Raw genomic sequence first — 72089 nt, 5'->3', positions numbered from 1 at the left:
ATTTCAATGCTTTTTCTGCAAAATTCACATGCAAGGGCATTTTAGTCATTTCCTATGTCAAATTTCTCTCAGTCTTTCAAAATTTTGTTTGAGTCCTTTCAAGTAGTGTGAATAAGTCTCTGTTTCATTCTATGTCAAAATCCATTTTAAAAATTGCATTTGAAGTCATTTTTTGAGTCAGTTTTGCCCCTAGGGGCATTTTAGTCATTTCAAGTGTTAAAACTCTGTTTAAACCCTCAAAATTGCCTCTGAGTCTGTTAATTTTGCTTATATGAGTCTTTGATTCAATTTCTGTTAAAAGTCCATTTTTCAATTGCATTTGAGTCATTTTCAGCCCCAGGGGCATTTTAGTCATTTCACACGAAATTTCGGCAGAGAGGTACTTTAAAGTACCTCATTTAGGCCATTGGTTCGTTTTAGTCCGTTTTGTCAAATTTTAGACGTTTCACTTTACGTTCAGTCAAATTATCATTTTTTATTTTCAATTTTATTTTTTTAGTTTTTTTTAAGTCCAAAGTGTCCAAAATTGCGTTTCAGTCCCTTAAGTCACCTTATTTTCTTTTAGGTCCTTTTTCTTTATTCGTTTTTTAAAAGTCAAACTTTTTAAATCTTTTGGTCAAATTACATTTTAGTCCAGATTTCTTAACAATTTTGCAGGTTAGTCCCTCAAAGTCCAGAAATTGCACAAAGGTCCTTAAGCAAATTTTCAGTCCAGTTCGAATTAGTTACAAGTCCAGAACAGGTGGCAAGCTTTCATTGGCCACAAAGGCCACATGGCTCCCTATAAAAGGAGCATTCACTGCAATGTGTCAGAATCACCATTCACAATTTGCCAACACATCAAACACGCAGAAACAGAATTTCTCTTTCTCTCTCTATTCTGTTACGATCAAAACCTCCAAAAACTCAAGAACACCGAAGAACACAAACCCTAATTTCTATCAATGGCGATGAATTTGAAGCAGTTCTCAGAGATTCATTGAAGAATCTTCATCATCGAACTCTTTCTTCTGCAATTCGAAGCTCAAGTTCATCACCTAGGTGACAAACCTGAACGATCACAGAAAGCGAGGCATCAAGAGTGAGAAGAAGAGAAGATTGAAGCGAATTCTGAACCAGTGAAGCAGAGAGAGAAAGAATAACTGATTTATTTTCAGTTCGAGACTTACCAGAAGCTTCGCAGGATCTAATCGTTCGAATCTCCAAATAAAATCAGGTAAACACACAAATCCTTCTCATTCTTGCTTCAAATCATCATCGAAGGATTAAAAGTGAAGCTAAACGGTGAATCGAAGTGAAAACTTCGAAAAGGTTCGAAAAAGTGAAAATGAAACCCTAATTTCAAAAATCATGAAGGTTCACCGTTTGTTCTTCAATTTAAAGCATGAATTCATCATCAGCGTGTAAATTAAGCCAGGATAGGGTTTAGTTTCAAAGAAATCAGAAGAAATTTTCGAAACCCTAAGTCGTAGATGCAAGTGTAGATCTGTGTGAATCCATGCTTAGTTTGGAAAAATCAGTGTCAGAATCGTAAAGAGGAGGTCAAGACGAGCACAACGGTGTGTTTTGTTTTAGAAAAAGTCTCAGGTACGGCGGCGCCACCGGCGAGCCACCGTACCTGCACAATTGTGCTCGTCGGAGAAGACGACGGAACTCTAGAGAGAGGTGAGAGCTTCTCACTCTAGTTTTGAGAGAAGAGAGAGAAGGAGAAGTGAGAAGTGGCCTTGGACCGGCCTTTTGGCCTTTTAAAGGAGTGTGAACCAGACCGGTTCACCTGAACCAGTCTGGTTCATTCCTGAACCATGTACTAGCCACCGTCTGATCTAGATTAGGACGATCTGGATCAATCCAACGCCCCAGGTGCGTTTGGATGATCCAAGATCCATCCATCATTGGGCTTGGACCTATTGTTCTGCGCAGACCATATCTCCTTGCATTCTTTCTTGCTATTTCTTGTGTTGTATTTCGTATTTGCACCCCCAAGCATGCTTAAAAGGTTTTAAAAAAAAATCTTAGAAAAATTTATAGAATTTTCTTAGTATTTTTGTGATGTTCTTGTGTTGTTTTTTACACTGAGAAAGCTGGATAAAAAAATATAGATATCTTTTAGGGTTATTTCTTGAATTTTATGTTAAAAAGTGGTGAAAATTGTTTCAATTTTTGTTTCTAATTCTTGATATACACTTGTGATGCATGATATGTGTTCCTCTGACTTCTTAACCACTGTTTGAACATGATTTTGGTACTTGTGTGTGAATTTTAGTTAGTTGCTTAGCTTACAAGTTAGTTGTGTAGTTAAATAATGCAAGTATGTCTAAAGTTTGTCTTAAAATGCAAAATAAATCATGTTGCCTTAATTCCCATTCCAAGATTTGATTCTAAACCTTTAAAAATGCATTGGAATGTGAGAATTATAGGTCATAGGGTTCTTGCATTCTATGAACAAACTTTAGCCATATTTGCACTCATCTTGCCTTTATTTTCTATCCTTTACATTCTAGTGTTTCTCTTGCTTTATTTTCTTTAATATTGTCATGTGCTACTAACTCCTTTCACTTCATATTTCATATTCATCATAAGCATCTTCATTTCATTCCATCCTCATTTCTATTCTTCTTGCAATTTAATTTGTACCAAAATTAGAATGTAATAATTAGGAATTCTTGTAATATTTTACCTTCATGCTTTTAATTTTCTTGGCAAAGAGGCCATAGAATGTATCTAGGATATGATGTAAAGGACAATGGACTCTAATGGTGTACACCGACACAAGCACCGACACATGCACACACATCACTATATAGCTAGAATATGCATGTTTAGATGTATGTTTAGGATTGTATGTTTAGATGAATGCCTAGGACTTATACTTAGAAAAAACCCAATTTTCCAAACAAATGTGAACAACTTCACTCAAACCTTTTCCAAATAAACCTTGGGATCCAATATCCCATTGTATTTTCTTTTCCATTTTCTTAATCAAATTTCAATGAAAATAATCAAACTTTGACTTCTTTTGCAATTCACTAATTCAACCTCACTATTTTCCAATCTTATGCCCTTGAGGCCTCCTTCTATTCTTCAAACTCCATTTTCAAACTTAAAATCAACCAACAAAAACAAAAAACATTTTTTGAGAGAGAACTACGGTGGATTTGATCCCTTAATCGGGTACGTAGGCAAGGAACAAAATTCCTTCAATTCAACTAAAATAAAAATCCAAAAACATTCTTCCCCCTCCAATTCTTCATTTAGTAACTTTTAGGTGTAAATAATATTTTCAAATAGCATTTAAAAATAAAGCGCGCGCGTAGAAATTAAAGACGGTTCCTATAGGTTACTATAGTCGTTATGGGTGCCTAACACCTTCCCGTAGCGAAAACAACTCCCGGACCTCGATTCTCAAGGGTTTTGCTTACTTTTTCCCTTCCCAAGAAAAAATAAGATATCACCGGTTTAAAAGGTTCAAACGTAATCAATGTTTGACACCCGAAAACCAAGATAAAACAACCACCTCCATCGCATCCTTCAAAAGAAAATCATTCAACCGAAACTCACTTTCCAACTCCATATTTTTCACTAAAGCTGTTTTTCCCTTCACTAAATCTAAGAATACATATTTGAAACAGCCGGTAAGGGCCAAGTCAAAAAACAGATAGAAACCACCACCAAAGCGACTCTTCAAGTAATCAATCAAGTGGTCTAAAAAATCGGACTTCGACATCCACAGGAGCTGTTTGTTCTCCTTCGAAGAAATATAAAATAAGAAGCCGAAAATATAATTAGTTTAGTCCACTTGTGTATGTGATAGCGTAACACCAGCATGACCATTTAGGTGTAGGTTTGAGGGCAGTTAAGATGCGCCGAAAGTGCAAGTACATTTCTCTGCATCTTGAAGTCGAGGTCGTAGAAGCAGTGTTTGTATGTGGCACACGTGTAGTTGGTAAAATAAGGATAGACCAACATGAGTATAATTTGCATACTCATCCTTGTATCTGAGTTGTATTTTGTAACAAATATATAATATGGTACACATTACTTTAATGTTTTATTGTATTTGAATTATAAGTGATATTCATTATAGCTAGCTCTATTTTCTTTTTGACTATTTTGAGTCTGTTTTGTCATTATAAATTTTATAGACTCTAAATTGTGAAATATGCTTGACGGGAGAGCTACTGTGATGACATTTTATTATAAGATTACCTTTTGCTACACTTCAGAAATGTGGTTTATAAGCTATGGGTACGTTTATTCGTGTACTCATACTTTCAGTTTTAGGCCACAATTAAAAAACGTCGCCTTTAGTACACCAGAAAAACGTCCCCTTTTCCAAGACTTTAAGGGACGATTATTGAAAGTGTCGCCAAAAGCGCGAGAAAAGCGTCCCCTTAGACTATAGGCAACGCTCGTATAGAAGACGCCTGAAAAACGTCCCCTATTGTCTTTGGCAACGATTTTCATAGTTCTGGCAACGTTTTTCAAGTGTTGTTAGAGGCAATAAATGGTGTAGTGGTGGGGTCGTTGTACTCGGTGACTCTCCAATGTTTATCTTCATCAGGATCACGCAAATCAAGTTGGTGAATGTGTAATATAGTATAGAGGGGACCAAACTTAGCGGCCTCATCGTACTGGTCTAGCGAGATTAAAAACCATTCTTTGGATGGATTTGATGATGTCTTGGCCTCATAATAAAGATTTGTATGATTATTAATGTCATACACCACGAAGTCATAGTGTAAATAGGCTTCTGTACCGCGATTTAGCCACCTGACTTCATGATGTTTCTTCAAATACTTATCCTTCAAGTAACGAAATGAATGTGTCTCGCCATCTCGGCCTATTTTATCAGTCTCTTGTTTTGTGTAAACCATTTTTTTGTGATGTTTCTACAACAACAAAAAAAAATTAAAATTTTAACAAAAAAAAATGTAAATAATAAGGAAACTACTTACGCTATGTTTTGAACTCCAAGGTTGACAGATATAACCATCTGAAGTTTTCCTATCATCCTCCCTGAATGAGTAAGATGCTTCCACCTGCGCCACATGATGAAATTCAGAGAACTTGGTATTCAGATCACTTTTATACTCATCGCAAGGTTGATTTCCACTATTCTTCTTTGCAGCTGTTCTATAATATGTTCCAACTTCTTCTACAACGGCCATATATATCAAGTGTAAACATTGAAATTCCATAATGCGAGCAAGATATTGTTCAAAAGCTGGATCAGATTCTGGCTCATCATGCTCAGGCTGGTTGGATCCTGTCGGAACGGATTCTGGTGTATCAGCTTGCTCTGTCTCAATCCCCTCAGTCGGACTCTGTTTTATTGTAACAGCTTTGGTTTATTCTTCAGACAAAAAATCCACATATTCATTGTAACTTCGCTTCAAAATAGAAAATACGAAGTAGGATTGAAAGATGCTCGAACCATTGACAAACAGTGTTTTCTCAATAGGCATGACATAATCAGTATTGAGTGCTTTACGTAAAGGTTCGCATCTCATGCTCTTCACCACCTCCATCGCATCCTTCAAAAGAAAATCATTCAACCGAAACTCACTTTCCAACTCCATATTTTTCACTAAAGCTGTTTTTCCCTTCACTAAATCTAAGAATATATATTTGAAACAGCCGGTAAGGGCCAAGTCAAAAAACAGATAGAAACCACCACCAAAGCGACTCTTCAAGTAATCAATCAAGTGGTCTAAAAAATCGGACTTCGACATCCACAGGAGCTGTTTGTTCTCCTTCGAAGAAATATAAAATAAGAAGCCGAAAATATAATTAGTTTAGTCCACTTGTGTATGTGATAGCGTAACACCAGCATGACCATTTAGGTGCAGGTTTGAGGGCAGTTAAGATGCGCCGAAAGTGCAAGTACATTTCTCTCCATCTTGAAGTCGAGGTCGTAGAAGCAGTGTTTGTATGTGGCACACGTGTAGTTGGTAAAATAAGGATAGACCAACATGAGTATAATTTGCATACTCATCCTTGTATCTGAGTTGTATTTTGTAACAAATATATAATATGGTACACATTACTTTAATGTTTTATTGTATTTGAATTATAAGTGATATTCATTATAGCTAGCTCTATTTTCTTTTTGACTATTTTGAGTCTGTTTTGTCATTATAAATTTTATAGACTCTAAATTGTGAAATATGCTTGACGGGAGAGCTACTGTGATGACATTTTATTATAAGATTACCTTTTGCTACACTTCAGAAATGTGGTTTATAAGCTATGGGTACGTTTATTCGTGTACTCATACTTTCAGTTTTAGGCCACAATTAAAAAACGTCGCCTTTAGTAAACCAGAAAAACGTCCCCTTTTCCAAGACTTTAAGGGACGATTATTGAAAGTGTCGCCAAAAGCGCGAGAAAAGCGTCCCCTTAGACTATAGGCAACGCTCGTATAGAAGACGCCTGAAAAACGTCCCCTATTGTCTTTGGCAACGATTTTCATAGTTCTGGCAACGTTTTTCAAGTGTTGTTAGAGGCAATAAATGGTGTAGTGGTGGGGTCGTTGTACTCGGTTACTCTCCAATGTTTATCTTCATCAGGATCACGCAAATCAAGTTGGTGAATGTGTAATATAGTATAGAGGGGACCAAACTTAGCGGCCTCATCGTACTGGTCTAGCGAGATTAAAAACCATTCTTTGGATGGATTTGATGATGTCTTGGCCTCATAATAAAGATTTGTATGATTATTAATGTCATACACCACGAAGTCATAGTGTAAATAGGCTTCTGTACCGCGATTTAGCCACCTGACTTCATGATGTTTCTTCAAATACTTATCCTTCAAGTAACGAAATGAATGTGTCTCGCCATCTCGGCCTATTTTATCAGTCTCTTGTTTTGTGTAAACCATTTTTTTGTGATGTTTCTACAACAACAAAAAAAAATTAAAATTTTAACAAAAAAAAATGTAAATAATAAGGAAACTACTTACGCTATGTTTTGAACTCCAAGGTTGACAGATATAACCATCTGAAGTTTTCCTATCATCCTCCCTGAATGAGTAAGATGCTTCCACCTGCGCCACATGATGAAATTCAGAGAACTTGGTATTCAGATCACTTTTATACTCATCGCAAGGTTGATTTCCACTATTCTTCTTTGCAGCTGTTCTATAATATGTTCCAACTTCTTCTACAACGGCCATATATATCAAGTGTAAACATTGAAATTCCATAATGCGAGCAAGATATTGTTCAAAAGCTGGATCAGATTCTGGCTCATCATGCTCAGGCTGGTTGGATCCTGTCGGAACGGAGTCTGGTGTATCAGCTTGCTCTGTCTCAATCCCCTCAGTCGGACTCTGTTTTATTGTAACAGCTTTGATTTATTCTTCAGACAAAAAAACCACATATTCATTGTAACTTCGCTTCAAAATAGAAAATACGAAGTAGGATTGAAAGATGCTCGAACCATTGAAAAACAGTGTTTTCTCAATAGGCATGACACAATCAGTATTGAGTGCTTTACGTAAAGGTTCGCATCTCATGCTCTTCACCACCTCCATCGCATCCTTCAAAAGAAAATCATTCAACCGAAACTCACTTTCCAACTCCATATTTTTCACTAAAGCTGTTTTTCCCTTCACTAAATCTAAGAATACATATTTGAAACAGCCGGTAAGGGCCAAGTCAAAAAACAGATAGAAACCACCACCAAAGCGACTCTTCAAGTAATCAATCAAGTGGTCTAAAAAATCGGACTTCGACATCCACAGGAGCTGTTTGTTCTCCTTCGAAGAAATATAAAATAAGAAGCCGAAAATATAATTAGTTTAGTCCACTTGTGTATGTGATAGCGTAACACCAGCATGACCATTTAGGTGCAGGTTTGAGGGCAGTTAAGATGCGCCGAAAGTGCAAGTACATTTCTCTGCATCTTGAAGTCGAGGTCGTAGAAGCAGTGTTTGTATGTGGCACACGTGTAGTTGGTAAAATAAGGATAGACCAACATGAGTATAATTTGCATACTCATCCTTGTATCTGAGTTGTATTTTGTAACAAATATATAATATGGTACACATTACTTTAATGTTTTATTGTATTTGAATTATAAGTGATATTCATTATAGCTAGCTCTATTTTCTTTTTGACTATTTTGAGTCTGTTTTGTCATTATAAATTTTATAGACTCTAAATTGTGAAATATGCTTGACGGGAGAGCTACTGTGATGACATTTTATTATAAGATTACCTTTTGCTACACTTCAGAAATGTGGTTTATAAGCTATGGGTACGTTTATTCGTGTACTCATACTTTCAGTTTTAGGCCACAATTAAAAAACGTCGCCTTTAGTACACCAGAAAAACGTCCCCTTTTCCAAGACTTTAAGGGACGATTATTGAAAGTGTCGCCAAAAGCGCGAGAAAAGCGTCCCCTTAGACTATAGGCAACGCTCGTATAGAAGACGCCTGAAAAACGTCCCCTATTGTCTTTGGCAACGATTTTCATAGTTCTGGCATCGTTTTTCAAGTGTTGTTAGAGGCAATAAATGGTGTAGTGGTGGGGTCGTTGTACTCGGTTACTCTCCAATGTTTATCTTCATCAGGATCACGCAAATCAAGTTGGTGAATGTGTAATATAGTATAGAGGGGACCAAACTTAGCGGCCTCATCGTACTGGTCTAGCGAGATTAAAAACCATTCTTTGGATGGATTTGATGATGTCTTGGCCTCATAATAAAGATTTGTATGATTATTAATGTCATACACCACGAAGTCATAGTGTAAATAGGCTTCTGTACCGCGATTTAGCCACCTGACTTCATGATGTTTCTTCAAATACTTATCCTTCAAGTAACGAAATGAATGTGTCTCGCCATCTCGGCCTATTTTATCAGTCTCTTGTTTTGTGTAAACCATTTTTTTGTGATGTTTCTACAACAACAAAAAAAAATTAAAATTTTAACAAAAAAAAATGTAAATAATAAGGAAACTACTTACGCTATGTTTTGAACTCCAAGGTTGACAGATATAACCATCTGAAGTTTTCCTATCATCCTCCCTGAATGAGTAAGATGCTTCCACCTGCGCCACATGATGAAATTCAGAGAACTTGGTATTCAGATCACTTTTATACTCATCGCAAGGTTGATTTCCACTATTCTTCTTTGCAGCTGTTCTATAATATGTTCCAACTTCTTCTACAACGGCCATATATATCAAGTGTAAACATTGAAATTCCATAATGCGAGCAAGATATTGTTCAAAAGCTGGATCAGATTCTGGCTCATCATGCTCAGGCTGGTTGGATCCTGTCGGAACGGATTCTGGTGTATCAGCTTGCTCTGTCTCAATCCCCTCAGTCGGACTCTGTTTTATTGTAACAGCTTTGGTTTATTCTTCAGACAAAAAATCCACATATTCATTGTAACTTCGCTTCAAAATAGAAAATACGAAGTAGGATTGAAAGATGCTCGAACCATTGACAAACAGTGTTTTCTCAATAGGCATGACACAATCAGTATTGAGTGCTTTACGTAAAGGTTCGCATCTCATGCTCTTCACCACCTCCATCGCATCCTTCAAAAGAAAATCATTCAACCGAAACTCACTTTCCAACTCCATATTTTTCACTAAAGCTGTTTTTCCCTTCACTAAATCTAAGAATACATATTTGAAACAGCCGGTAAGGGCCAAGTCAAAAAACAGATAGAAACCACCACCAAAGCGACTCTTCAAGTAATCAATCAAGTGGTCTAAAATATCGGACTTCGACATCCACAGGAGCTGTTTGTTCTCCTTCGAAGAAATATAAAATAAGAAGCCGAAAATATAATTAGTTTAGTCCACTTGTGTATGTGATAGCGTAACACCAGCATGACCATTTAGGTGCAGGTTTGAGGGCAGTTAAGATGCGCCGAAAGTGCAAGTACATTTCTCTGCATCTTGAAGTCGAGGTCGTAGAAGCAGTGTTTGTATGTGGCACACGTGTAGTTGGTAAAATAAGGATAGACCAACATGAGTATAATTTGCATACTCATCCTTGTATCTGAGTTGTATTTTGTAACAAATATATAATATGGTACACATTACTTTAATGTTTTATTGTATTTGAATTATAAGTGATATTCATTATAGCTAGCTCTATTTTCTTTTTGACTATTTTGAGTCTGTTTTGTCATTATAAATTTTATAGACTCTAAATTGTGAAATATGCTTGACGGGAGAGCTACTGTGATGACATTTTATTATAAGATTACCTTTTGCTACACTTCAGAAATGTGGTTTATAAGCTATGGGTACGTTTATTCGTGTACTCATACTTTCAGTTTTAGGCCACAATTAAAAAACGTCGCCTTTAGTACACCAGAAAAACGTCCCCTTTTCCAAGACTTTAAGGGACGATTATTGAAAGTGTCGCCAAAAGCGCGAGAAAAGCGTCCCCTTAGACTATAGGCAACGCTCGTATAGAAGACGCCTGAAAAACGTCCCCTATTGTCTTTGGCAACGATTTTCATAGTTCTGGCAACGTTTTTCAAGTGTTGTTAGAGGCAATAAATGGTGTAGTGGTGGGGTCGTTGTACTCGGTTACTCTCCAATGTTTATCTTCATCAGGATCACGCAAATCAAGTTGGTGAATGTGTAATATAGTATAGAGGGGACCAAACTTAGCGGCCTCATCGTACTGGTCTAGCGAGATTAAAAACCATTCTTTGGATGGATTTGATGATGTCTTGACCTCATAATAAAGATTTGTATGATTATTAATGTCATACACCACGAAGTCATAGTGTAAATAGGCTTCTGTACCGCGATTTAGCCACCTGACTTCATGATGTTTCTTCAAATACTTATCCTTCAAGTAACGAAATGAATGTGTCTCGCCATCTCGGCCTATTTTATCAGTCTCTTGTTTTGTGTAAACCATTTTTTTGTGATGTTTCTACAACAACAAAAAAAAATTAAAATTTTAACAAAAAAAAATGTAAATAATAAGGAAACTACTTACGCTATGTTTTGAACTCCAAGGTTGACAGATATAACCATCTGAAGTTTTCCTATCATCCTCCCTGAATGAGTAAGATGCTTCCACCTGCGCCACATGATGAAATTCAGAGAACTTGGTATTCAGATCACTTTTATACTCATCGCAAGGTTGATTTCCACTATTCTTCTTTGCAGCTGTTCTATAATATGTTCCAACTTCTTCTACAACGGCCATATATATCAAGTGTAAACATTGAAATTCCATAATGCGAGCAAGATATTGTTCAAAAGCTGGATCAGATTCTGGCTCATCATGCTCAGGCTGGTTGGATCCTGTCGGAACGGATTCTGGTGTATCAGCTTGCTCTGTCTCAATCCCCTCAGTCGGACTCTGTTTTATTGTAACAGCTTTGGTTTATTCTTCAGACAAAAAATCCACATATTCATTGTAACTTCGCTTCAAAATAGAAAATACGAAGTAGGATTGAAAGATGCTCGAACCATTGACAAACAGTGTTTTCTCAATAGGCATGACACAATCAGTATTGAGTGCTTTACGTAAAGGTTCGCATCTCATGCTCTTCACCACCTCCATCGCATCCTTCAAAAGAAAATCATTCAACCGAAACTCACTTTCCAACTCCATATTTTTCACTAAAGCTGTTTTTCCCTTCACTAAATCTAAGAATACATATTTGAAACAGCCGGTAAGGGCCAAGTCAAAAAACAGATAGAAACCACCACCAAAGCGACTCTTCAAGTAATCAATCAAGTGGTCTAAAAAATCGGACTTCGACATCCACAGGAGCTGTTTGTTCTCCTTCGAAGAAATATAAAATAAGAAGCCGAAAATATAATTAGTTTAGTCCACTTGTGTATGTGATAGCGTAACACCAGCATGACCATTTAGGTGCAGGTTTGAGGGCAGTTAAGATGCGCCGAAAGTGCAAGTACATTTCTCTGCATCTTGAAGTCGAGGTCGTAGAAGCAGTGTTTGTATGTGGCACACGTGTAGTTGGTAAAATAAGGATAGACCAACATGAGTATAATTTGCATACTCATCCTTGTATCTGAGTTGTATTTTGTAACAAATATATAATATGGTACACATTACTTTAATGTTTTATTGTATTTGAATTATAAGTGATATTCATTATAGCTAGCTCTATTTTCTTTTTGACTATTTTGAGTCTGTTTTGTCATTATAAATTTTATAGACTCTAAATTGTGAAATATGCTTGACGGGAGAGCTACTGTGATGACATTTTATTATAAGATTACCTTTTGCTACACTTCAGAAATGTGGTTTATAAGCTATGGGTACGTTTATTCGTGTACTCATACTTTCAGTTTTAGGCCACAATTAAAAAACGTCGCCTTTAGTACACCAGAAAAACGTCCCCTTTTCCAAGACTTTAAGGGACGATTATTGAAAGTGTCGCCAAAAGCGCGAGAAAAGCGTCCCCTTAGACTATAGGCAACGCTCGTATAGAAGACGCCTGAAAAACGTCCCCTATTGTCTTTGGCAACGATTTTCATAGTTCTGGCAACGTTTTTCAAGTGTTGTTAGAGGCAATAAATGGTGTAGTGGTGGGGTCGTTGTACTCGGTTACTCTCCAATGTTTATCTTCATCAGGATCACGCAAATCAAGTTGGTGAATGTGTAATATAGTATAGAGGGGACCAAACTTAGCGGCCTCATCGTACTGGTCTAGCGAGATTAAAAACCATTCTTTGGATGGATTTGATGATGTCTTGGCCTCATAATAAAGATTTGTATGATTATTAATGTCATACACCACGAAGTCATAGTGTAAATAGGCTTCTGTACCGCGATTTAGCCACCTGACTTCATGATGTTTCTTCAAATACTTATCCTTCAAGTAACGAAATGAATGTGTCTCGCCATCTCGGCCTATTTTATCAGTCTCTTGTTTTGTGTAAACCATTTTTTTGTGATGTTTCTACAACAACAAAAAAAAATTAAAATTTTAACAAAAAAAAATGTAAATAATAAGGAAACTACTTACGCTATGTTTTGAACTCCAAGGTTGACAGATATAACCATCTGAAGTTTTCCTATCATCCTCCCTGAATGAGTAAGATGCTTCCACCTGCGCCACATGATGAAATTCAGAGAACTTGGTATTCAGATCACTTTTATACTCATCGCAAGGTTGATTTCCACTATTCTTCTTTGCAGCTGTTCTATAATATGTTCCAACTTCTTCTACAACGGCCATATATATCAAGTGTAAACATTGAAATTCCATAATGCGAGCAAGATATTGTTCAAAAGCTGGATCAGATTCTGGCTCATCATGCTCAGGCTGGTTGGATCCTGTCGGAACGGATTCTGGTGTATCAGCTTGCTCTGTCTCAATCCCCTCAGTCGGACTCTGTTTTATTGTAACAGCTTTAGTTTATTCTTCAGACAAAAAATCCACATATTCATTGTAACTTCGCTTCAAAATAGAAAATACGAAGTAGGATTGAAAGATGCTCGAACCATTGACAAACAGTGTTTTCTCAATAGGCATGACACAATCAGTATTGAGTGCTTTACGTAAAGGTTCGCATCTCATGCTCTTCACCACCTCCATCGCATCCTTCAAAAGAAAATCATTCAACCGAAACTCACTTTCCAACTCCATATTTTTCACTAAAGCTGTTTTTCCCTTCACTAAATCTAAGAATACATATTTGAAACAGCCGGTAAGGGCCAAGTCAAAAAACAGATAGAAACCACCACCAAAGCGACTCTTCAAGTAATCAATCAAGTGGTCTAAAAAATCGGACTTCGACATCCACAGGAGCTGTTTGTTCTCCTTCGAAGAAATATAAAATAAGAAGCCGAAAATATAATTAGTTTAGTCCACTTGTGTATGTGATAGCGTAACACCAGCATGACCATTTAGGTGCAGGTTTGAGGGCAGTTAAGATGCGCCGAAAGTGCAAGTACATTTCTCTGCATCTTGAAGTCGAGGTCGTAGAAGCAGTGTTTGTATGTGGCACACGTGTAGTTGGTAAAATAAGGATAGACCAACATGAGTATAATTTGCATACTCATCCTTGTATCTGAGTTGTATTTTGTAACAAATATATAATATGGTACACATTACTTTAATGTTTTATTGTATTTGAATTATAAGTGATATTCATTATAGCTAGCTCTATTTTCTTTTTGACTATTTTGAGTCTGTTTTGTCATTATAAATTTTATAGACTCTAAATTGTGAAATATGCTTGACGGGAGAGCTACTGTGATGACATTTTATTATAAGATTACCTTTTGCTACACTTCAGAAATGTGGTTTATAAGCTATGGGTACGTTTATTCGTGTACTCATACTTTCAGTTTTAGGCCACAATTAAAAAACGTCGCCTTTAGTACACCAGAAAAACGTCCCCTTTTCCAAGACTTTAAGGGACGATTATTGAAAGTGTCGCCAAAAGCGCGAGAAAAGCGTCCCCTTAGACTATAGGCAACGCTCGTATAGAAGACGCCTGAAAAACGTCCCCTATTGTCTTTGGCAACGATTTTCATAGTTCTGGCAACGTTTTTCAAGTGTTGTTAGAGGCAATAAATGGTGTAGTGGTGGGGTCGTTGTACTCGGTTACTCTCCAATGTTTATCTTCATCAGGATCACGCAAATCAAGTTGGTGAATGTGTAATATAGTATAGAGGGGACCAAACTTAGCGGCCTCATCGTACTGGTCTAGCGAGATTAAAAACCATTCTTTGGATGGATTTGATGATGTCTTGGCCTCATAATAAAGATTTGTATGATTATTAATGTCATACACCACGAAGTCATAGTGTAAATAGGCTTCTGTACCGCGATTTAGCCACCTGACTTCATGATGTTTCTTCAAATACTTATCCTTCAAGTAACGAAATGCATTTGTCTCGCCATCTCGGCCTATTTTATCAGTTTCTTGTTTTGTGTAAACCATTTTTTTGTGATGTTTCTACAACAACAAAAAAAAATTAAAATTTTAACAAAAAAAAAAAGTAAATAATAAGGAAACTACTTACGCTATGTTTTGAACTCCAAGGTTGACAGATATAACCATATGAAGTTTTCCTATCATCCTCCCTGAATGAGTAAGATGCTTCCACCTGCGCCACATGATGAAATTCAGAGAACTTGGTATTCAGATCACTTTTATACTCATCGCAAGGTTGATTTCCACTAATCTTCTTTGCAGCTGTTCTATAATATGTTCCAACTTCTTCTACAACGGCCATATATATCAAGTGTAAACATTGAAATTCCATAATGCGAGCAAGATATTGTTCAAAAGCTGGATCAGATTCTGGCTCATCATGCTCAGGCTGGTTGGATCCTGTCGGAACGGATTCTGGTGTATCAGCTTGCTCTGTCTCAATCCCCTCAGTCGGACTCTGTTTTATTGTAACAGCTTTGGTTTATTCTTCAGACAAAAAATCCACATATTCATTGTAACTTCGCTTCAAAATAGAAAATACGAAGTAGGATTGAAAGATGCTCGAACCATTGACAAACAGTGTTTTCTCAATAGGCATGACACAATCAGTATTGAGTGCTTTACGTAAAGGTTCGCATCTCATGCTCTTCACCACCTCCATCGCATCCTTCAAAAGAAAATCATTCAACCGAAACTCACTTTCCAACTCCATATTTTTCACTAAAGTTGTTTTTCCCTTCACTAAATCTAAGAATACATATTTGAAACAGCCGGTAAGGGCCAAGTCAAAAAACAGATAGAAACCACCACCAAAGCGACTCTTCAAGTAATCAATCAAGTGGTCTAAAAAATCGGACTTCGACATCCACAGGAGCTGTTTGTTCTCCTTCGAAGAAATATAAACTAAGAAGCCGAAAATATTATTAGTTTAGTCCACTTGTGTATGTGATAGCGTAACAGCAGCATGACCATTTAGGTGCAGGTTTGAGGGCAATTAAGATGCGCCGAAAGTGCAAGTACATTTCTCTGCATCTTGAAGTCGAGGTCGTAGAAGCAGTGTTTGTATGTGGCATACGTGTAGTTGGTAAAATAAGGATAGACCAACATGAGTATAATTTGCATACTCATCCTTGTATCTGAGTTGTATTTTGTAACAAATATATAATATGGTACACATTACTTTAATGTTTTATTGTATTTGAATTATAAGTGATATTCATTATAGCTAGCTCTATTTTCTTTTTGACTATTTTGAGTCTGCTTTGTCATTATAAATTTTATAGACTCTAAATTGTGAAATATGCTTGACGGGAGAGCTACTGTGATGATATTTTATTATAAGATTACCTTTTGCTACACTTCAGAAATGTGGTTTATAAACTATGGGTACGTTTATTCGTGTACTCATAATTTCAGTTTTAGGCCACAATTAAAAAACGTCGCCTTTAGTACACCAGAAAAACGTCCCCTTTTCCAAGACTTTAAGGGACGATTATTGAAAGTGTCGCCAAAAGCACGAGAAAAGCGTCCCCTTAGACTATAGGCAACGCTCGTATTAAAGACGCCTGAAAAACGTCCCCTATTGTCTTTGGCAACGATTTTCCTAGTTCTGGCAACGTTTTTCAAGTGTTGTTAGAGGCAATAAATGGTGTAGTGGTGGGGTCGTTGTACTCGGTTACTCTCCAATGTTTATCTTCATCAGGATCACGCAAATCAAGTTGGTGAATGTGTAATATAGTATAGAGGGGACCAAACTTAGCGGCCTCATCGTACTGGTCTGGCAAGATTAAAAACCATTCTTTGGATGGATTTAATGATGTCTTGGCCTCATAATAAAGATTTGTATGATTATTAATGTCATACACCACGAAGTCATAATGTAAATAGGCTTCTGTACCGCGATTTAGCCACCTGACTTCATGATGTTTCTTCAAATACTTATCCTTCAAGTAACGAAATGCATGTGTCTCGCCCTCTCGGCCTATTTTATCAGTTTCTTGTTTTGTGTAAACCATTTTTTTGTGATGTTTCTACAACAACAAAAAAATTTTAAAATTTTAACAAAAAAAAATGTAAATAATAAGGAAACTACTTACGCTATGTTTTGAACTCCAAGGTTGACAGATATAACCATCTGAAGTTTTCCTATCATCCTCCCTGAATGAGTAAGATGCTTCCACCTGCGCCACACGAGGATATTCAGAGAACTTGGTATTCAGATCACTTTTATACTCATCGCAAGGTGGATTTCCACTAATCTTCTTTGCAGCTGTTCTATAATATGTTCCAACTTCTTCTACAACGGCCATATATATCAAGTGTAAACATTGAAATTTCATAATGCGAGCAAGATATTGTTCAAAAGCTGGATCATATTCTGGCTCATCATGCTCAGGCTGGTTGGATCCTGTCGGAACGAATTCTGGTGTATCGGCTTGCTCTGTCTCAATCCCCTCAGTCGGACTCTGTTTTATTGTAACAGCTTTGATTTATTCTTCAGACAAAAAATCCACATATTCATTGTAACTTCGCTTCAAAATAGAAAATACGAAGTAGGATTGAAAGATGCTCGAACCATTGACAAACAGTGTTTTCTCAATAGGCATGACACAATCAGTATTGAGTGCTTTACGTAAAGGTTCGCATCTCATGCTCTTCACCACCTCCATCGCATCCTTCAAAAGAAAATCATTCAACCGAAACTCACTTTCCAACTCCATATTTTTCACTAAAGCTGTTTTTCCCTTCACTAAATCTAAGAATACATATTTGAAACAGCCGGTAAGGGCCAAGTCAAAAAACAGATAGAAACCACCACCAAAGCGACTCTTCAAGTAATCAATCAAGTGGTCTAAAAAATCGGACTTCGACATCCACAGGAGCTGTTTGTTCTTCTTCGAAGAAATATAAACTAAGAAGCCGAAAATATTATTAGTTTAGTCCACTTGTGTATGTGATAGCGTAACACCAGCATGACCATTTAGGTGCAGGTTTGAGGGCAGTTAAGATGCGCCGAAAGTGCAAGTACATTTCTCTGCATCTTGAAGTCGAGGTCGTAGAAGCAGTGTTTGTATGTGGCATACGTGTAGTTGGTAAAATAAGGATAGACCAACATGAGTATAATTTGCATACTCATCCTTGTATCTGAGTTGTATTTTGTAACAAATATATAATATGGTACACATTACTTTAATGTTTTATTGTATTTGAATTATAAGTGATATTCATTATAGCTAGCTCTATTTTCTTTTTGACTATTTTGAGTCTGCTTTGTCATTATAAATTTTATAGACTCTAAATTGTGAAATATGCTTGACGGGAGAGCTACTGTGATGATATTTTATTATAAGATTACCTTTTGCTACACTTCAGAAATGTGGTTTATAAACTATGGGTACGTTTATTCGTGTACTCATAATTTCAGTTTTAGGCCACAATTAAAAAACGTCGCCTTTAGTACACCAGAAAAACGTCCCCTTTTCCAAGACTTTAAGGGACGATTATTGAAAGTGTCGCCAAAAGCACGAGAAAAGCGTCCCCTTAGACTATAGGCAACGCTCGTATTAAAGACGCCTGAAAAACGTCCCCTATTGTCTTTGGCAACGATTTTCCTAGTTCTGGCAACGTTTTTCAAGTGTTGTTAGAGGCAATAAATGGTGTAGTGGTGGGGTCGTTGTACTCGGTTACTCTCCAATGTTTATCTTCATCAGGATCACGCAAATCAAGTTGGTGAATGTGTAATATAGTATAGAGGGGACCAAACTTAGCGGCCTCATCGTACTGGTCTGGCAAGATTAAAAACCATTCTTTGGATGGATTTAATGATGTCTTGGCCTCATAATAAAGATTTGTATGATTATTAATGTCATACACCACGAAGTCATAGTGTAAATAGGCTTCTGTACCGCGATTTAGCCACCTGACTTCATGATGTTTCTTCAAATACTTATCCTTCAAGTAACGAAATGCATGTGTCTCGCCCTCTCGGCCTATTTTATCAGTTTCTTGTTTTGTGTAAACCATTTTTTTGTGATGTTTCTACAACAACAAAAAAAAATTAAAATTTTAACAAAAAAAAATGTAAATAATAAGGAAACTACTTACGCTATGTTTTGAACTCCAAGGTTGACAGATATAACCATCTGAAGTTTTCCTATCATCCTCCCTGAATGAGTAAGATGCTTCCACCTGCGCCACATGAGGATATTCAGAGAACTTGGTATTCAGATCACTTTTATACTCATCGCAAGGTGGATTTCCACTAATCTTCTTTGCAGCTGTTCTATAATATGTTCCAACTTCTTCTACAACGGCCATATATATCAAGTGTAAACATTGAAATTTCATAATGCGAGCAAGATATTGTTCAAAAGCTGGATCATATTCTGGCTCATCATGCTCAGGCTGGTTGGATCCTGTCGGAACGAATTCTGGTGTATCGGCTTGCTCTGTCTCAATCCCCTCAGTCGGACTCTGTTTTATTGTAACAACTTTGGTTTATTCTTCAGACAAAAAATCCACATATTCATTGTAACTTCGCTTCAAAATAGAAAATACGAAGTAGGATTGAAAGATGCTCGAACCATTGACAAACAGTGTTTTCTCAATAGGCATGACACAATCAGTATTGAGTGCTTTACGTAAAGGTTCGCATCTCATGCTCTTCACCACCTCCATCGCATCCTTCAAAAGAAAATCATTCAACCGAAACTCACTTTCCAACTCCATATTTTTCACTAAAGCTGTTTTTCCCTTCACTAAATCTAAGAATACATATTTGAAACAGCCGGTAAGGGCCAAGTCAAAAAACAGATAGAAACCACCACCAAAGCGACTCTTCAAGTAATCAATCAAGTGGTCTAAAAAATCGGACTTCGACATCCACAGGAGCTGTTTGTTCTCGTTCGAAGAAATATAAACTAAGAAGCCGAAAATAGAAAATAATATAAGCCAAAATTTATTATGTAATTGTGATTAATGTCAATGTCAATATTTCAAATATCTCTATGGTACCTGGACCAATTTGGTTGTTGCTCAAATTCTTCGACCCTTTCAACAATATCCCTTTCAACGATTATGGTGAAGAATGTTAAGTACGACGGACGATATTATTATTAAATATCAGTCAAGTATGAACTTATGTATCAATGTCAGGTAAACACGACTAAGACGAAGGGCATTTAAGTATTTATGCACATGGGAGTATATAAGCATTTTTGGGATGGAAATCTTCATAATTTCCTTCACTTTCTCTCTCTAGGTTTTGAGAGAAAGAATTTCTCTCTTCCTTCTCTCTAGAGGCCGCCCCTCTCTCCTCTTCCAACCCACTCAAACTCTTTGAAGATCAACTTGTGGTAATCAAGCATGGATTAAAGAAGCTTCATGAGCAAGAAACAAGTGGAAGAAGGGATTTAAGCATGGTTTGGGTTGAAAGTCAAGAATCAAAGAATGAAGTGAAAGCTAGGGTTGATGCTTGATGATTGAAGATATGCAAGAAACATGATTAGGTGAGTTCCATAGATAGTTTACCTACCTTTGGTTGTGTAAATTCATGCTAGAGAGTGTTGATTTATGTTTATGAGGGGTTTAGAACCCTAATGTTCTTTTGATTAATTATTGTTAATTACATGTTAGTTTGCCATGAAATATGTTATTTAAAGTCAATATATGTTGCTGGATGATTATGGTGCATTGCAGGATCGATTTGGATGAGTTTTGGGGTCAAAATGGCAAATTTGGTACCACAGACCCGAAGAACTGCGCTATTAGCGAAAATTTTGCTAATAGCGAAATTCTTCAGACAGGGCCATGCCCCAGGTGCGCTATTAGCATAGCCTTCTGGATGGGCCAGCATGCTTTTGGCCTGTTGGTCCATTCTAGGATCCGTGGTGCATTCCGAAGCTTTTCTTTCAACGTTTTACAACTTTATAACCCCAAAACAACATCTAGGCAATGCACATAACATCAAACGATTCTGGAGACGAAAATCATGGCAATCTTAACATGAATGGCAAGAGTGAATCAAGAGAGTTTAATCCAATATTACTCGGGTAGAGATGAATTAAGAAAGGGCATGATGTAGAGCCTCGACATAGTTGTTGAGAACTAGCAAGATAGCATGAATCCTAAAGTATGTCAAGTATAGGAATATGAAAGCATATGTAAGTAAGACGCGAAGGATAATCTCTTCGCACATGAGCTAGAATAACTTAGCTAGTATGTAAGTAGTGGATTGATATGTTAGATCCCTCCACCATGAATAAGTGCGTATATGAACAAGTATAAGTTACCGTTAATCGGATCGATCAAGGTTCCGAGGTAAACACGTATGCATGAATAGGTTTAATCTTTCACGAAGATAAGACTAAGATTATAACCGCATGGCGGTGCTCGTGTCTCTTGTTATCCACGTAAGGGGGATACGGGAGGTTCTCGATCTAAGGGGAACGGTTTATGCCGTAAGGGACCCGCACGACACCGAGGGAGTCCGATGTACGTACATCGGTCATGTATGGGATTGTTCTCGGGGTTACTCCACCTGGGGCTATCCGTAAAATGAATCAAGATAATGTTTGTTTGTCCAACGCTAACATAATGAATGAACTTAGATACGTTTATGCATGATATGAATATGATTATGTTTATGAATTCATGAACGGGTATGTTTAAGAGCAAAAGCATTAGATGCTATGAGACAAGTGCAAGAGAGGAAATAGAACAAGTATGTTACACCAATGACGATCTTAGGTTTCCCCTAATCTTCGGGGAACACAATTTCAGAGTATTCTATTGCCCTCATCTTCCTCATTGAAGTTACGTGCTTATTCTGATGCTGATTGGGCTGGTGACCCAACAGATCGTAAGTCCACCACATGGTTTTGTATCTTTCTTGGAGATTCTCTTATTTCTTGGAAGAGTAAGAAACAAGATATTGTATCCCATTCTTCTACAGAAGCTGAGTATCGTGCTATGGCGTCCACCACCACTGAAATAGTTTGGTTGTGTTGGTTACTTTCTGATATGGGTGTCACTCTTTCTGAGCCAACTCCAATGTATTGTGATAACAAGAGTGCCATTCAAATTGCTCACAACTCGGTCTTTCATGAACGCACCAAACACATTGAGATTGACTGTCACTTCACCCGTCATCATCTTCAAGATGGAACGATTACTCTACCGTTCGTCTCGTCCTCCTTGCAGATTGCTGATTTGTTTACAAAGACGCATTCAATCAAACGTTTTCGTTTCTTGATTGACAGACTCTTGATGCTCCCTGTTAATGCATCATGAGTTTGAGAGGAGATGTTGGATAATATCTTTATATTGATTATTATATTCTACTAAGGGTAGTTTAGTCTTTTCTATGTATCTAGTATTTATACTTTATTGTAAACCTTACTCTGGTGACTTTTGCTCATATGAATGAAACCCTAGCCATCTCTCTTATTATTCACTATGAAACTCTATGTTGTTAACAAACCTGACTGCATATTCACATCAGACCTGAATATATTTCTGAGGCTCCAGTAAGTTTTTACAAAGAGCCAAGGAAGAGGAAAGCTCTTGCACTGTTAGTTCACGAGCCAATGAAGATAAGATTTTGGTTAATATTGTGGATGAACAAGTACCACTTGATGAATTAAGAGGAATATTGTTCTCTTTGGTTGTTGTTTTTTTACTTTGCCTCTGAAGATAAGATTTCCCTATTAATAGTTAGATTAGAAAATGGTTAATAAAAGTAAGAAAATGGAAGAACATGAGATATAGTTATAATGAGAAAGATGAAGTTGATTTAGATTTGGTGCCGATGAAACATAATAAAATTTGATGAATGGTTTAATCTAAAGTTTGAAAAGAGTAGTCTAAGTTGGACCCATGTACTTGTTCAAAAAAAAAGTTGGACCCATATATTTCGTGGTCCAAACTAAATCGACCCTTCGTTTTTACTCTTTTCGAACTTATTGTGTTTATTAGTTTTTCTTAGTTTGCAGTGTTAAAAATTTTACTTATATTTAAAGAGTTGTGGTAACTAGTGCCCCTAAGACATTGTTAAGTAATAAAAAAGTCTTAAGTTTTTATATTTAAAAAAGTTATTTTGTAGCTAATATATGATGCTTTTGCACTCTAGTTTTTGTTTTAAAAGAAAGTCTGACATAAATCTAACATTGGCTAGACCGGAAACCCCTATCGATTGGCACGCCTATTCCCACCCTTAGATGTGATGCAACATGAATCAATGCGGATCATGCCAAAATCTTTGCTCTTTGTATGATATTGGTATTATGTGATTTGAACCAACCACCATATTATTTGTTTCATTTCTAGAGAGCAAGATTTCTCACAAACTAGATCTCGAATTCGGAGGTTGTATATTAATAAAACAAAATAAAATATCAGCTTAAACAACAATCTTATTTACTTCAACAACACTTATACATGAAGGATATGACCATCAATAAGTAGTAGTACAATCAATTTAAACAAGCTCAAACTAAAAGCAATATGTAATCTTAATAAGGTTTAAAGCGTATGTTGGTGTTACCATGAGTGTGCCAGAATCACAGTGGGTCAACTTGATTCCGACACATCCATCATGATACCCAACAAATACTAAACCTTAACAATCACTCCCCTATGGTTTTGTAGCCTACGACATATAGTATTGAATGAAAATATGTATAAATCATATCACACACATCGTACAACATGGCCATTTATAGTAGAAAACTACGATTGAATTTATGGACGATTGCGTAAAATAGGTCTAGGTATAATGATAGTAATGGGAGCAGGTTGAATAATAATTTCGCGAGGAGGTAGTCGTGAGATATCAAGTAGCTCGTATTTTTCAAATTTAGTAACTCTAGAATTTCTGGAGCAGACAACTCATATACTTTAGGAAACTCTGGTTTTGACGATTCAGGTATTTCTGACTTTGGTAATTCAGAAACCTTGAGAAGTTCATGCTTTGCTAGAGGTGGAAAATCAAGTTTTGAAAGCTGAGGTATGTTTGACTCTAAAAGAAACCATTGTGTTAGGTTTTCCTGACAATATAACTACAATCATGAATGGAAAAATGATTCTTGACAAAGAAATGCAAGACATGGTTTAATCAAGATGATGAGAAAAATTTCAGGAAGATATATTATAGTAGTGGGAGTTGTTTGCTATGCTAATATGATGATTTTGATATGCCTTGTAGTGTGTTCTACATGTGTTATATGTGAGGCTTTTATAGATGAAATTGTGTGACTGAAATTTAATTACAACTATTTTTTTGTTTAACCATCCTATATATGCATTGAAAGCCTATGTTCTCAAACAGAAAGCAATCTCAAAAGTGGCGTAACTAGCAGAACTGTAGGAGAATGCAAAATCTATAATCTATAACATACTTTTCTTAAAAAAAAAAAAAAAAAATCTATAACATACTAGTGTATTTTTATTTTTTTCGAAGTTGCCTGGATTAAGTTAATGATATTACTGTCCGTGTTATACGTATAATATTCATAAAAAACTCACATATCTCAGAAATTTCCCTAATATAATTAGATCTCAAAAATGAAGACCAAAAAACCAAAAGTGAAGACCAAAAAAAAAAAAAAGATCTCAAAAATAATAAAAGAAAAAAGATTACTCATATTATAACTCGAAATTTAATAAATAAAATCAACTTCAACGTAAATATGAAATAAATAAATCCTAGTTATGTAAGTTGAAATATATATCAAGAATATTTGTTTAGAATGAAAAGAATGGGCAAATGTAAGAAAAAAAATGATTTTCTTATATATAAAATTGAATAAAATAAATAACTTATAATTTAAAAAAAATAATTTAAAAAATGAGTTATCTACTAAAACAAATTCGTTACAAAAACTTTAAATGAACTTCGGGTGGTGATCAGGGTCAAGGGAGACCTCAAGCTCAAAGAGCATTTACATAGCTATTTACGATCACCCACCAAAATTACGATCATCCATCAAAAGATGTCATCACATCGGCAACAATAATTGAACCCAAGAAAGATTTTGCGCATGAGTCAATAAAAAAAAACTTCTATCTAAACTATATTAAACTCAGTTAAATTATTACCAACTAAGTCAACCTTCATTGATAATTATCTATTAAATTTAATAAATCCTATACTGAGTTTAACATAATTTAACTGAGTTTAACATAATTTAACTGAGTTTAATATAGTTTAGATAGAAGTTTTTTTTTTATGCGGTGACCGGGATTTGAACCCCGGACCTTGCATATATTGTGCATTGTTCATACCAACTGAGCTAAATTCACGAGGACAGTTTAAACTGAAGTTTAATGAAAAATAAAACTGGGAAACAAATGAAAAATTAAAACTAAAATGTATGATTATATTTAAATAGAAGAAAAAATTTGTATTTATCTCCGTCCCAAAATGTAAACAAAAAAAAAAAAACTCACTTTCTTTGTTCCAAAATATAAGCAAAAAAGACAAACTTTTATCCTATTTAGTTTTTTTTTTAAAACCATCATTTCGAAGAAAAACTTTAGCTTATTCTCATGAAATTAAATGAAAATTACATTCAATTTTCTCCATAATCAATACCCAATAAAAATTGTTTTTACATTGTCCCATGAAACTTATTTCAAAGAAAACACAAAAAACTATACTCTAAATTCTTATGTTTTAGTTTTCTTAATAAGTGTGATTTGATTTTATTTCCTTACAATTTGAGATTTTAGATTTTTATAAAATTTTACATAAATAATCTATATAAATTAAAATCACAATTTAACGGTCAAAATCAACTTTAAACGTCATAAATTCGAACAAAGGCTAAGATAAGATTTTATGTTGCCTTGTTAACAAGCAATGTTTGATACAGAGTCAATGTGCTCTTAATTTTTTTATAATGCTAGCTAGTGGTACCAGTAGAAACTTTCAATTTCTGAATATCATTAACAAACTTGGGAAATATTAACAAACTTGGGATCGATATCAATCAATAATTTGATAAGTACAATCAAATGTAGTTTCTAGAAAATCATTTCATCTTGTAAGATATTGGGATTTTTCCCTCAAAAAAGATATTGGGATTTTGTGCTTCGAATCAACTATTCCTTCTGTTTCAAAATACATGTCTAAGTCAACCATTTTACATATGTCAATGCACAATTTTGACCGTTAATATCTTTAATTATCTAAAGTAAAAAATTATAAAAATTTAATATTTTGAAAATATTTGTCGAGACAAATCAAACAACATCTTACATGCTAATATTTGTATTTATACATTAGTTAAAAAGTATGGTCAAAGTAAGTCAAGTAAATAGTGCACATTGCAAAAATTGGACATGTATTTTGAAACGGAGGGAGTACCATATTACTATTATTTATTTATATTGAATGGTTATCAAATTATTTATTTCATGTTTAGGGCAAGACTTCTCAAAAGTTATGAAGTTGAATTTGGAAATTGTATATTAAATTCTATAAAACAAAATAAAATATCCTCTCATACAACATTAGAATTTGAAAATCCTGGAGGTTTCTCACTAAAATACAATATGATTAAATTCAACAACATTTATACATGAAGCATATGACCAACAATAAGGTTCAAGCTAAACCATAACAACCACTCCCATATGGCTATTATATACAACATATAATACTGAATTAAAAATATGTATAAATCATATCACGCCCATCATAAAAGATGAGCTTTAGACACAGTATAATATAAAACTATATATGACTTTAGAAAATGCAATGAAAGGAATTAGTTCCAACTTAAGGAGTATTGGTTGGAACATCTTTAGGAGTTTCAGGGAATTTAGGTAACTCGGGTTTTGGCAGTTCAGGGACATTAACTTTAGGTAGTTCAGGCTTTGTCAATTCAGGTATCTTAGGTAACTCTAGCTTTGGTAATTCAGGTACCTTTGGTATTTCTGGCTTGGGCAACTCAGAGACTTTTGGTAGCTCGGGTTTTGGTAATTCAGGTACCTTAGGTAGCTCGGGTTTTGGTAATTCAGGTACCTTAGGGATATCTGGTTTGGGCAACTCAGAGACCTTAGGTAGTTCATGTTTTGGCAATTCAGGTACTTTAGGTGGCTCGGGTTTTCGCAATTCAGGGGCAATAAATTTAGGTAACTCAGGCTTTGGCAATTCAGGTATCTTTGGAATTTCTGGCAAAGACAATTCGGGGACTTTAGGTAGCTCAGGTTTGGGCAATGCAGGGAACTTAGGCAACTCGGGAACTTTAGGCAACTCAGGAATTTTGGGAAACTCGGGTTTTGGCAATTCAGGAACATTAAACTTAGGTAGCTCAGGCTTTGGAAGTTCAGGTACCTTAGGTAATTCTGGCTTTGGCAATTCAGGTACCTTAGGCAATTCTGGCTTAGGTAATTCAGGAATCTTAGGAAGCTCAGGCTTTGGTATAGGTGGAAAATCAAGTTTTGGAACCTCAGGTATGTTCGACTCTAGAAGATTGCGTGCCCCGACAACCATTGTAATACTCTTGGCTGACAGTATAGCTAGAATGATTAATGGAAAAATAATTTTTGACAAATTGATGTAAGCCATGGTTTAATCAAGCAGCTGAGAAAAACTTCAGGAAGATATATTATAGTGGAGCTTTTTGCAATACTAATGATTTTGATATGCTTCTGTTGTGTGTTTTGTATGTGTTGTATGGAGGCTTTTATAGATCAAATATTGCAACTAAAAAAATGTGTAAGCAAGGGTAAGTTGGTGAGATTGTGTACTTGTAAGTATTGTTAGTTCAACTTCTTACCTATACAAAATTTAATTAGAACTTTATTCTTGTCAAAATAAAAAAAATAGAACGTTATTGTTGGTTAACTAACCTATATCTGCATTGAAATTTGGAAGGCTGTGTTCTAAAAGAGAAAGCAATCTCAAAGCCAATTGAACCATGGAAGCGTAACCAGCACAAATTTTTTTAGAGGATTAAACTTCATTAATAAGTTAAAAAATTTCACAATAATTTTTTCTTAAATAAATGCAAATTAAAGCAATGATAAAGCAAATAAAAATCAACAATAATAATTCACAAAAGTTTTAAGGAGTCAAATATATATTTTTTTTTACAAAGATAATAAAAAGGAACAAACAAGGAAGAAAAAAGGAAATAGACAAAAGCAAGCTAACTATTCCCAAAGGAAGAAAATGTCTGTGGCGTCGCTTCTAAGAAGATTGGTGAGACCGACAACGGGCGACTCATAAATAATAAGGTCACCATCAGAAGAAACTCCGAGTTTTGTAAGAAAATCCGCACATTAGTTCCCTTCTATGAGAGTGTGACAAAACGTAACAATACTTTGAAGAAACAAATCTTTTATGTCTTGGATAAGGACCACATAAACATGATATTTCTCCACTGGACCATTATTAAGATTATTAAGATCTATGCAAACAAGAGAGTCAGAATAACACACTAGCTCCGCATAACTGAAATGCTTGGCCATGATCGTGACTCTATACTGGATACTATATATATTAAAAGTTGTTCAAAATCAATGAGATATTTTTACGCCATTAAATTAATTTTCCATAAGATAAATTATGTCGTAAAATTATCTAATCCTTGTAGATATTTTACATCAAATTATATTGAGTGAATAGTTATTTGAATCTTGCAAACATTGTCCCTGAACATTGCCCCTATAATCTCTGAAATATAATTTTGTATCAAATTAATCCTTTAGTTTAAAAATGACACTTAATTTTATGAAAATACACATGCACATGACATGTTCAATTCATGTGAAAAAAAATTGTTATACAAAATTTCAAAACAAATCATAATTTAGACTCAATTTTTGTCATCTTTATTCTTTCCACTTTTCTGGATTAGATAAACAAAGATACAATTTACATGACTTATTCTTGATTATTATTCAAAAAGGATATAGCAGAAGAGTGGTACAATAAAAATGATGGGCAATCTATGAAGCACGGACACAGACACCGGACACGACACGAACACTGACACGCCGACACCGCTAATAATTTGCCGACTTCACTAATAATTTGAGAAAATTACATAATTCAGTGTAATTATATGTGTCTGTGTCATGTCGGGATCAGACACGGCCTAATCCGAGTAGTGTCCGTGCTTCATAATAGTGTGCAATTAAACAACATCATTTATCATAATCTTAGACTGTCAATAAAGGATTCATCAAGCTTCCTATTGAAAAACCTATTGAAATACTCTTCATGTGTCATGTTCTTGTATACTTGCTGGTTTCCTTCACCAATTAACTTCTTAGCAGGTGCAATGTCCGTAGAAGGGTTTGGATAGCAAAATGTCACTATTGTCAATCTTTCCTTCATCTTATTTACTACAGCTCTGTGCTCTGGTGCTTTGTATATTCCATTGGTCATCACCTGCATAATGGAAGAACATGCATCATCAAACTCATCATTTTGATTTTAAAATTTTCCTTTTTGTGTCAATCTCATTTTCTAAATCAAAATTTGGTGGAAATTCTTTTACTGTATGTTTGGATACTTTTTTTAATGAACCTGCTTTTATAGAAGTGCATTGGTTAAAATTTAGTTTAAATTGAAGTAAGTTTTGTCAAGCCAAGCCAATGCTTGTTTCTTCTACCGCAAGAAACCCTATAATCACGTTTAAGTTGTTAAATATTTTTATTCTGAAAGCAAGGTTACTTGGAGTAAATTTTTCGATTCAACACAGTGTCGTCAAATGGCGGCACTCACGACGAGAAAAATTTGCATTATCAGCGGCGAAATGCCCTCGGAAATACAAAAAAAAACTGTCGGTAATGTCAATGCATAGCAGAGTTTGGACAAGCAGCTTTGTTCTACATCAAATTGTAGCTATACCGCTTAGTGTAGCGAAATTTGAACATCCAACATGGACAACATTGACTTGACATCAAAACTAATTTTTTACATTTTTTTGAGTTATGAAAGCAAAATCAGTTAGGATTATACCAAAACCACGGTAATCCAGAGAAAAATTACTTTTCATATTTTCCAGTGTGCATATGCATAAAATATCATAACCCTATTGCTTTACCTATTAAGTGAAATGTAATTACAAACATGCAATGAATCATTATTTAAGGATTAATTTGCAGCTTATGAGTCAAAAAAGACAAACCTCAATTATATGGCCAATGTTAGCAACAATGGCTCCTTCTATTGGTTGAACACCGACCCATTTTCCATCTTTGAGAAACTGCAGCCCTGGAAAATCACCGAAATCAACCAGGAGAGTGATCCCAGAATTGTCAGCATGAGGAATAATTCCAAGAACTCTTTCAGGCTCTGGACATGGTGGATAGCAATTCATCCTTATATCGTATAGTCCTTCGTTGAAACTTTCTGATATCTTTGTATCTTCGAGTCCCAAAGCCAATGTAATGAAACTCACAATTGATATTGCTTCCTCCCTCATTTCTTCAGAATATTTTTCTAATGTTTCCCTGATAATAATATATTGCAAAAGAAGACCGTTACGAAACAAAAAAGATTGTAATAAAAGTTTTCCAATGGAATCTCTTGCTTAAAACAAAGATCATAGCCTGTTATGAGAAGGAAAGTTATGGAGAAAACAGATGTATAACATTTCATATCACTGAAATCGTGTCACTGTATAAAGCACCAACACATAGTCAGACATCACACCAGACACAAAACCGATAATAATTTGAGAAAACGTAAGTGATTGAATATAAATACATGTGTCGGTGTCTTACACTGGCACGTATCGGACACCAGAGTGACCGGACATACCTTCGATCTTAAGTGTCGGTGCTAAATTGGCCTCACCACTGCTAGAAGAGTTTGATAACATTGTTGAGGCCCAAAAAAATCCAATAGGCCAAAGAAAACTTAAAGAGACTATCTGGTATTCTGATACATATTTAGAACACTTTACACCATCGCATTATATAGATATTTGCATAAATAGTTCAATTAAGTTCTAATTCAATATGTTTAATATGAACTTATGTAAAAGGCTATAAGTTGTTTCTACACTCAAAAGAGAAAATGTGGTAATCTTTTTGTGTATGTCATATGAACACCTTTTCCAATGTAGAATTTAGGGTATGAGTTTCATATGTACAATACTTTTCATGACAGAGCGAAGTAATATTAGCATTAACGGCTGGACCTTCCGCTCTCATCCCCCTTGATTTGGGTTCAAAGTACGAAATTCTGCAGCTGGTAAGTTAGACATAAAGGTCATTGTATATCCTCAATGAGGTTAGTGGTTCCGCTTAACCTTGCATGGGGGTGCGCCTCCCCTAATCTAATTATTTTTTCATAAAAATAATTACTTTTCATGACAGCAAATTTTGTACCAAATAAGTGTTTCTGAACTAGCAAAACTTAATAGCCTTTGGCATCATTACGCTGTTCAGTTCAGGTACTCGATAAAATAATGTATATACCTGAATTCAGGAGGGTTTTGAGGCCACAAATCCAATTTTCTGTTCTGAATAGGTAGAGATTTGAGGAAGATCATGTCATTCCAATCTAGCTTTTGTTCCTCAGAGGTAACAAATGCTTGACCATACCCTTCAAGACTTCCTGGTTTCTGTGCCCATCTTTTTTTCTCATGTAAAGGAAGATCGAAAAATCTCTTAACTTGATTCCCCATATTCTTAAGGGATGAGACTCCATGGTTTACTATCTGCATGAAAATGTTCAAAATGACAAATAGGCACAACTCTGACTAATGTTTTTTTTACTGTATTGAGAATATAAATCAATAAATTATCGATACATATGAACTAAATTTGCAAAATCAACATGTAAAATGAAATATGAATATAAAAATTTCAGTTATAAATATAACAGATTATACAGCTTGATCCAATTTTTATAGTATAAAGAGAGTATCCTCGCCCATAACTTCAGAGATTAGTCTCTCCTGTCACGAAGTATCACATGGGTGAAAAAGCTCTCCCTCAAGAGTTTTAATGTTGCTACATTCTTGTGATTAAATTCGAATTAAGACTATTAAAACGAATCATCTTATCCATTCACTATTGGGTAAGCTTGATCCATTTTAATTATGAATTTACAATAAACACAATACATATATAGGTATCAGAATATCCAAAGCAGAAAACAAAGTTGGTGAGCTTAGGGACACCAAAGAATTACTAATTGTACGATACCGCGAGATCCGTACCCCAACTTAGTCTCAGGCTCTCAGCGCCCTATTGGCCTGGACGCTCGGGGGCTGTGTACGGTACCTCATGAGCAACATCCCACCGTACGGGCAGGAACAAGCCAAGTAGACATTTTTAACTCTCAAAGCGCCTTCACACTTCGGCCTTGATGCTCGGGGGCTGCGTACAGTACAACGAGATCAATATCCCAAAGCCATACTACTCCGGTCACTATTATTAGAAAATTTTCCTTTTCCAAGTTTATTGAATAACTAGTGTATCTTGACTATATTATAAACTAGATACATCAATTATTCAATGAACCTAAAAAATAAATATTTGTTTATAATAGTGACAGGAGGGAATAGACATCAAGATGGACGACTGGCCTGGAGAGGTCAACTGACTGACCTGTCGAGCCTAGTTGCTTACTGAGTATGCACACAACGGTTTAGTGTCATGTCAGCTCACCTGAGAGCTGGCTGACCGACCGACCTAAGGTCCCAAAAGCACCGACTGACGCTAGGGCGTCACTCTCTCATCAGGGGCCGCTCCTAGGTCAAGGCTAGACAAGAACTACATGGCCTTGATTCCCCTGTCAGGCTATACTCTAGACCAGAACACTAACTAAGAATTTCAGAGTTAAACTCCACCTTAAACTAATATAATCCACTAATTTATTTTTGTATTTAACCCTCTAATTCTCATAAGACACCTTGATAATTAAAGACTAACCAAAATTTCTTTATAAAAACAAATGGCAAAAATTGCTAAATGGAATTTTTGCTACTATAAATAATTGGAAGTTAACAGAAAAAAGATTACTAGTGGTTTCTTAATTTGTAGTACCTGAAAAACACCCCAGTTTTTACAAGCAAGGTGAAGCTTAAGAAGCTCATCTTGTTGTGTATCAGCGTTGACCAACTTGGCTTTTCTATTAAAGGTATGGTAAGAGATGGATCAGAATAAGGAAAGGTGCTGAAATCATCATCACCATCATCTCTTATATACCTTTGTGGCACTTTTTGTGGACTTTGGAGTGATAGTTCTTGAACACTTGGAACTGTAAGTGATGATTCTAAGCTCTTTGTTTTTGATTCCATTGTTAAATTCTGTTTAAGCTTTGACAAGTTTATTGCACTTCTTGTTTTGTCAAATGGTGTGCGGTCCAATGAAATATTTTTAGTTTTATATAGTATAGTACTGTTTTACATTAAATGTCTAGCTATATAATTTAGGGTTAAATATGTTTCTAGTCCCTATAAAATTACAAGTTTTAAGTTTAGCCTTTATAAAATTTTAATGGTAATTTTAGTTCTCCATAATATTGTAGTTTGTAAGAATAGTCCTTATTTTGAAAACTTCTTATATAAAATGGACACTTTTAGTCCTCCAAAATAGTCCCTATAAAATGTAAATAGGGACTAAAAGTGAATAAACTTTTTATAGGGACTAAACATAAAAGCTTGTAATTTTATAGGGACTAAAAACATATTTAACTATATAATTTATAAATAGAAGATCTACATTTTCTAAAAAAAAAAAAAACGGTTAAATATGTTTTTAGTCCTTACACTTTGCGTCTCTTTGAAGAATAGTTCCTACATTTCATTAAACTAGACTCTTGACCTGTGCTACCGCACGGGTCCTACCGAGAAGAAGTTAAACGAATAAGTCGCAACAATGTAAACATATATAGTTAATAGAAGTCTTATAAAAATTTAAAAATATGTTCCATTCCACGACAACAATAACAACAAAATGAGATGATAGTATACCTCAGAAAAAGTTTTGAACTTTAATCATCAAGATACATTGCGAAAGACTTCATGATAAACAACATTTGAGATGATATGTATGCTCACAACTTTTGGGTGATAATACAGGGGAATAGCAAACCTCCAACATGTGAATACCAACATTACACAATATTACATAGATGGATGTTTATTAATATTGCTACACAACAATCCTACGATAGTATCAATATCAAAATATAATCATAACCATAAGGTTACTCAACTGCCCAATGAACAGCCACCAAATTCCTTCTCCAACCCACACATTACCCACAAATTTCTTGAATATGCTTTCAATATAGCAGCAGACATGTACACACGACCACAATCCCGATACCAGCAAATCTCAATAGCAGCTTGATTCAATGCCAGGATATATCAACCATCCTTACCACTGTAAGAACACCGGTGCAGTAGAACAGAACAGCCAAAGATGACATGCCAGAATAACATAACATAAAGCTTCCTCTTCATAGATACCAAACCTAAACCCAATTTCCTCAATAATAACCGAACAAAGTCCAAGCCAGACTAACAAAACCATACCAAAACTTCAAATGTCCTTAAAGCCAGACTAACAAAACCATACCAAAACTTCTTCCTACACCATACATATGCAGCATAAATTTATAATTACCTACCAGGACCTGCACTTTAAGGAATTAGTACACCACTGAGATGAAGGACATTTGAAGCATGCTGATCTTACCCTTAATCAATAGCAAGATATCATTTGACATGTTCTGAAATAAACTCAAATCAACCAAGTCCCAAAACAAATTAAAATCCTATTTTTCAGGCTAGTGTTGTGACATAATTACTATAATTTATAAGAACAGATAGCAAACGCAAATTGAGAGCACTAACTTTTATGAAAATAGATTTTTGAGCCAAAACTATTGTTATCGATCAAGGCATCAACGAATCATCATGACCAAAACCACCTGTAAATATAATCACCTATCATACCTCTAATAACTAGATTTATTTTTTTTTAGCTATAACATGATATTAAATTCAAATCGAAAATGCGAATTAAATTCAAATCGAAAATGCAAATAACTTGAGTTGAATTCTGAATTTAATATGAACCGAAAGAAAAAAGCAACTAAGAAAATCATTTTCCATTTCAAAGGTTTTAAACAACAAAGTTCACTTTTTCAGCATCACATATAAACTACAAAATAAAATCCAACCACAATCCTTCGATCATATCATAAAATTACTGAATTACCGACCACAATCCTTTCATCAGCTCTAATGTGATGTCGTAATCAATTACCTGATGGCCCTCTATTAAATTGATAGAAATTAGAGAAAAATAGTGAGAGAAGGGGATACCTAAAATTGATTCAAGAAATTCCATCCCAACCATCTTTCTTGAGAAAGTTATAACTTCACCGATTTACAATCCGGTTTGCATAACCAAATGAACAGCAAGCAAGACACAACACATGAGGTACTTCATCGCTCTCTCAGAAAGAAGAAGGAGTTAGAGGAGGAAAGAGTTTGGCATTGAAAACATAAGAGTGAATGGGAATAGCAAAAGAGTTGAGAGAATGGGAAGATAGAGAGACACCTCGGGTAATACAAATTCATTTGAAAACTGGATGGACATTGAAGGTTCATTAGCGGGTAGTTGGCAGCAAGGGTCAGCACTTAATGCAAGCATGAAAGGTCATCAGATCAAAGGCTGAGATTTAGGGTGTGTTTGGATAGTGGAAGGAATGAAAGTTAGAGGAAAGAATGTTAAAGGAAAGAATGTAAGACGAAAGTGAGTAGAAAGTGAGATGATTTGTTGGTTGTTTGGTAAGAGTGAAAGAGGAAAGAAAGAGATGAATTTAGTAAAAGACATAAATAACCCTATGTTATTGTGTTATTTAAATAATTTTTCAATGAGTATGTCTCATAAGAAATGTGTATAAGTATTAAAAATAATAAAATATTGTTTGAGATTACCATGCAAAAGACAAAAAAAACATTGAAACAAGGATTGTAAAAATATACAAGACTGAAGGGCACTTTAGTACATTCAATAAAAATAGGGGTATCTTTCCACTTTCTCCCCAATCCAGCGCAGAAACATTTTCTATGAGGGACCTGCCTAAAAGTTTCTTTCCTTTGTTGTGCCAAACCATAGAAAGACCATCTTTCCACTCTCTTTCCATCTACTCACCTATCTTTCCTCTCTCTTTCTTTGGAACCAAACATACCCTTAGGGTGTGGTTGGCAGTTGAAATTAGCATTAATTATAGATTAGGGAGGGAAAAACAGAAGTGATTAGGGCACTGCCAGCTCATCAACTCTGGCTTTAATAATAAAGGATGTTTTTAAAATCCTCACATTTTATCTCCGTTATCAAAATTAGTCCCTGTCGTTAATTCTCTAACGGAATGTTGATATGGCGGTTAGTGGGTCCCAATTATTTTAGGGTTAGATATGTTTTTTGGTCCCTACATTTTGCGTGACTTTGAAGAATAGTCCTTACATTTCGTGACCCACTAACTCTCACATTAGCATTCCGTTAGAGAATTAACAACAAGTGCTAATTTTGATAATGGAGATAAAATGTGAGGATTTTAAAAACATTTAATGAAATGTAGAAACTATTCTTCAAAGGGGCGCAAAATGTAAGGACTAAAAATATATTTAACCCAAAAAAAAAATGTAAACTGAGGAGTTGAATATGTTTTAGGCTCTATAAATATTCTGATTTTTTGTTTTCGTCCCTTATTTTATTTTTTCAAAATTTGGTCCTCTAAAAGTTTTTTATAACCATTTTAAGTCCTTGATTTTTAGTAAACTCATGTATGAAATTTTGAATTAGTTTTTGCATGAATGTTTAGAATATTATAAGACATAAAAATTCATATTTAATTTATCCCATATAAAACAAATTTGAAATGTTTTGCTAAAGATAATTATACGATGTGTTAAACATAACTGAGAAAAATTCAAAATTTTGAATAATCCACATGAGTTGACTTAAAATGGTTTCAAAAGTGATAAAAACAAAATCGGGGGAGTAAAAATTGAAGAAATTTTTTAAGGGTCTAAAACGAAAAAGTTGCAATACCTATAACAACAAAAACATATTTAATCCTAAATAGAATTCACACAAATGATTTAATCTAAATACATCTCGCATGATAAAATGATCCACTCGACAGAGTATAGATCTAATTAAGAGTTTCTATTATGCCATCCTCTTATCGCTTTAGGAATCATGCTTCTTTTGATCTTTTTTTATTGCTTGTTCACCTCATATCACTTCATAACTTGTTATTACCCATTGAACATATTTTTATCATGAGTGATTCACTTTTCCATAGGCAGTAGTCTCATCTTAGTCGATGTGTTATGGAATTTCTCTCTAGGTAATCCTTTTGTCTAAGGATCAACTTAATTTTCATCTATGCGTACATGATCCACTCTTACAATTCCTATAAAGAGTAACTCTCTAATAGTGTTGTGATGATGATTTATGTCATTCTTATTGTTATAGTAACAATTCTCAATTTTTTCAATAAACACCCTACTATCACAATGAATCAACATTGCTGGTAACAATTTTTTCCATAAGGGAATCTCTGCTAGCAAGCATCTCAACAAACTTACTTCTTTCGTCATAGATTAAGCTAATATTGTCCATTTCTTATATTTCCAAGAAACAACTCCTCCCGTGATATTAAATATATAACAATTGATTACTTTGGAATCATTTGATAATGTGTTCACTAATTGAAGGTATCTCATGTGTATATCAGAATTTAGCTTGTTTATTGTTTTTGTACTCAAGCAAGTACTATCAATTGTAAATACATATTGTTGTGAACAGTGGCAGAGCCAAGATTGTTACAAAGCCTTGGCAAATAAAAAAATTTGCAACACATTTATAGGTGTTTACATAAGAAATTGCAAGCAAATAATCAAAAAATCTAAAGAAATTGCCCAATCTATAGGAGTTTATATACGAAATTCAAAGGAATTTACATAAGAAATTGCAAAAAAATTTGGGCCATAGCCCGGGCGCGTGCCCGAGGTCACCGGGCAGTGAAATCGCCGCTGGCTGTGAACAAGTGTCTAGGAAAAGATACTAGGGCCAAAACCCTAAACCTCCACTATAAATATTGACCCTGATCAGGTAAGTCCACTCCGCACATGTACATATATCGTCCCACGCCACTCATTGATTTGAGCAGGGCCGTCCCTAAGAATTTGGAGGCTCGGCTCTGGGAATGAAAAGAGGTCAGTGATAAAATCAAAACGTATTTTTTTTTTAAAAGAGCAATGTTCTATTTATATTTTTTAAAAGGTAAATATAAGGTGCCGTATATATGCGGTACGTACACCCAAAGGTGAAAATGACTACCGTATACAGGAGGAATCCCCACCTAACACCAAAAGCAAGAGGACCTAATTCTAATAGGCCTAAAAAGCTAAAACAAGGGGACAGAAAATGGCTGGGGGTGTTAAAAAAAATTGGAGGGTAGTAGTTCTAGTGGGTATTAATTTTTTTTTTGAGGCCCATGGCTGAGGGAGGCCCAGCTCTGTTGAGCTGTTTGCACCCCCTCAGGGCCGGGCCTGGATTTGAGCATCGGGACACATGTAGGTACTCCACCGTCATTCGTTAGGAGAAGAATGAAGCAGACGATGGAAGTGTCCTACCGAAAGGTCATTCAAACGCCGCCATCAACCTAAAGATCTCATGTCTTAAAGGATCAGTTTTCAATTCCATTCGTAATGGGTTCTATCTTTTATGTTTTCACTTATTAAGATAAGATGATTAAGATGATAAACGTTTTAGTTTCTTTCTAAAAAAAAAAAAAAACAGATATGGAAAAAGATATACGAAATGAATAAGACCTGAGATGTTTTAACCATTAAATCCCGAGACCTTACAGTAAAAACGGGGGCCCAAGCGTACTAAATTTTTTAGTTATATCACGTAGAGGTGTCAATATCATGGGGCCTTGAAGTTTTGGCCCCAGCCCACATAGTAATGGGGCTTAAAAATCCACAAGATTAAAAGGCCCACATTCATGCAAGCCCACAAATCAAAAGCCCTCAAGGCCCCAAACCCCAAATTTTCTATAAACATTTTCTTTTAAAGTTTTTTTTTTTTTTTTAAAAAAAAAAAACTATTTTTAAAGTTTTTTTATTCAAAACAACTTATTTATACAAAATAGCTTATTACGATTTCATTTTAAAAAACAACTTATTCAAAACAACTTATTTATGCAAAACAACTTATTTATACAAAACAACTTATTTATGCAAATCAGCTTATTCGAAACAACTTATTTATACAAAATAGCTTATTTGTGCAAAATAGCTTATTCAAAACAACTTATTTATCCAAAACAGCTTATTTGTGCAAAACAGCTTATAAGCTGTTTTGCACAAATAAGCTGTTTTGCATAAATAAGCTGTTTTGAATAAGCTGTTTTGCACAAATAAGCTGTTTTGTATAAATAAGTTGTTTTGAATAAGCTGTTTTGCATAAATAAGTTGTTTTGCATAAATAAGCTGTTTTGAATAAGTTGTTTTGCATAAATAAGCTGTTTTGAATAAGTTATTTTTTAAAATTAAATCGGAATATGCTGTTTTGTATAAATAAGCTGTTTTGAATAAGCTGTTTTGCACAAATAAGCTGTTTTGTATAAATAAGTTGTTTTGAATAAGCTGTTTTGCACAAATAAGCTATTTTGTATAAATAAGTTGTTTTGAATAAGCTGTTTTGCACAAATAAGCTATTTTGTATAAATAAGTTGTTTTGTATAAATAAGTTGTTTTGCATAAATAAGTTGTTTTGAATAAGTTGTTTTTTAAAATGAATTCGTAATAAGCTGTTTTGTATAAATAAGCTGTTTTGAATAAGCTGTTTTGCACAAATAAGCTGTTTTGTATAAATAAGTTGTTTTGAATAAGCTGTTTTGCACAAATAAGCTATTTTGTATAAATAAGTTGTTTCGAATAAGCTGTTTTGCATAAATAAGCTGTTTTGAATAAGTTGTTTTGCATAAATATGTTGTTTTGCATAAATAAGTTGTTTTGAATAAGTTGTTTTTTAAAATGAAATCGTAATAAGCTGTTTTGCATAAATACGTTGTTTTGAATAAGCTGTTTTTTAAAATAAGATCGTAGTAAGCTGTTAAGAAAAAAAATTATAATATGGGGCTTTATTAGGCCCACAAATAAATAGATTTTATAGTGGGCTTGGCCCCAAATAATTCTTTTCAATTAGGGGGCTTTAATTTAGTGGGCTTGGTGGGGGCTTTTTTAAGTGGGCTTTGAAATTTGGGGCTCTATTGACACCTCTAATATCACAACCCTAAAATCAAAATGCCATCGCAAACTCATTGTCTATCCCCTCTCTCTGACGGCAGCGAAAGGTTGTATTTCTTTCCGATAAGTCAGTCGAGACGGTTCGTTCCGATCCATCCCTTGGCTGCCCATCTTCTTTTTTCTTATTAGTTTTTTTTGTTTTGTTTTTAATTAGGTTACAGTTCTTGATTCTTCGAAACAAAAAACATGGTGAATGATACATAGGTTTTTTTTTTAATTAGCATAACTGTTTTAAGAATATTTATTTATGACATTGTTTGATCCATGAAACCAACCCTACTTAGTGGGATAAGGTTTAGTTGTTGTTGTTTGTTGTACTTTTAGGAATATTTATGAACTGATCATGTGTTTGTTCCTTTTTTTCTATAATTTGGAGAGTATAGTTTCATGTGGATTAAAAGGTTTCATATAGCTTAATGACAAAATATCATGAAGTTCACTTCATTCATTTTCTTGTTCTCAGACAACAATGATGGGGACACGAAGGCAACGTAAGGACGACAGACAACTTGAAGACAGGATCAGTGATTTGACCGATTGTCTTCTCATTCACATACTGTCCTTTTTGAACACCAGAGAGGCCGTTCAAACTTGCATTTTATCCAAAAGATGGATCAATCTCTGGAAGACTCTTCCCACTCTTGCATTAGATCGTTACAAATTTAGTGACCGCCAAACCTTCGAAAATTTCCTTTCTATGTTTTTGTCTCTTCGCGATCACTCAACCGCTCTCTGTGCTCTCCTTTTGCACAACTATCGTTGTCGTTATAGGGACCATAGCGTATACCAAATGGTTATAGAATATGCTTTCACACACAATGTCCAACACATTAAAATCAATTACACTACTGCTAAATGCTTTCCACCGTGCTTCTTTTTATCATGCACCTTAACGTCTCTTACTCTTACGGGTGTAAATGATCTATTGCTTCCCCGTCGCTTTGACCAAATATTTCCACATTCTCTCAGTTTCCCAGCATTAACCACTCTATATCTAAAGCACGTTGCCTTTCGTCGCAATGATGATGGTTGTGTCGATCCCTTTTCAACATTTAACAAGTTGACTACTTTGATCATTGACAAATGTGTACTTCTGGATAATGCACAAAACCTTCGCATTTCAAATACCAAGCTTGTCAATTTAACTATATGGGTGTATGATTTCTTGTCTGGTTGCGATCCTAGAACTGCCGATTTCAAAATCTATTTTGGAATCGAGTTATATGCCCCAACACTTCATACCTTTGATTATTACGGAGGTCATTATATTCATATTCCAAAACTTTTTGGGAGCAAGACCGATCTCTCTTCTATCAAACATGTAAATATTAATTTAAAGTATTCTATGGAGGATAGCTTTAGGGAGAACCCATCAATTCTATTCAACTGGTTGGTTGATCTTGCTAATATCGAATCATTAACCATCACTGCACCTGCTCTCAAGGTACTATATATTGTAACATTGATGCTGCTTTTTATATAATTATTTTATTAAAAACGCGACTTGCAACTAATCCTAATACTTCATGATTGTTTAGGTTCTTTCCTGCATTAATTATGATTTATCGAAGGTCGAGTTCCCTTCCTTGTGTAACTTGAAGTCACTGAAATTAAACGGGGTCATACGTCCTTCATCGTTGCCTGAAATAGACTTTTTGCTTCAAAACTCACCTTCTGCAAAGGTTGACTTCAGTCCATGTTGTATTTTTACAGGTGCTTCCAACAACTTTTTAAAGATAGATTGTTTTGGTTTCGTAATTTCTTTTTTTCTCTGTTTCTGTTTTTATTTTCGATGAAGTCTCTCGTTATAGTAACTTACTTTCAGTGGATAAATTACAAAACCCTCCTTCTTTAGAGAAACAAATGCGTGTCTACGGCGTATGCATGTTGATGTGTGCATCTTGAACCACACGTACAACTAGTTTGAGAATTAACAAACTTCTAGACAACTTTGAGATATGTTCTTGCTACTTACTGTGTGTATGTGTGTGTCTTGAATCACAAGCAAAAGACTTGTACACAAAATAAATCATATGTGCTTAAATTTTCCCATAGATAGATATAATTTTAATCTCATGTTTAATTCCTTTGCATTTTTCTAGAATAGTCTCGTGAATTTACTGCTTTGACTTTCTGCAGAAAAAACATGGTGATGGGTACAAAAAAAATTTCAAAGAATATTGGAATCAAGAGAGTCCTCAAAGTGATGCATTATTACAGGAACACTTTTGCTTATTTCTACTTTCTAGACTTATTTAAAGTGTCTTTTGATCCACGTAACTGACCCGACTTAGAGGGACATAGTCGGGACATGGTTTGGTTGTTTTTGGTTGTACTTGCTAGATTTGTTTATTTTCTTGTCTTTTACTATATTTGCTAGATTTGTTCATTTTCTTGTCTTTTACTATATTACTGTCCTATTTTATTTCATGTATTTCTACTTGCTAGACTTAGAGAGATATGCTAGAAATAATTTACTTCCCTACAAGATGGTAACAGATTCATTATAAAGCACGTAGTAGATTTTCTTTGTTAACCATAACCTTTTTGATTCCATTCTTATATTCTGTTTAAGCTTTGACAAGTTTGAATGCACTTCTTGTTTTGTCAAAAGGTTATGTGCGGTCCAATGTAATATTTTTACCACCATGAGTGATTCGCTTTTCCATATACAGTAGTCTCATCTTAATTAATGTGTTATGAATTTTCTCTCTAGTTAAACCTTTCATCAAAAGATCGACTAAATTTTCATCAGTGCGTACATGATCCACTCTCGGCTCTAATAGAGAGTAAGTTTCTAACAGTGTTGTGTTTACAACGTATCTGTCATCACTTATCGTTATAGTAATGGTTCTCAATTTTTGCAATGGATCAACACAGCTGGTAACAGTTTTTTCCATAAGGGAATCGTTGCTAGCAAGCATCTCAACCAACTTACTTCTTTTATTGAAGTAGGAGCGAATATTGTTTGTTTCTTAGATTTCCAAGAAACAACTTCTTCGGCGATACTAAATATATAACAATTGATTGCTCTGGAATCATCTGATAATTTGTTCACTATATTTGAGGTATCTTATTTGTACAACAAAAATTAGCTTGTTTGTTGTTTTTATACTCAAGAAAGTACTGTTAAGTGTAAATGTATATTGTTGTGAAGATGGATAAGCTCACATATGGTGATTGACTAAGCGTCAAGTCATCTAAAGTGGTGTGCAACAATGTGTGGATACAACTGATTTGTCTATGTGGAGACTAGATTTTGTCTGATTACAATTCTGCTAGGTGATTCCCAATTTTTCAAGCAGAGGTACAAAATGCTCTAAACTGTGAAAATTTGGATGAGCATATTCTTCTTTGTACAAGAGATGAAATCCAAATTGATATTGCTATTTATGTACACAGGTCTGTTTTTCACTTTGAATGTTTGACAAATGAATTTATTCTAGCTTAAAATTGGGAAAAATTATAGACATAATTTATGCATAACTTAGGGGAATTCAATATTTTTGGCGGTTACATTCTAGCAATTTATGAACATCATCATAAATATTAAGCTCTCAAAAAAAACATCATAAATAAATATTAATTACAGTACTTGAAACCAAAAAGGAAAAAAAATGCATTATTTAATAATAGATGAATCAAACATTCCATCAATGGTTCTACATAGATGCTCAAGTTTGAGTTGTTTGTTACAAATGTTTCAAGTTAAGTCCCAAAACATTAAAGAAATTGCTCATTCCCCCTAACTTTTTTTTTTTAACCAAACAATATTATCTTATTTCATTAATCAAATCCAGAACGATACAAACTTTGCCTCAAAGTTACAATGTAAAGCTTAAATGCGCATAACAACAACAACAATGGTGCTGAAATCAGACACTCCATCACAATTTGCATAAATTGCATTACATAAAATCTAGGAATCCCCAACTTTGCTTAGAGAATATAAAATACATTATCCGAAGCCTGCTTCTCGTAATGCATTTTCACACAAATAACACTACGAGAAGAAAGATGATCCCGGTAAAAAGACGAAAATCTTTTTAACATGGGCCGAACCTTTTAAAAGAATGACTGCCATGTAGTCCAATTAAAATATTGGATCAGACCAAATTAACTCTTTGAGTTTCGTTCTGACTCGGCTCCGTATGAAAAGTATATTTGTCACTGATGATGTTTGCACTTCAATTAAGTCTCAAATTTTATTTCTTAACTATCACCATCATGTGAGTAGTTAATTTATCTAGTGGAAGTTGAATAATGCTCTAATCCAACCCCCATTTTGTCTCAACCTTCTACCAAGAATAAAATGGCATGTGCTTCTCTATGTTGACATATCCAATTGGGTACACATTACACCAACCATGCTAAGGCTCTTTTTCATGTGCATGCAATCAAACTATTATTTTAAAAAAGTAGTGCTATACTTGTTCCTTCTTTTCTAAAGATTATGTTCCTTAGGACCACAAATTTCTAGGCTCTCTTCTTTAAGCTACAAAATGATCCCAATTTTTGTTTGTTTCTTCCATAACAACAACTAAGAAAACAATAAAATCCAAATTTGAAGTGACTCAACTATATATATGTGGAGGAAAAAACCGTTTGCAATCTCATAGGTGTGACATAGAAATTCCCAAAATGATGATTCTCTAAATTTCTGTTATACCACATCTTCAGATATTCGCTCAATTATATTAAATTGTTATTAAGTTTTTCATTAAATTTAATGAAATGATACAAAATCCCCATTTATTGGTTTTGTCATATTATTGTTTTCTATGTAATGTCATTTTCATATATTTTTTAAACGATGATTAAAATGACATTTAGTTTTCTTTTTACCCTCCTTATGTCTCCAATGAATCAAGTTTTGCCATTTTGGATAACAGCTGCCATAGAAGAAAAACTGCATTTTGCGACTTTTAAAAACGCTGATTGCGACTGTTAGAAGGGTCGCAAATGTACATTTGCGACTGTTCCCCAACAGTCACATTTGTTGGGGTCGCAACAGTCATTTGCGACCCTTCCTAGAACAGCCACTCCAACTGCCGCAACAGGTGCTGCGACAGTTGCCAACCGTCGCAAAGGAGCGTTTTAATTTAATTTAAAAGGGCTTGCGACCCTTCAAAACAGTCGCAGATGTTAAGTTTTTTTAAAAAAAAAAATAAAGGCTTGCGACCCTTCAAAACAGTCGCAAATGTTAAGATTTTTTTAAAAAAAAATAAAAAATGAATGGGGCAGTTTTTGTTGCCAATTTAAATAAATATATTAATAAATACATAAAATACAAAAATATATAACTAAAAATAGCAAGACCATCACATAAAATGTGCCTTAACTAACATCCTTAATAATTGTTTTCCCATTCAACTAAATAAAAGTTTAAGTTTTAACACAAGGTAGGCTAAGCCTCTACGTCATCCATGCTTCAATCCTAGAAGGGTGAGGAGAAGTGTCAGATTTAACAACTTAAGCTATAGAAATATTGGTTGATATTTGAATGCAGCAAACAGAAATCTATGTAACACTATTTTTATCAAGTTTTTATACCTTGATTTGACAAATTCACAGCACTCTCAGCCTATGTAAAACTAGGGAACCAATAAATAACCAAAATCCTTATGTCATTACCTGCCTCTTGAGAAGAAAGCTATATATTTGGTCATTACAATCTTCTTGACCAATGACATTATTCACAGCTTAAGCATTAGATAGCAGCCACACACACACACTCACATGTGAACCTAACCTAGTGCCATCTGAATGTGACATGCCTCCTAAAGGACTTTTAGATGTATATCTTCTGACGCGACTTGAGCTGCTCGGATAAGGTGATGTTCTGCTACACTCATGTGACAAAGACCTATCTTTTCTCTCCTTAGGCATTTTAAATGTTCTGAACTGAATTGAGTGAAGTAGAAGCTGCATACAGATAGCATCAACATCAGAAATTTAGAGAAACTGAATTTGCTTTAAAACTGATGTTTCACACATCAAACATCAATGCCAAAACAAATCCTGTAATTAGACATCAAATGCAAACAAATGTATCTATCAATAAACAAATGTATCTATCAATAAACTATCCTTAAGATAACTCCATGATTCCTTAGTTTCTAAAAAATATTACAAACAAATGTATCTATCAATAAACAATACTCCCAAAAGCTGAAGCTTTTAATCTGAAGAACAATGAACGGTTTCATAGAACTGGTTAATTGCACGAGTTTATTAATAAAGGTTAACTTATTCCATTGAAGAACATAATTCAGCTCAACAGATTTCTGCATTACTATACACTATATAATATACAAAGTATTGACAACTAATATTAAGTAAACCACAGAAAATTCATTATGATCAGGCCAAATCAAGGATGAATTGTGTAAGTGCAGATTTGACGACTGACACATTTATGCATATAATGTGCATTTATACATAAGCATAGAAGGAGCATTTATGTTATAAACACCTGTTTAGCCAAACAGGGCCCAAAGCAAACAACATCAAAATTCAATTTTCATTATGCTCACCTCAAAACAGAGACTCAAATCAAAATCTGAAGGAAAAAAAATCATAGGAGTAAAAGATTTAATCCATTTTCATCAAACAATCCAAGAGATTCAATAGGTAATAGGCATTGAACTTCAAAAAGAATCCAGTAACATAATTCGCTGCACTAGGAAGATAACCACAACCCAATTCGCGGGTACCAAATTCAAGTGCTTTGGCATCTTAGTAAGAACATAAACTAAAGAGTTGAAAAAAAAAAGTGAAATAGCAAAAAATTAACCAAAATCAGAAAGTGGAGAAATTACACAAATGTCTTATATAATGATGCAACTAATCAGATGCCAAAGTTATAGAGGCAATGTTTTTACCCTATGTAGAAGAATTAATGGCACCTGATGACGGTTCACTAACTGCATTATTTTCATCTGTAGATGGCTTAGTGGCAGCTTGTCCGTCATCATCGGCAAACATATCAAAATCATCTGTGTTCCCAGATATTCCTTCTTCTCTTGCCCTGACCAATTTCTCATATCCATCTGAAAGAGAGAGATTGTAAAACGCATAAGCATTAGTAATTGGTGCTCCTACAAAAACATGTAGCATTCCTTGCTTTTCAGTCCTTGTAAATCTATACGTTGATATCATTATTCATGGAAGATGAGACAAGAAAAATATTGAGATTAACTAATGCCCAGGACCAACTTCCCCGAAGTTTAAAGCTTAATGTGATGGTCTAAAAAATAACTTTCTTATTATAACACTGATGGTACGGCAAAATATTTCATTTCACATCCCGACCATAATACCAACACAAGTGGAATAGAATTATGTCATTAAAATACATGGCTAAGTTATAAATTAACCAGCATATTCCATCGTGTTAATAAAGTAACTCATATCACAATGTTTTGTGAGTCACAAAACATAAAAGTAAAGGTGTGAATACTTATACAACAATTAAACATAATAAAAATAAAGCAAAGGCATGATGTAATACACTGACCTGCTTCACGCTCAAAAACCTCTTTTGTTCATGCTAAACATCTGCAATAAACATAAACAGACAAACAGAAAGAAGCCAATATTAAGCATCATGTGGTAAAAACAAATTTAGAAGCACATCAAGCTGGACAACACAAAGACAAAGGTACCATCAGGCTGTCATTCTTTAAAATCAATCTCTAAACCTGCAGAGACATGCATCGAACCGAGGAGGCAAGGAACTGGATCGTGCATTCGAAAGACATCTATTGGACAAAGCAGAGAAGCAGGTATCTCTTATGACATCGGAAGAAAGAGTTCAGACTGGTTTTCCAATTATGTGATGAAAAGAAGAGGGAAGAAGTCTGAGAGCAAGAGAAAGAAGTGGAGTAAAAGTAGTTACCTTATGCATGCATGTTTTTTATTGTTAGGCGCAAGAAATTCGAAACTTTGTGATGCCATCCATATTTACCCCTATGATCTGCAACTATGTAGACAGACTTAAATATGTATTTGAATGTCATCAACTGTTCTCAACATTTTTGGCTAGGTTTGTTCATGGTTCAGTTCATAGTATAAACTGAACTGCAAAAAATTGAAAAATATTTTAGAAAAACCAAACTGAACTGAACTTTGTTAATTCCAAATTGAACCGAACTGCTTCAGTGCATACATATTTCAACTTCTAAACCAAACATCTTTTGTAACCAAACTGATGCTTTGTTCCGAATTAGCTCAAGAACTTTTTATTTTGTAAATTGAGATCAAATTTGGATTGCACAATTGGAAAATATAAGTGTTTCACAACAGTTTTTAACATACACTCAGAGTGCTTCTATTACATGCATGATTCCTAGACATCACCTTTGTTAAGTCCATCTACCATGATGAAACTTTTTGAGTGTTTCTACATCCATGATTTCGCTAAAAAGTTTGATCCCAAACAAAGAATAAAAAATATAGTAATCTCATAATAGATATAATTTTTTACCATAGTTTACTATGAAACACTATAGAAAAGAGTCCTTACCCTACAACACAGCCTTGTATACAGAATAGAGATTATACATGAGATGAAAACAAATGGATAGGTGGATGTACCAACTAAGCACCCTGCACCAAAGACTAGTTAAGCTACTATCTAAGAAATGCCAAATTCTACTAAGCAGCTAAACTAAAACAAATAAAAGTTACATAATATGAATTGGCATTGGTGTGATGCAGCTATCTATCACTATAGCACATGTCAACAAATAATAAAACATTAACTAAAACTCATCAATCATTAAAACTTCGTTATTAATGAGTTCACGACATTTCAGACAAATAATTAACTGCAATTAAATCAATCAAAATCATATACTGTACATCTCAGTTGGCTATAAAAAGATTCATTCAAGCTATTCAAAACATTGATAATCAAGATATCATTGGCCACTCACTCAATCTGTGACCCTGAGAACAACCAATTTATCGATAACCCGTGCCCGTTTCACACATCATATATTCATTTCATTCACAGATAGGGAAAAAAAAACTCATGTTTTGAAAGAAAAAAGGGGCAAATTCAAAGAGGAATATATTATATATCTAAACAAAAAGTAATTTTATGTGAGTTGGCATACCTAATTATCATTACTACCAGAAGCAAGTTGTCTGTCATCACAAGACCATTCCTATCCACATACCTATCAAGTTGAAGGATAAAAATTGCCATCAAACATGAATTAGTGCTAGTTTAATGTGTATTCAGAAAATTATTTTTTTACCTGAAACTTATGGCTAACAGGCTTGCCAATAGGGTGACTTGAAACTCTCATGTCATGTTGAAGTATGTTCCTATCCATACTTCCTGAAGCCAAATATGCAAGAGTTCCATGTGCCATCTCTATTCACAATCATCAGAGTATATTTTTGGTGTTGTTGATGCTACAAAGTTGCAGAATCCATCTTCTAAAACAAATATCTTGTTAATGCATATCATCATGAACTTTTAACCAGATAGATATAATAAGCTCCTCATGGTTACAATATTAAGAGACCAATATAAATTGGAACTGGCATGAACAAATTTCCAATGTTAAAGAAAGTATGAATGCTCTAAATGTATATATGCATAATATAACAATATATAATTCCATTCTTAAAACTTTACAAATTTTACTCCTGGAATCTCAACAAACCATTTAAAAGGCAAATATATCACACATAAAGGCATGACGGTAAATGGTTCTCTCTGTTTTGTTGTCTTTGTTTTTCACTGAACAAAAATAAATTGAAAATAAATTAAGAATTAATAGTACTGCATGTTAAGCATAGAACATTGAATCCTTGACACACACAAAAAATTATACTATAACAACACTGAATCCTTGACACACACAAAACTAATACCCAACCAAAGCAAAATTGGGGAGGATAAGGGAACAATTTTTTTTAGGGTTTTTATGGGATTTGAGCAATAACACAAAAGAGAAATTGAAGCTAGTGAAAGAATTAAATTATAGGACAAACCTGCGTTTTTCAGCAACGATGGGGGAGGCGATTAACCTTTCAGTTTCTACAGACGGCGGGAAAGAACTTGCCTCATGATGATGGGAGACGACGACGAAAGATTCCGGCGTACGGTGGGAGACAGAACTGATGACGAGAGAGAAGTGTTGAGGTTCAAGTAGGGGGTTAGGTTTTGTCATGAGTTCCGATTCTGGGGGTTAGGTTTTGGGTTCCGATTGATTGAGAGTGAGAGTGAGATGGAGATGGAGATGGAGATGGAGATTCAGAGTGAGAGTGATTGAGAGTACCAAACTGTAGAAAGAGATTTGAGACTGAGATTTGAGAGTGGGGTTTTGGGAAAGTGAGAAGGGGGGGGGGGGGGGGGGAACGAAAATTTAGTAAAGAGGGGAATGAAAATATACAACGCGCCTTCTAATTAATTAACAAAAAAAATCTGCGACGGTTCACCCTAACAGCCGCAACAACTGTTGCAAAAATGCACTTTGAGGCAGTTGTAAGGTAAGGGTCGCAGATGAAGTGTCGCAATTTGCAGTTTTTCTGACCACTAAATTGAAGGTCTCTTATGTGTTTCAAGCAAGTATTGTTAGCTATAAATGCATATTGCTATGAAGATGGATAAGCTCACATATGGTGATTGATTAAGGCTCAAGTCATCTCTACCCTCGTGCAACAATTTGTCGATACAAGTGGTTTGTCTTTGAAGAGACAATAATTGGTCCTCTCAAATTAGTGATTTTTCGATACCCACGTTCATATTAGTCGTTCGATGGCAAATTTACTCAACATTCATCACCATTCTCATATCATCATAGTTGAGAGGACCATTCAATTGGCTCTTCAATTCACAAAGTGTAATATCATCATTGTTTGTATACAAATTTGATTTATCGCTATTATAGCAAACATCAACTAGGTAATGTATGATTCATCTATTATTGAGTAATGAATTTTTTTTCTTTTTGGTTTCAAGTAATTTATTTAATATTTATGATGCTAATAGATTGCTAGAATGTGACAGCCAAAAATATTTGAATCACCTAAGCTAATCCCCTAAGCTATGCATAAATTATGTACTCATTGATTTGTCTTTATCAAATTTGTATACAAAACAATGATAATATTACACTTTGTGATTTGAAGAGCCAATTAAATGGTCCTCTAAACTACGGTGATATGAGAATGGTGATGAATGTTGAGTATATTTGTCATAGATCGACTCAGATGAACATGTTTGGATCATTAAAATGAAACTTCAAAACAAAGACGATGAGTGAAGCAAGTTCTCTATTTTCACTCAGTATAGTTTCAAGAGACTAATCGAGTTAACGCTACCTTGATAAGATATCTTCATTTGAAACAAGTCTAATCATCTAAAGACATTCGAAGAAATTGCGGCATACATGGTTGAGCCTGATGAAGAAAGCACGACATCTTATGAGAGAGCAACTAACTTGACTAAAAAATGAAATACAAGGGGCGTAAAACTAAAAAAATAAAATAATCAATTTTGGCCCAAAGGAAAAAAAGCATATTGGCCCAACTCACTGGTTAACCCATTCGATTTCATGCTGACTTGGTCCTTGTCAACGTAGATTTGCCATCAAATACTCCACTAATAATAAGAGAATTGTTTTTCTCCCATATGTTTTTACTCATTCCGTCCTACGTGAGTTAACTCACAATGAAAAATATATCTACGTAAGTTAACTCACGTTGAAAATACATCTGTGTGAGTTCATTCACATTCGGCTATTTCATGGGAATGAGCAAAAACAGACTAGAGAAGATCAATTACCTAATAATAATGGTTGTAATTCAATTGAGTCTCAAATCTATTTTATTTTTTCCAATATCTTATTAACTATCAACATCTTCATGTTCATGTGAGTAGCTACTAGCTAGTTTCTAATGAAGTTCAATACAATGGCATGTGATTCTCTCTGTTGACATATCCATCCAATTTGGATACATATTACACACACTAGGCCTCTATTTTATGGTCATAGCCTCTTACTACAATCAAACAATTATTTTAAAAAGTAGTGCTATACTTGATCCTTGTTTTCTAAAGAATATGTTCCAGGAGTTAGGACCACAGATTTCTAGGCTCTCTTTTTTAAGCTACAAAATGGTCCCAATCTCTGTTTGTTTCTCCCATAGCAACTAAAAATCAATAAAATCCAAATTAGAAGTGACTCAACTATAGTGTATATATATATATATATATGTGTGTGTGTGTGAACAAATAAACCTTTTGCAATTTATTTGGTGTGGCATATAGATAAAGAAATTTCCATACTGATGATTGTGTAAAATTGTTAATTTTCTTTGTTATAATACATTTAAAAAATTTCATTCAAATACTGTCAAAAAAAATACTTGTTAAATTTTTCATTAAATTTAATGAAATGGTACCAAATCCCATTTGTAGGTTTCGCCATATCAATGTTTTCTATGTAATGTCATTTTCGCAACTAATTACACAGGAAACAAAATTTATTGTTCATTAAAATTTATAACACTACTATATGCTTTATTCCTTGTTTTCCAAGGAATTGGAATATGTTGTTAGGGACCATGAATTTCTTGGCAACTTTTTTTGACCTACAAAATATTGTCAATTTTGTTGTTGACAGATATCTAGCATGACTTCAATCTCTTCCCAGTAGAGAACTGTAGTTGGATTTGGTTGATATCACCGCAAACGTAACTAGATGAACCCCAAACCGAGGCTACGCCCATAAGAAAGAAAGCTTGTCGGCACTCGGTAATAGAAGGCAGACTATATACAAAAGGGGATTCTCAACTCCTCTCCTCAAATCCTCAATGAAAATGAGGCCGCCTACACCCTCGTTGAAGTTCACGAGGGCATATCTGGACGACACTTGCGAGGAAGAGCTTTAGCTAAGAAGGTCCTCAGGGAAGGATACTATTGGCCGACCATGACCGACGATGCCATGGAATTTGTTAAGAAATGTGAACAATGTAAGAGGGCATGGTGACGTTCATGTAGCCCCCGGAACTCACCAATTTGACATCATCGTGGCCCTTATCAAAATGGGGCATGTACATTTTAGGGCCCTTCCCCAGGCACCAAGCCAACTAAAGTTCCTAATCGTTGCCATCAGCTATTGTACAAAATGGATCAAAGTCGAGCCCCTAGCTAGGATCACAGCAGCCAACGTCATTAAGTTCTTCAAGAAAATTATATTGGCCCGCTATGAGATCCCACAAACCGGCATCCTAGACAACGGAATCCAACTTATAGATAAGAGAATAAAACAATGACCCACTTTGATTTTCTTCATTGTCAATTTCGATGGGCTGGTTTGACTTCTTAAAAAAATTGAATGAAGCGGCTCATCGAAGTTAATATATCTAGATTAGATTTAGATGATGATTTAGCATAACTTCACAAATTTCCCGCTTAATTAAAAACAAATATTAATTTCAAAAACTGGGCTGCACCTATTAGCAGTTTCTTTTCTTATTTTTTTTCTTTCTTATTTGTATAAGTATATATCAATAAGTAATCACAATAAAAGAGTAAAAATGGGATTTGAGTCCTAAGTGCTTTTTCATTCAACTTTTAAGTCTTTCCTTAAAAAAAAACTTAATTTTAAGCCTAATTATTTGTGATTTTATTTTTTTGTGTCGAATGAACCCAAATCATATTAACTCTTTTGTATATATATATATATATATATATAGTTCCCAATTAATTTAAAATTTGCTTGCTCGATAAACGTAAAAACAATCCATGTAGGAACGATACTCTATTTATCGTTTCACCACTTGGTACGATTATGTACACTTACCGAAATTGACATCAATGTCCTGCATGCATATTGAATCATCATCATGATGCATATTAATTGTAATGCCATGTGTTGATTATTTTCGAAGTGTTTATATGTTACAATGTTTACACTAGTAACTCTTTATTTTATGTTTTTGGTTATAATAACTCACTTCGTTGTGTTTTTCATGTCTATGCTTGCACCATATTTGTTTGTGTGGATGATGAGATGATATTTGAAGAAGATCTCCATGTTGTAGATACAAAATGATCAATAGGACATGATCACATCAGATAGCATAACTTGCAGTGAACTACTCCCGTAACGAAATATAAGTAAAAGTGGTAGTTTAAAAGTCAATGTATATATGGTTAAAAATTAAGTTCATATACATCAATTTTTCAAACACCATATTTGTTTATATTTTATTCCGATTATTATAGTGACAATTTGAGGTTTAGATTCTATCACACTTAAATTGTGATTCTTTTATTTCAAATTATATTGTTGTAATTTGTATCAAATTTACTCGTATTTTTTATTATATTTAAGATTTTAAACATTTTTAGGGTTGAGGGTGTCACATGACCATCTATGATGCATAATGCATCTTATTTACTAAAGCTTAACCCGTAAAGCTAACCCTAAACCTAATTTTTTTCCCCCCATTTTTTCCTCCACTTTTCTAAGCCATTGGATCTTGCGCATTTAGGCGCCATTCAATTTTAGCCATTGATCATATTATATTTATCTCTTCTATTTTCCGAAACAACTATTTCGTATTTATCTCTTCTATTTTCCGAAACAACTATTTCATATTTTTCTCTACTTCCGAAACAAATTGGCCCTACAACTATTTCATATTTATCTATAGCCCTATTTTTCCGAAACAACTATTTCATATTTATCTCTTCTGTTTTCCGAAACAACTATCTTATTTACTAAAGCTTAACCCGTAAAGCTAACCCTAAACCTAATTTTCCCCCCATTTTTTCCTCCACTTTTCTAAGCCATTGGATCTTGCGCATTTAGGCGCCATTCAATTTTAGCCATTGATCATATTATATTTATCTCTTCTATTTTCCGAAACAACTATTTCGTATTTATCTCTTCTATTTTCCGAAACAACTATTTCATATTTATCTCTACTTCCGAAACAAATTGGCCCTACAACTATTTCATATTTATCTATAGCCCTATTTTTCCGAAACAACTATTTCATATTTATCTCTTCTGTTTTCCGAAACAACTATTTCATATTTAACCCGTAACAAATTACATCTAAAAAAATGCATCGCATCAATTTCATTTCATTACTTTCCTATTAATTTTTTATTTGACAATTACTATTCCCCAATTACTATTTCCCAAACAGATAATATCACGAAAGCCCTCTTCCCTCTTCCCTCACGCTAATTCTTCTTCTTTTTTTGTATTTCATTTTCTTTTTCTGTATTTCCAAATTCTCTCTTCACTTCCTCTCTCTCGCCGTCTCCTTTATGCCAACCATCTATACTGCTTCCCTCACACGCTGACACCCCTATTTGAATCACTCTCATCTGTCTAGCTTCATTCCATGACACCTCTATTTCTCTCCTTCTCTCCCTCTCCATGATCGTACTGCCCTTACCATGGCCAACCCAATTGATTTCTGATTTCCCTCTTTCTTTCTGCTTTAATCGTCTTTCGCTTTCTTCAATTTCATTGTTTCATTTGATAGTTGACTGGATTTCTTGAACAGAAGATCTGATGGATCGAAGACGGCGGCAGAACGGTGATTATTCGATGTAGAAGACCTATCGTGTAAGTGGGTTGCGAATGTTTAATTTTAATCCCTTTTTAATTATGTGAATTAAGAACTTTGTTTGAATTTGATTATGATATCCCTGATTAGGGATTGAAGATACTACTATATATTTGATCTTAATTCCACATCTATGATGATGTTATGCTGTAATTTTCGTGATTATGATATCCCTGAATTTTCTTGCTTCAATTAGTTTTATGTTTTTAACTTGATTTTCGTGTTGATTTTAAGTTTGTATTCCTATTTGGTGATGTTTAATTGTTGATTACAAGTTTTTGTTGATTTCTGATTTTTTAACCCTATAGATATCGCGAATTGTGTTTTCACGACAACCTTGCGACAGGCGTAATTGTATTGCAGCAACCTTGATTCCTTTTCATCTGCTATGTGTGTTTTAAAACAATTTTAGCATCCAATGACCCTGTTTTCTTCGCTATACATTCGGGATGTATGCTTTCTTGATAAATTCCTCACGACAGGTGTAAGTTTTCATCGTTCAATATATTATATTTTACTGAAAAATCTTTAGTCCTGATTTTTTCTGTAACCCTATTATGTTTTTACTTTGAAATTTGAATTATAAATCTTATAATATTTGTAAGTTTCTTTTTTTAGGATTCAGTATTGGACTGCAATTTTTAAGGTTTCTTTTCTTTCTAGGATTTCTCTTATTGAGTGAGAAGATATGTAACATGAATTCTAATACTTGATACTTCAGGACTGTCCTTTGTCATTTCTATTAATACTGTTGCTAAGCAGTGAGTAGGGTATTGTGAAACTAATGACAATTTTCGTTTGTTCCAGTAACGGATACACCTTGGGCTGAAAGAGTAACCTTTGTATGTCAGTCCTTTTGTGGTATGCAAATTATGCTATTTGCTATGCAGATTTTAGGACACTTTGGTTCAAATTGCTATTTGTTATACAACTTATATTTATGTGTTGAGAAATTTATGTACTGCTTCAAATTGTTCTGCAACTTTTATTTGGTGTCCATGTTTCTTAACAAAACTATATGTTTCATCCATTAATATTGAGTCATCGATACATAACAAAAGATGAGTTGGGAATAATACTATGACAATAATCACGGATAACATTAGATTATAAATATTCAAACTTTTGGTTTTAGTCTCCAATAAAATTTCACTGACAATTTTGATCTCTGCTTTTTTTTTTACAAAAGAGGGCAAAAGATCATTGATCTCTACTTTTATGAATCCCAAAAATAAGAGGAAGGTGGAAAAAAATGTAAGCAAGAATATATAAAATTTTGCAACGTACTGTAGGCTAATTATAATTGTTGTGCTATTTTTTTGTTTTTTATGGTGTATTTAATTTTGAGCCGTCTTTTTAAAATTGTCTTTCATCTATTCTTTTCCATCTATTCTTTGCACAAATGCTTGCAATATATGCATGAAGTATTTTAGAATTGCTCTATAAATAAATACAATTCTTCTACTTAGCTGTTAATCCAATGTCTTCTCCCTTACTAAGCATTACAAACTACAGTTTTGATATCCTGCATTTCTGTTACAAACAACCTGTCCAGCAAACGATAACTTTATAAAAATCATTATATCTTATGTGGGAGACTTCATTTTTGCATAACTAATCCACATCATGTATATTGAATTTCATGATTTTTGGAGGTTTACTAATGCAATAATATCTCATGATTGTCATATATGTGTGCGTTCACTAATGCAATTTTTGGAGGTTTATATTGCGAGAGAAAGATACGTCAATTATTGGAGTTTCAGGACTGTTGTTGCAAGGCATTTGGCAAACATGTATGGAGGTTTTTGCTTCTTTGTTGAAGTTAAAAATACTGAAGTAGGAAGGAAGATAATTTAGCTGTTGGGTATACTGGTTTATGCATAAATGTAGCACAAGATATACTCAATGAGGAATGAAAAAAGTGCTGATCATGCAATACATAAGAGCAATGGTACAAGTGACAAATAAATATTATAAGTGTTTTTTTGTTTTTGTACAAGAATACTATAAGTGTTTATTAATTATGTATGTATAATTTGTGATACATTGGTGTTGCTTTAAGTATTTGGTGTAATTCAAAGTTGCAAATATGCGCGGAGCAAAAGGTGTATGATCTAAACCTATTAGACTCATACTATTGTGCCTTAACTTAATGAATTTATTTGTTGTCTTATTCCAAAAAAGAAATTTAAAGAAATAACAAGTTTGATTGTATAATAACTGATGTGGAATAAAGTACAACGGAGAGCAGAAATTTTCAAATACGAGACCTTTAAATTTAACCAAAATTAATAAGATCTTTTTATCAAGTAAAATTTTAAAATATAAATAAAAATTGGAGACCTTATTTAACATCAACTTTTTATTTCATTTCTATATATACTTTAGACCTTATTTAACATCAACTTTTTATTTCATTTCTATATATACTTTATACAATACAGACTATATTTTACAGTGAATATGACCCGTGCGTAGTATATATAAATGTTAGACAGTCTGACCTAACCCTAATCCCGCCCTTTTTGGCGGGATTCGAACCGGGTACCATTTTGGCTACACATTGGAACTCTCACCACTAAGCCACTTCCTTTTTGTTTGAAATATTGTTGCTTCCAAAATTGATATACCGTACTAAAACATTTTTTAAAAGACGCAAACACCCTAGCGGTTCCTTTTCTGATAACAATTTCTTTTCATGCTTAATGGTTCCTTTATTGATGGCAGTATTTATTATTATTATTATTATTATTATTATTATTATTATTATTATTATTATTATTATTATTATTATTATTATTATTATTATTATTATTATTATTATTATTATTATTATTATTATATTTGTTGTTGATGATGTTATTATTTTCTGTCGTTTAACACATAAAAGTTCCTATTCATATTTCTTCTTCTTTCAGTTACCACATAAAAGTTCATTTTCCTTTTCATTTTTATAGAATTAACGGCCCTTGCGGTTAGGATCAGTTTCTTGGTGTATTCTTATTACGTGTTACGATATTAAAGTTGCATTTTTAAAATTGTTGATAATTTGACTGATTCTGATGATAATTTTGTCATTAGAAACTTCATTTTTTAGTGTAATTTTGTCAGCCTCTTTGTTTGTCATATATTATATTATTTGAAGTTATTTATTCTGACTTTTTATTTTCAAAAATCACTACACTAGATTATAACATTACTTTGATTTCTCCCTTTGACTTTTCAAACATGTTTACTATTTTCAATTAGTTTATTTTAGTTGTTCTTTTAACATGAATGTAATCAAATATGAAGATTGAGAAAAAAGAAATTCAAGAACACAACCTGGTAATATTATTTGGTAAGAAAATAAAGTTAATAACTTAAATTAGTGTAATTTTTGCATTTTTTTGTTGTTGAATTTTGAAGTCGTTTCATAACATGGTATTGAATGTACAATCAATATGATATTTATATACAAAACCCGTGCATCGCACGGGTTAAAGTCTAGTATAGATAAATATAGCTGGGATGAGCCAAACAAGACTTTACTTAAATAGACATACCATATCAGAAAAATTCAAGGGCCTCAAAGAGTTGCTTGTTATTTTTCAGACTTTAATTTTTAGTTATGACCTTTATTTTGAATGTCTAATTTAGCTAGTCTGCTTAAAATCCATTAAGGATGAAAATATATAGGTGGGATCGAGTTTTATAAATTTTAAATCTAATTTATTTATATAACATAAATAATAATCTAACGTTTTAGAAAGTTTGACATCCATGTAATTTATTTCGTAAATATAAGACCTTTTTTTGGTCCAGCAATATAAGACCTTTTAATAGGTCATAAAAAATCCCCTAAAAAAATGTTATAAAAAATCAACCAAAGAAAAAACTAATCAATTGAAAAATTAGGTCATATAAATATCTCTAATTAAGATTATAAACTAAGTCATAGTACCATTAATCAAACAATTAAAGTGAAAGAAGGTGAATAAAATAGTGTCTTCGTGAAAATAACTCAGTTGATATAGGGATATTGTATAATATATGTAAGGGTCAGTGTTTAAACCTCGAACACTCAACTTATTCATTTTAAGAGGTAAATTTTTAGTCGATGCACTATTTCACCAACAAAAAAAACGAATGGATTTGTCAACAAATCTTAACTAATAAAAATTCTAAAAGATTTAAGTCGGACGTCATGATCGAAGTTCGAACTTCGTTCCCCCACTTAAGTATGTGAATTTTCAATGGTTACTGTCATTTCATTTATCCAGTAAAGAAGAAAAAAAAAAATAATGGATTCAAATTTATTTGCATCCGCTTTACTTCAAATGCAAGCATGGTAAATTATCCCATGATTTCTATTTCACTTCACAACCTTAAAAAAGCAAAAGATAAAGTAAAATTTCATTTTCCCCCCAAGGCCATGCACTTGAGTAGGCCTTCATCAAGATTCTTTTCTTTTTGTTTCTATATTACACAATCTGATATGCTTTTTTGAAACTATATATAGCCTATTGTTCCTTTACCCTTTCTCTCTATTTAATCCATCGTTATTACTTTTACGGTTTTGATTGGATATAAAGCCAATTCTAATATTGGTTTAGATTCAACCTTTGCATATAATCATCTAGTGCTAAATTTGAGGTTATTATAATCTATCTATAATCTACAAGTATATACACATGATTATTATTGGTAGGGTATGATTTCCAAAAAGGTAAAGAATAATGTGCCAATCAAATTGGTGAGTTGTGAGCAATGTTTCCTATGAATAGCATGGATTAGTAATGATTTGATTAGGTAAGTTGGTCTTGCCTTATTGAGTCCGGCACATCACATGTGACTTCCTTTTTTTTTCTTTAAGGTTGTGGGGTTACATTGGTATAGCTTCTATGTCCCCATATATTTCACTATCACTTTCAATTAAATTTGGGGTTACTCCACCTGGGTTTATTCGTAAAATCAACTCAGATAATATTGTTTGTTCAACGCTAACTTACTAACGTAAAAGAAAATTAACGTGATTAAATATTCAGTTATGATATTATTATAGAATTACATGTCAAAGATGTATAGACCTCAGAGAGGTTGAATTTAGACAGAGGACAATCATAGGTATCCCCAAAGATTGTCTCCAGCCTAGGATAGGTGGAGCTCACTGAGACAATATGTCTCATCCCTTTCCATTTTAATTTTTTTTCAGGTGCTCAAACATCTTGCAGGAAAGGTAAAGAGAAGATTACAGATTGAGTTTGAGCTTCTTTGATGATGTATATATGTATATATTTATGTCCCTGAATATGTCAGAGTGTGGTGTAGATCTAGACATTATGTCAGCTTATGTATCAGATATGTATAATATTATGTGTTTGACAGTCAGTACTAATATTATCCAGTTAATATGTATATGTATCAACTCTGGTGTATTTTGACAGGAATTCTGAGATATATGTATATTATCAGATTGTCAGACATAATTTATGTATTGTAATTTAATGTGTCCAGTACGAAATTTTAACGCTCTGTAAAAATTCTAGACACTTTATATGGGCGTTACAATTTGGTATCAGAGCTGGTCGATTCAGACCGTGCCTTGGGTCATTAAAATACAATCCAAGTATATGAATCATTTGTATCCAGGATATTTATACTAATTGTTATATCTGGTTGAGCCTGATCAACTTGACTTGTATGTGACAGTTAGGGCAAAATGTCCGGAAGACGAAGAGGTTCAGCAAGGACTGGTTCTAATCAAGCTGCTGATGAAGGTGTGGATCCTGCGGCTTATATGTGGGCTCAGATGATGCAACAGCATCAGGCAATGCAACAGATTATCAGGAGCAACAAGCTCAGAATGCTCAACAACATCAACAAATGATGCAGCTAATGCAACAACAAATTCAGCAGCAAGCCCAAGCTCAGCAGCAGTGGGCTGAAATGATGCATCAGGGTCCAGTCTTTCAGCAACCCCCTCCTCCACCACCAACTGTTGGTAATCCGGTCTTTCGAGAGTATAACAGACATCATCCTCCCGAATTCAACGGATATGGAGAACCTCAAGAAGCTAAAAGGTGGCTGAAACAAATGGAGAAAATTTTCCGGATGGCAGAATGTACTGATGCTGAGAAAGTAATGTATGCCACTCACCAATTCAGAGACGCAGCAGAAGAATGGTGGGAATTTGCTCAGCGCCGAATGCAAACTAATGGTGTAGAGATCACATGGGCTACTTTCAAAGAAGCCATGCTAGAAAAGTATGTACCATCGTACTACCGGGCTCAGAAGGAAAGAGAGTTTCTGGAACTCAAACAGGGAAGTATGTCAGTCACTGAATTTACAAAGAAGTTTGAAGAATTGTCTTACTACTCTGGTTACAACGAGTGTGCAGAAACAGACACTTGGAAGATAAATCAATACAGGCGTGGTTTGAGAGGTGAAATTGATACGATTGTGAGTTTGCAGAAAAACACAAGTTTTGATGAATTGGTTCATGATAGCTTGACTGCCGAAATGGGAATTGAAAAGACAGCTAGAGAGAGAGCAATGGCTTATGAAAAGAGGAAAGACAGATTTCAAGACAAGCACCGAGATAAGTTGAAGCCTAAAGGTTCTCCACATAGGGGAAAATAACCCAATTTTCCCAGAACCAATCCTATTTGCAAAAATTGTGGAAGAGCTCACAAAGGAGAATGTATGTTTGGTACCGGAGTTTGCTATGCATGTAAGCAACCAGGACATCTTGCTAATGAATGCCCGGAAAAGCGTAGAAAAGGCACTAATGAAGGTATTACTACCAGCAGGGGTCGAGTGTATTCTTTAGATGGCAGGAAAGCTAAGGCGAACACAGATTTGATTGCGGGTATGTGTCATATTGGTCAAAATCCAGTTAGAGTACTTTTTGATTGTGGTGCAACTTGTTCTTTTATTTCTTTAAAGTGTATAGAGACCTTGCAATTACCCTTGTCACCATTAATTCCTCCTATGACCGTAACCACTGCTACAGATGGTGGAATTGTAGCTAACTATGTTTGTCAGAATTGTCCTATCACCGTGTCAAATAAGACGTACTATATAGATCTTGTGTGTCTTCCAATGAAGCAACTTGATGTGATTTTAGGCATGGATTGGCTTTCAGCAAACAATGTATATATTGGATGCTCAGAGAAAAGTATTTACATGCCTACTAATTATACGGCCGAGGGAGTAGCGTTATCAGAATTAATTAATCACACTCATCAGATGCTCCAGTTCATTTGTGCTAATGATAAGAAATTCTATATCATGCTCACCGTGACATCAGAACCAGAATTGAGTCCCCATGATATTCCAATTGTTAATGAGTATCTTGATGTTTTTCCTCCTGACATCACTAATTTACCTCCAGAAAGAGAAGTTGAATTTTCTATTGATCTCATTCCGGGAGCTGAACCCATGTCAGTGGCACCATATAGAATGTCTCCTTCAGAACTTAAAGAATTAAAGTCTCAATTGGAAGAACTCATTCAGAAGCACTTTATCAGGCCCAGTGTGTCCCCTTGGGGCGCACCAGTCTTATTAGTTAAGAAGAAGGATGGTAGTATGAGGTTATGTATCGACTACCGTCAACTGAATAAAGTGACAATCAAGAACAAGTATCCACTTCCAAGAATTGATGACTTATTAGATCAACTTAAAGGAGCAGCAGTATTTTCTAAGATTGATCTCAGATTAGGTTATCATCAAATCCGTATCAAATCATCAGATGTTTCCAAGACAGCTTTTAGAACACGATATGGACATTATGAATTTTTGGTCATGCCTTTTGGTGTGACTAATGCCCCAGCAGTGTTTATGGATTATATGAACAGAATTTTCCAACCATACTTGGATCAGTTTGTTGTTGTTTTCATTGATGACATCCTGGTTTATTCCAAGAATCCTCAGGAACATGCTCATCACTTGAGAATAGTTTTAGATGTTCTTCGAGAAAAGCAGTTGTATGCCAAATTCAGCAAGTGTGAATTTTGGCTATCTGAAGTTAAAATTTTGGGGCATGTCATTTCTCAAGGAGGAATATCAGTGGATCAGTCAAAGGTTGATGCTGTTCAGAATGGGGCTAGGCCTAAAAATGTTGCAGAAGTTAGAAGTTTTCTGGGTTTAGCAGGTTATTATCGGAGGTTTATTATGAAGTTTTCTCAGATTGCATTACCTCTGACACGTCTTACCAGAAAGGATGTACCTTTTATTTAGGACGAAGAATGTGAGGAAAGTTTCAGAACCTTGAAGGAAAAATTAACCAGAGCACCAGTGTTAGCTATTCCTGATCCTGACAAGAGATACACCGTTTTCTGTGACGCATCCTCCAAGGGACTTGGTTGTGTACTTATGCAAGATCAGAATGTGATAGCTTATTCTTCCAGACAACTTAAACCCCATGAAGAAAACTATCCTACCCATGATCTGGAATTAGCAGCTATAGTCTTCGCTTTGAAAGTGTGGAGGCATCACTTGTATGGCGCACCATTTGATTTATTTAGCGACCATAAGAGCTTGAAGTACTTGTTTGATCAGCGAGATTTAAACATGAGACAGAGAAGGTGGATGGAATATTTGAAAGATTTTGATTTTGATATAAAATATCATCCAGGAAAAGCTAATGTAGTAGCTGATGCATTGAGTAGAAAAGCTTTAGTTAAGGCGGATGTGATGATGCACACATGTAAATTGTATGAGAAATTCAGAGATTTAAATCTCGAAGTCATAGAAGTCAATGGAGGCACTTGGTTACATAAATTAGAAATTTCTTGTGACTTAAGATCCCGAATTGCACAAGCACAATGTGAAGATATGGAACTTCAACGAAGAATGGGACATCCAGAATTCACTATGGCATCAGATGGAGTTATGTTGTTTGAAGGCAGAATTTGTGTACCAAATGATGCTGGACTGAAGAGGTTAATTTTAGAAGAAGCTCATAACAGCAATTTCTCAATTCATCCAGGTGCTACAAAGATGTATCATGATTTGAAGCAAAATTACTGGTGGCCTCACATGAAAACTGATGTTGCAGGATTTGTAGCAAGATGTATTATTTGTCAACAGGTTAAAATTGAACATCAGAGACCAGCTGGGTTACTTGAACCATTAGAAATTCCACAGTGGAAATGGGAGCATATAACTATGGACTTTGTAAGTGGATTACCTCGGACACAGAGAGGACATGACTCAATTTGGGTGATTGTTGACAGGTTAACCAAATCAGCTCATTTCTTGCCGGTTAGATCCACTTATAAGACATCTCAGTATGCAGAGTTATTTATCTCAGAGATTGTTAAGCTGCATGGTGTTCCAGTTAGTATCGTATCAGACAGAGATCCCATTTTTACTTCACACTTTTGGAAAGCTTTTCAAAGAGCTTTAGGAACCCGGTTGAGATTGAGTACATCTCATCATCCTCAGACGGATGGTCAATCCGAGAGAACTATCCAGACTCTGGAAGATATGTTATGTGCTTGCATTTTAGAGGATGATGGAAATTGGAGTAATCATTTACCATTGATTGAATTTTCCTATAACAACAGTTATCACTCCAGCATAGGAATGGCACCATATGAGGCATTATATGGCAGAAAATGTAGAACTCCATTGTGTTAGGCTGAAGTTGGAGATAAAGGTATTTTAGGGCCAGAAATCATTCAAGAGACAACTTTAAAGGTTAAGTCCATTCAAGAAAAGATGAAAGCGGCGCAAAGTCGTCAGAAGAGTTATGCAGATAAGCGGCGGAGACCTTTAGAGTTCAATGAGGGAGATCATGTATTCTTGAAAGTTACACCTAAGTTGGGTTTGCGAGGAATATTCAGAATAAAGAAACTTAGTCCACGATATATTGGGCCTTTTCAGATACTCAGACGTATCGGTCCAGCAGCTTATCAGTTAGCATTACCTCCAGCTATGTCAGGACTACATGATGTGTTCCATGTCTCTCAGTTACGAAAATTCATTCCAAATCCTTTTCAGCCAGTTGAATTAGAGATTATAGATTTAAAGTCTGATTTGACATTCCAACCTGAGCCGGAGCAAATTGTTGATTGGGATGTCAAAACTCTAAGAAACAAAGTTATTCCCATTGTTAAAGTAATATGGAAAGGTTCTCCTGATGGTGAAGCTACATGGGAATTGGAATCCGAAATGCGAGAGCATTATCCGCATCTATTCTCAGGTAAACTCTAAATTTCGGGGACGAAATTTTCTTAAGGGGGGTAGAGTGTAATATCCCGCTTAACAACATTGTCATATGTCACGTATTTGTGTCAGCTATTTTTCAAATTGTCTATGAAGATTTTTTTTAAGCAGGGGCAAAATGGGTATTTGCCAACCAAAATTCATTTTATAAAAATCATTTCCACAAGCTTCTACATAATTCTAACTCCTTTCTCTCTCTAAAACAACACCATTTCTCTACCCTTCTCTCTATATACCATCGGCTCCCTCTTTCTCACCAATCTTTCATCATCTTCAAAATGCTTCAAACTATCAATAAACATCACAAAAGCCATGCATATTGCTTCCTAGTAGTGTTATTCAAGTGATTAGAAAGCAAAAATCTATCCCTCCCTTTTAATTCAAACAAACCGCCCCTTTCCTCATATTTTCAATCTTCCATTTTGACTCCAAAATTCATGGGTAATTGCTAGAAAATCTTGTTGTTTGAGATACCCATAATGTTTTAAGAGCAAGGTAAGCAACAAAATTGGTTCCCTTTCATTTGATCTTTGTAGGCCGCCCCTCTTTCTTCAATTTGGGAAAAAAAATGTATTTTGTGAGATTGTTCCACTTTCATGCTTTTAATGTGTTCAAAATGTTATGGGTATTGTGATTTTAACATGTTTGGTGATTATAGGAGCAATTGGAGGAAGAAGGAATTTAGCTAGTGGCTTGGAGTTGGACATTTTGCCACAAAGTGTTCAAGAGGAACCTCCACAAGATTGTGAGTTCCTTTAGTTAGTAAAACTTCCCTTTGGGTAGTTTAATTATGCCTTTAGAATGATAATGTATGATTTTGATACATTAGGACATAATTAGTGATGTTATAACATTAGGTTAATTCCCCTTGCTAGTATACTCTAAAAATAGCTCTTATGATGTTAAATATGTTTATGGTAGTGTTGAAATTGGAGGAAGGATAATTTGATAAGTTTTAGTGTATGTCTGCACAATTTCGGCTAGTGCTCTGGAAAGTAAATTTGTTGGATTTTTATAACTTTGACACAATTCTTGGATAGTGTAAATGAAACTTTATGGGAATAATGACTTTTAGTTTGGTTAAGAATTTTAACACTCATTTTATCAAATATGTAGCCGAAATGTGTAAAATGTCCTCCAACCATATACTACCATAATGAGTATTTAATGGTGTAAGAGATTTGTTTAGAGTAAATTAGCCATGAATAATAGTATGGGTAAGTCACTAACCCGGGTAAATTACCATTCTAGAGAAGAGAATATTTATTAACACTTTTCAGTTAGAGACGAGAATTTAAGCCTCTTTATCAGACATGATATTAATTGAATTATTAAATTGTGGCTTTCGCTATCCAGCCAGTTGGATACGAAAGGTTCCCGCCAGTTGGAACGGGCACTATCCGTGAGGATGACCCCACAGTAATCAGAGGAGTCCGGTATTCCCGTCAGTTGGATTTCCCGTCAGTTGGAAATATATATACCGGTTATCAGAGGAATAAATTCCGGGGTTACTCCACCTGGGTTTATTCGTAAAATCAACTCAGATAATATTGTTTGTTCAACGCTAACTTACTAACGTAAAAGAAAATTAACGTGATTAAATATTCAGTTATGATATTATTATAGAATTACATGTCAAAGATGTATAGACCTCAGAGAGGTTGAATTTAGACAGAGGACAATCATAGGTATCCCCAAAGATTGTCTCCAGCCTAGGATAGGTGGAGCTCACTGAGACAATATGTCTCATCCCTTTCCATTTTAATTTTTTTTCAGGTGCTCAAACATCTAGCAGGAAAGGTAAAGAGAAGATTACAGATTGAGTTTGAGCTTCTTTGATGATGTATATATGTATATATTTATGTCCCTGAATATGTCAGAGTGTGGTGTAGATCTAGACATTATGTCAGCTTATGTATCAGATATGTATAATATTATGTGTTTGACAGTCAGTACTAATATTATCCAGTTAATATGTATATGTATCAACTTTGGTGTATTTTGACAGGAATTCTGAGATATATGTATATTATCAGATTGTCAGACATAATTTATGTATTGTAATTTAATGTGTCCAGTACGAAATTTTAACGCTCTGTAAAAATTCTAGACACTTTATATGGGCGTTACAAAAACCTAAATCTATAAATCATTATTTGAGTTTAGAAAGACAAATTCAGAAAGACATTATAGAAATCATTAACTTTTGTTAGTTTTATACTCGGTAAATCATTATAGAAGTCTTTTTTTTTTGTTGCAAAATCAAAAACAACAACCCACAATAAAAAAGACATAAATCCAGATGAAATAAATCCAGAAACAGTTTCATTCTTTCTCAATATAAAAAAAAAACCCAAAACCAGATGAAATAAATCTGGAGGAACAAAGATTTAGTAATTTACCAATCCAAATCTTCAAGAACCGGAATGAAGGGTTTAGGTATGAGAGGGTTTCGATGGATTTGGGCTTTGAGAAGGATTTCGAATTTTGGTTTGTTTGGAGCAGAACCTTCGATGGATTTGGAAGAACCTTTGATACAGAGATTTGGGTTTCTTTGCCTTAAGTTTTGACGCTTGATTTGGGTTAAATGGAAGAAAAGGGTTATGTGGAAGAAGAGAGAGTACTGATTCTTTTTTTGAGAGGAAAGAGTGTACTTATTGTTTCTAAAGAAAAGCAAGAAAACCAAGTTAAAAAATTAGAATAAAGAAAAAGAAAAATATATTGAGCAGTGTTGATTGACATGCTGCTCTGAAAAGTTGCTGCTGCAAGTTTTAGCGAGGAACATCTTCCTCGGAATGCAGCTTAAAAACGCGTGCTCCGGCCACATGTCACTGCTATTGCATTGTGAGGAAAAAGTTCCTCGGACTTTCCTCGAAAAATGACATAAAAAACCGTGCATGTGCAGAGATTCCTGACACCGGTATAACGAGGAAAATGTTCCTCGGAAAAACATTTTTTTTGCGAGGAATAACTTCTTCCTCGGAAAGTTTCGTCGGTATACGATTGATTTCTTGTAGTGCCTAAATAGAGAAATATTAGGGTGAAGTTGAAATATTTATTTAGTTTGTTTGGTTTTTGAAGTGTTCAAATAGTTTTACATCGGCAGCTTGTATTGTGCAGTCGCGAAGCATTTGTGATGAAAGTTTTCGTAATATCAAGCATTACGCTTACCTAACAAAACCCTAATCATCGTCATCATGCCTCACACTCAGAAACACTTTTCCTTTTTCAATTATTTGCGTTTCCCATCACTCTGCTTCTCTCCAGAGAGAAAAACAGAGAGAAAAACAACAAACCCTATCACGAATATTGAAAACAAGGAAGACAGACTCTCTGATTTACCAGATCACATTCTCCATCACATTCTCTCCGTTTTGGACGCCAAAGACGCTTTTCAAACTTGCATACTCTCCAAACGATGGAAGCGTCTCCCAAACCATCTTTCAACCCTTAGATTAAGTTCCGCCCGCTTTAGCTCTTTCGATAGTTTCATCAAATTCCTGTCTCAAATTTTGTCTCTTCGTGATGATTTAACCGCCCTCCACACTCTAGAATTTTACCGCCCACAGAATTTCCTGAACCCTGACATACTCAAAAGCATGGTAAATTACGCTGTTTCACACAGTGTCCAGCGATTACAAATCTCTGTCAGTTGTGATATTCAACAACTTCAGTCTTGCTTATTTTCATCTCAAACTTTAACGTCTCTTGACATTTCTATTCACTATGGTATTCAACATCGGAAAATATTATTTCCAAGTTCTCTGAATTTACCAGCATTAACCACGTTGACTCTAGAAGGCTTCTACTTTCACTCTGACAATAATGGTTGCATTGAACCCTTCTCGTCCTTGAACAAACTGAATACTTTGATCATTCGACACTGTAGAGTTCTGGATGCACAAATTCTTTGCATATCAAATACAACCCTTGTCAACTTAACTATGCATGGATATAATTATATTTATAAATACATATGTAAACTCGAGTTATCTACTCCAAGTCTTTCTAACTTTGCTTTTACTGGTATTCTGGATCAACAACTATGTGTAAGTCATCCTTGTTCTGTTACCAACTTATACATTGATGCAGAAGACATCAGCCGGGTCGAAGAGGATTCTGCAACCCTACTCAACTGGCTGCTCGAGCTTGCTAATATCAAATCATTAACAGTCTCTTCTAATACTCTTCAGGTTTTGAAGCCGATATATTTATATTTTGTTCTTCTTTTGCTTGTATTTTAGTTTCTTTATATATAAATTTTGTCTGAAATGTATAACTATCCAACTTTCATTCAATAGGTTCTCTCCTTTGTTCCTGATTTGTTCAAGGTTAAACTAACTTCCTTGTGTAACTTGGAGTCACTACAAGTAGAAATGAAACCGCTTACACCTGGGTTATACACGACACTGAGATGTCGCAAGGTCAAGAAAGAAGGTGCCAGAATTCGTTTGAAGAAAGATAAATTAATACCTGATGGAGTAGTGGAATTTTTGCTTCAAAACTCACCGTTAGCAAAGATTACCATCATAGATAATGATGCTTAAGGTGGAATTTGCTTTCAACTTTTGAAATAGAACTTGTTTTCACTTTGGTTTTTTGCTTCCTTTGTTTTTAGATTGGCTTCCATTTTTCTTGATGTTGTACTTGTCTAGTAAAATGAAAATGACCTACTTGTTCGAGTTCATATAAGGCTTGTAATCTGAATTTGTGTGGATGTTAATACAAGTTCTTAATGGTGTTACCTTTTCAGTTGAAACTTGTAGATGCTGGGTTTTGCAAAAAAGGCGCGGTGGAGATTACAAAAGCAAGGGGAATTTTATATGCATAAGTTTTGTCAATAGATTGGAATCAAGAGAATCCTTTAAGTGTGGAGACATCTTTCTACTTTCTAGATAACATGCTTAAAATTTATTTATTTTCCTGCATTCTACTATATTGTAGTGTTTTATCTTGGTTTTCGGGTGTCAAACATTGATTAAGTTTGAACCTTTTTAACCAGTGATATCTCATTTTTCTTGGGAAGGGAAAAAGTAAGCAAAACCCTTGAGAATCGAGGTCCGGGAGTTGTTTTCGTTACGGGAAGGTGTTAGGCACCCATAACGACTATAGTACCCTATAGGAACCGTCTTTAATTTCTACGCGCGCGCTTTAATTTTAAATTCCATTTTGAAAGAGAATATTAAGCCTAAGAGTATTCTAAGTGAAGAATTGGAGGGAGAAGAATGTGTTTGAATTTTTATTTTATTTGAATTGAAGGAATTTTGTTCCTTGCCTACGTACCCGTTTAAGGGATCAAATCCACCGTAGTTCTCTTCCAAAAATGTTTTTGTTTTTGTTGGTTGATTTTAAGTTTGAAAATTGAAATTTGAAGAATGGAGATTGAGAGGCCTCAAGGGCATAAGATTGTGAAATTGTGAGGTTGAATTAGTGATTTTGCAAAAGAAGTCTAAGTATGGTTAAAATTCATTAAGATTTTGTTTAAGAAAATGAAAGGAAAATCAATGGGATTTTGATCCCAAAGTTTGTTTAGAAAATGATTTGAGTGATGTTGTTCATGTTTTTTTTGGAAAAGAGAGTTTTTTCTAAGTTTCAAATCTCCTAAACATACATCTAAGCATACATATCCTAAACATACATCTAAAAATATCTATGTGATGTGTGTGCATGTGTCTGTGCTTGTGTCGGTGTACATCATTAGAGTCCATTGTCCTTTACATCATTGGCCTAGATACATGCTATGGTCTTGCAAGAATTTAAAAGCATGGAGGAATTTACAAAATTCCTAAGTCTTTACCTTCTAAGTCTTGGTATAAATTGTAAAGTGCAAGAAAATAAGGGCTAAGAATGTAAGAGGGAGGATAAAATGCTTATGAAATGAATGAAACACAATGAAATTGTTAGTAGCATAAGGTGTAATATGGTAAAAGTAAAGCAAGAGAAACACTATAACAAGAGTATAGAAATTAACACAAGGTAATGCAAAATATAGCTAAAAACCCCACTTCAAAAATACAAGAATCATATGGCCCATAATT

The 72089-nt window shown here is 34.5% G+C and overlaps 4 protein-coding genes and 1 long non-coding RNA gene across 14 annotated transcripts; 2 read left to right on the top strand and 3 right to left on the bottom strand.

Moving 5' to 3' along the window:
* Window positions 1–26442: 26442 nt before the first annotated feature.
* LOC146936300 (uncharacterized) lies at window positions 26443–27571 on the bottom strand. Its single transcript, XM_085751219.1, has one exon. The coding sequence runs from the start codon at window positions 27477–27479 to the stop codon at window positions 26688–26690; it is 792 nt and encodes a 263-aa protein (XP_085607345.1). The 5' UTR covers window positions 27480–27571; the 3' UTR covers window positions 26443–26687.
* Window positions 27572–28724: 1153 nt separating this feature from the next.
* LOC146936299 (protein SRG1-like) lies at window positions 28725–33277 on the bottom strand. Of its 2 annotated transcripts, XM_085751227.1 has the most exons (4): window positions 32924–33277; window positions 31349–31590; window positions 30052–30376; window positions 28725–29309 (listed from the first exon to the last, which is right to left on the bottom strand). In XM_085751227.1, exons 2-4 carry the CDS (start codon window positions 31555–31557, stop codon window positions 29070–29072), a joined length of 774 nt encoding a protein of 257 aa, XP_085607353.1. In that variant the 5' UTR covers window positions 31558–31590; window positions 32924–33277; the 3' UTR covers window positions 28725–29069. The 2 variants fall into 2 exon arrangements, with proteins under 2 accessions (XP_085607353.1, XP_085607352.1); XM_085751226.1 differs by lacking the exon at window positions 31349–31590 and having other exon boundaries at window positions 32924–33230.
* Window positions 33278–40202: 6925 nt separating this feature from the next.
* On the top strand, window positions 40203–42757 carry LOC146936298 (putative F-box/LRR-repeat protein At3g18150). The gene is made up of 4 exons (XM_085751218.1): window positions 40203–40301; window positions 40685–41665; window positions 41760–41934; window positions 42361–42757. The coding sequence occupies exons 2-4, from the start codon at window positions 40691–40693 to the stop codon at window positions 42372–42374; spliced, it is 1164 nt and encodes a 387-aa protein (XP_085607344.1). The 5' UTR covers window positions 40203–40301; window positions 40685–40690; the 3' UTR covers window positions 42375–42757.
* A 2764-nt stretch (window positions 42758–45521) lies between these two features.
* LOC146936297 (uncharacterized) lies at window positions 45522–50633 on the bottom strand. 9 transcript variants are annotated; one of them, XR_015030542.1, is made up of 9 exons: window positions 50233–50623; window positions 49488–49671; window positions 49344–49406; window positions 48749–48831; window positions 48122–48199; window positions 47889–48014; window positions 47741–47781; window positions 47106–47273; window positions 45522–46146 (listed from the first exon to the last, which is right to left on the bottom strand). It is a non-coding gene; the product is annotated as an uncharacterized LOC146936297 (long non-coding RNA). The 9 variants fall into 9 exon arrangements; XR_015030544.1 differs by having other exon boundaries at window positions 47889–47984; XR_015030539.1 differs by having other exon boundaries at window positions 47889–48199.
* An 18615-nt stretch (window positions 50634–69248) lies between these two features.
* On the top strand, window positions 69249–70990 carry LOC146936296 (F-box/LRR-repeat protein At4g14103-like). The gene is made up of 3 exons (XM_085749189.1): window positions 69249–70244; window positions 70353–70565; window positions 70818–70990. The coding sequence occupies exons 1-3, from the start codon at window positions 69249–69251 to the stop codon at window positions 70893–70895; spliced, it is 1287 nt and encodes a 428-aa protein (XP_085605315.1). The 3' UTR covers window positions 70896–70990.
* The last annotated feature ends 1099 nt before the right edge of the window (window positions 70991–72089 follow it).

Source organism: Medicago sativa, chromosome 3 (genome assembly GCF_051527215.1).
Source record: "Medicago sativa cultivar Bolivia chromosome 3, Bolivia_mono, whole genome shotgun sequence".
NCBI classification, from domain to species: Eukaryota; Viridiplantae; Streptophyta; class Magnoliopsida; order Fabales; family Fabaceae; genus Medicago; species Medicago sativa.
The sequence above is the reverse complement of the archived record's forward strand: the minus strand, read 5'-3'. Positions and strand labels throughout refer to the sequence as shown.

Coding starts and splice junctions, on each gene's coding strand:
- LOC146936299 (XM_085751226.1), bottom strand. CDS start 33,177: ATGGAATCAAAAACAAAGAGCTTAGAATCATCACTTACAGTTCCAAGT. Junction 30,377..32,923: donor AAAACTGGGGTGTTTTTCAG/GTACTACAAATT, acceptor TATTATTATCAG/GGAAACATTAGAAAAATATT. Junction 29,310..30,051: donor ACATTGGCCATATAATTGAG/GTTTGTCTTTTT, acceptor TCCATTATGCAG/GTGATGACCAATGGAATATA.
- LOC146936300 (XM_085751219.1), bottom strand. CDS start 27,479: ATGGCTTACATCAATTTGTCAAAAATTATTTTTCCATTAATCATTCTA.
- LOC146936298 (XM_085751218.1), top strand. CDS start 40,691: ATGATGGGGACACGAAGGCAACGTAAGGACGACAGACAACTTGAAGAC. Junction 41,666..41,759: donor TCACTGCACCTGCTCTCAAG/GTACTATATATT, acceptor ATGATTGTTTAG/GTTCTTTCCTGCATTAATTA.
- LOC146936296 (XM_085749189.1), top strand. CDS start 69,249: ATGCCTCACACTCAGAAACACTTTTCCTTTTTCAATTATTTGCGTTTC. Junction 70,245..70,352: donor TCTCTTCTAATACTCTTCAG/GTTTTGAAGCCG, acceptor TTCATTCAATAG/GTTCTCTCCTTTGTTCCTGA. Junction 70,566..70,817: donor TGCTTCAAAACTCACCGTTA/GCAAAGATTACC, acceptor TGAAACTTGTAG/ATGCTGGGTTTTGCAAAAAA.